The 72,089-nt window shown below is 33.9% G+C and overlaps 3 protein-coding genes across 3 annotated transcripts; all 3 read right to left on the reverse strand.

Moving 5' to 3' along the window:
- Nucleotides 1-22,064: 22,064 nt before the first annotated feature.
- On the reverse strand, nucleotides 22,065-24,287 carry LOC139889969 (signal peptide peptidase-like). Its single transcript, XM_071872878.1, has 10 exons — nucleotides 24,248-24,287; nucleotides 24,048-24,167; nucleotides 23,799-23,949; nucleotides 23,630-23,715; nucleotides 23,388-23,515; nucleotides 23,242-23,292; nucleotides 22,901-22,987; nucleotides 22,608-22,814; nucleotides 22,453-22,521; nucleotides 22,065-22,142 (listed from the first exon to the last, which is right to left on the reverse strand). The coding sequence occupies exons 1-10, from the start codon at nucleotides 24,285-24,287 to the stop codon at nucleotides 22,065-22,067; spliced, it is 1,017 nt and encodes a 338-aa protein (XP_071728979.1).
- A 1,371-nt stretch (nucleotides 24,288-25,658) lies between these two features.
- Nucleotides 25,659-27,695, reverse strand: LOC139893433 (large ribosomal subunit protein eL15-like). Its single transcript, XM_071876601.1, has 4 exons — nucleotides 27,620-27,695; nucleotides 27,366-27,532; nucleotides 26,668-26,865; nucleotides 25,659-25,904 (listed from the first exon to the last, which is right to left on the reverse strand). The coding sequence occupies exons 1-4, from the start codon at nucleotides 27,621-27,623 to the stop codon at nucleotides 25,659-25,661; spliced, it is 615 nt and encodes a 204-aa protein (XP_071732702.1). The 5' UTR covers nucleotides 27,624-27,695.
- Nucleotides 27,696-33,793: 6,098 nt separating this feature from the next.
- On the reverse strand, nucleotides 33,794-44,157 carry LOC139889970 (beta-glucosidase 44-like). Its single transcript, XM_071872879.1, has 11 exons — nucleotides 43,956-44,157; nucleotides 41,720-41,778; nucleotides 41,226-41,301; nucleotides 41,076-41,147; nucleotides 40,742-40,829; nucleotides 40,080-40,332; nucleotides 39,876-39,991; nucleotides 39,581-39,798; nucleotides 39,465-39,496; nucleotides 34,161-34,263; nucleotides 33,794-34,086 (listed from the first exon to the last, which is right to left on the reverse strand). Exons 1-11 carry the CDS (start codon nucleotides 44,155-44,157, stop codon nucleotides 33,794-33,796), a joined length of 1,512 nt encoding a protein of 503 aa, XP_071728980.1.
- Between the last annotated feature and the right edge of the window lie 27,932 nt (nucleotides 44,158-72,089).

Consider the following 72,089-nt stretch of genomic DNA (forward strand, 5'->3'; position numbering starts at 1 on the left):
CTATTGGCCTACAATTTACAAAGACGCACACCTTCTTTGCAAATCCTGTGATGCATGTCAAAGGGCCAGAAAAATAAGTCAACGTGATGAAATGCCACAAAATGTCATTCAAGTATGTGAAGTATTTGACATTTGGGGTATTGACTTTATGGGTCCATTTCCAAAATCTCATAATAATCTCTACATTCTCGTAGCCATTGATTATGTATCAAAATGGGCGGAAGCACAAGCTCTCCCAACTAACGATGCACGAGTTGTAGTCAACTTTTTAAAACGTCTTTTTGCAAGGTTTGGAACACCGAAAGCTTTAATAAGTGATCGGGGTACTCATTTCTGTAATAATTAACTTGAGAAAGTTCTTAAAAGATATGGAGTAACTCATAAAATCTCCACTGCTTATCATCCACAAACAAATGGACAAGTTGAAAATACCAACCGAGCTTTAAAACGTATTCTAGAGAAAACCGTAGGATCAAATCCGAAGGAATGGTCCATTAAATTGGAGGATGCACTCTGGGCTTTTAGAACAGCCTACAAAACTCCAATTGGAACCACACATTTCAAACTCGTTTACGGAAAAGCATGTCATCTTCCAGTAGAAATTGAACACAAAGCATTTTGGGCTTTGAAGACATGTAATCTTGATTTACATGAAGCTGGACGTCTACGGTTAAATCAACTAAACGAATTAGAAGAATTAAGACATGAAGCATATGAAAATTCGTTAATCTATAAAGAAAGAACAAAGAAATGACATGATAAAAGAATCAGAAGTTCAAAAGAATTTAAAGAAGGAGACAGAGTTCTTCTTTTCAAATCACGATTCAAGCTATTTCCTGGAAAATTGAAATCAAGATGGTCTGGACCATTCATAGTCAAAAGAGTTTTCCCATACGGAACAGTAGAGTTAATAAATTCAAATGGGATTGAATTTAAGGTTAATGGTCACAGAGTTAAACATTACATAGATAGTCCGATGGAAGTTGACAACGAAGTTAATCACAATTTCAACACCACAGCTAACTAAGTGTGGGGAGAATCAAGTCTTTTAAAGGATAATATGTATTTCTGTTAGAGTTAGATTTTCTGTTTTCGTGTAGTTCTCGAAAATGAAACTCGAATGGTCTTTCCCTAGCAGACCCTAAAGAACTAGTGTTCTCCCCCCATTCTGAATTTTTATTTTTTTTTAGGTTTTACGAAATGAAGACTTCTTGTGAACTAAACCATGGTCTAATGCTACACGCTTTGATCACTAAACGTAATAATGACACACTTCTGAGTGAACTGGTATCAGTAATCAGAGAAAAATTGGACGGAGTAAGAAAAGAATCCAGATGCGAAGATAATAAGTTACAATTTGGTAAAGGAAAATCAAAATCCGCAGCGAAAAGAAGAGCACGACACCTTGAAAGATGTCACAAATGCGGAAAATGGTCACACGAAGGTAAATGTTCAAATAATCAAACCTATTCAAACACCGAATTTGTTACTTTATGCAGAGATGGACCGTTCATATGTTTAGAAGAAAAAACACTGAATGCTCGAGGTTACGCCTATGTAGCCATGGAAAATTAATTAGTCCGACTATCTTATGAGTGGGCTAGAGCATATCACTAAGAATACTATTTCACATGTAAGTCTGTACATTTTTTTTTTATTTTTATTTTTAACCTTTTGATAATAAACGCTAATTTGTTCGCTATAAGGTATTAAATTGGTATTCGATGAAATTAGGTCTTGCGACCGAAATTATTGATATCATACAAAAATTTATTACATCACTGCGAAATTTAACGTTTATTCTTAAGGTATAAATATCTTTAATCAATCAACCCAAAATATTTCAAAAATTCGTCATGAGTTAAATTAGGTCATGGAACCGAAATTACTTTACCGAAAAGAGGGGCGTATATTTTTGATAATATTTGATTGATTAAAGTGGGATAAAAGCCAAAAAGATTTTTAATTTTATTTTTACCATGTTTTTAAAATTAATATATAAATATTAAATTAATATTGTGAACTTTTTAAAATCAATATATTTAAGTTTGTAAATATTTGAAAATTTTAATATTTTTAATATAAGTTTGTATAAAAACAAAAATATAATATAAGTTTGGTGTGAATTTTTAATTTTATTTATATGAATTTTTAATTTTATGCATTTTAAATTTAAGTTTGGTGTGAATTTTTTAATATGAATTTTGAATTTTATGCATTTTAAATTTAAGTTTGATGTGAATTTAAAAACAAAAATTTACTTTATTTTGCTAAGTTAAAAATATGATTTTTAAAAATTCGTCGTAAGTTGAAGACTAGGTCGTTGAACCGAAATTGCTTTACCCAAGGGAGGGACGAGAACTTTTATTATCATTATTTTTAATCTTATTGAATTAAAGTATGCCAAAAACATTAAAAAAACCCAAAAATCTTTACTTTTAAAATCTCGCTTTGAATTGACAAATTTTAAAATTTTGTCGAGGGACAGACTAGGACATTGTTCCGAAACACCCTCATCCTAAAAAGAAACAAAATTTTAAATTTAATTAATTATATGTTCTAAAAGTGTAAGGTTTTATAAATAAAAAAAAATGAAAAATATATGTGAAATAACAACAAGACGGAATGAACAAATGATGTGCACCATTTATCATTCAACAAACAAACGCCAATATGTTTGGAAATTTTGGTAAAATTTAATCATTTTTTTACGCTAAACACCCTCAATAATTTAAATTGTTACTGATTTCTTGCAAATGAGGGCATTGCAAGATCTTAAGTGTGGGAAGGGGTTAAATTCTTTCGGATATTTAAAATTTTTTAACTTAAACACTTGGTTACCATTAAAAATACTAGTAACACAGTAGTTGTATTAGAATCTAGTGCTCTCTGATAACAAAGAACAGCCCTAGTCTTATATACTGACTACCCACTTCTAGTAAATTTTTTTAAAATTTTCAATTAAATGAACTCAAAATCATGTTTATACATATTTATGAACGATAAAACTAGGTGTTAACACTGAAATTATTGTTACCTTGGAAAGGACATAAATTGAGAAACAAACCAAAATGTTAGAATTCATTTAAAATGGAATAGAGGAGAACAAAAAGGAAAAATAAAAGCCAAGTGTGGGAAAATTCACCAAGTTATCTTAAACATATGTCACATATTTCTGTAACAAATAATTGAAGATACTTTTGTTTTGGACTAATCTAATCAATTTTACCCGGTTTACTGTAATATATTTGAAAGAAAGATGGATCTACACGATGAATCAATTCCATCATTAAAAGAAAGTAAAGTCTTCCGAAAAAGAAACGCGCTTCTTGATTTAGGTCATGAAGTTGTCGTCCAGATCAGCTGTAGGTTGACGAAAAATCTAGAAAAGTCATCACTAAAATCAGCAGGAAATCCACGGACCTCAGCATCAAACAGGGTCGCCAAGTGGCCAGATTTATCCTAACCATGAGAAGGATTTATCTCGTACAATGGGGGGCACCGTGCAAATTAGCTTGATAAGACTAATGAATCAGATCTCCAGAAAGGATAATCTCCTTAAAAGATCAAAAATTAGCTTTTAAGACTGATATTACTCAATCCTTGAGATTGACCTTAAAGATTGAGAATTCAAACACATGGAATTCAATGATATCTAAACTCGAGCTTGAACGAGATAATATTTTGATCAAAAATTAAAACCGATTTGTTTTCTGAAAACCCATTTTCAATGCGTTCATTACCATTGAACGTAAAATCCTAGGAATTCAACTGGAATTCATTAGGTCACCTGAACAAAATCGGGTGTCAACCGTAAGAACGGTGGTTGCATAGCATGGTCGGAGACAGGACCTTGTGCCAGACCGAAAAATCATAGGATGATCTTTACTATTGCTCCTACCAAGAATAGTACTAGCATCCGACACATTATAGACCATAATCATCTGCATGTCACGGGACATTGCATTAACAGTTTCTTGTTCATCGCTTTCCTTTACAACCGGACGGTAGTTTACCGAAAGGTAATATACGGAACAAGTAAACTGGATGTGTGCTTTTCGATACAGGGATAGCAGTGGATTACATGAGCCTAAAAGTTTTAGCCAAAATATTGATCCACAAATATATTTTACAACACCGATGGTGGATCAAATCAGAAAACTTGTCTAGGGTAAAATCTAGCATGAATTTTCAAAAGATCAAATGTTTTCATAAAGATTCAATTTCCTAAAGGATCTAAATTTTTATAGTCATGTGAGACTGTAAACCACATCATTACTATCATTGTTCATACCGCCGTATTGAAATCACTGATGTACAAAGTGTGAAGAATAAAGAAGTGATTCAAGTATTTTTATTTCAAGACTATATTGCTTGAGGACAAGCAACGCTTAAGTGTGGGAATATTGATAATGCTAAAAATGAACACATATTTCATAGCATTATTCCTCAAGAAAGACAAGATTTTAGTTGCAATTGTTCTATTTACAAGTGATATTCGTTTAAATATTAAAAGGTGAAGACAAAAGGCAGATTCGACGAATTGAAGACGCAAAGGTCCAAAAAGCTAAAAAGTACAAGATACAATCAAAAAGGTTCAAATTATTGATGAGAAACGTCTAAAAATGACAAGAGTACAAGACGCAAAACGCAAAGTACACGATATAAAATAGTACGAAAGGACGTTCGAAAATCCGGAACAGGGACATGAGTCAACTCTCAACGCACGACGCAACGGAGCGAAAGTTACAAATTAATTATGTATATAAATATAATATAATATATAATTTATTATATAAATTATATATATATATTATATTTATATAATAAAATGTCGGCAAAGAAGATCCAAAAAGGGATGAGCTGTAAAAGCAAACTCCGCGACTTGCGGAGTTTGAAGGGTTAGAGTACCGTGACTCGCGGAGAAACCAGGTCCCAGAATGTCTATAAAAGGCAGAGAATTCGACGAGTTTTATATATCCTAATTCTATCTATCTTTCAAAAACTTGTATATATATATATATATATATATATATATATATATATATATATATATATAATTTTAATTTTAATTTTAATTCTAATAATAAGGGTATGTTAGCGAATGTTGTAAGGGTGTAAGTCGAAATTCTGTCCGTGTAACGCTACGCTATTTTTAATCATTGTAAGTTATGTTCAACCTTTTTAATTTAATGTCTCGTAGCGAAGTTATTATTATGCTTATTTAATACCGAAGTAATCATGATGTTGGGCTAAAAATATTTAAATTTGGGTAATTGGGCTTTGTACCATAATTGAGGTTTGGACAAAAGAACGACACTTGTGGAATTAGACTATGGGCTATTAATGGGCTTTATATTTGTTTAACTAAATGATAGTTTGTTAATTTTAATATAAAGATTTACAATTGGACGTCCCTATAAATAACCATATATACTCGATCGGACACGATGGGCGGGGTATTTATATGTACGAATAATCGTTCATTTAACTGGACAAGGGAATGGATTAATAGTCACTAGAATTATTAAAACAGGGGTGAAATTATGTACAAGGACACTTGGCATAATTGATAACAAAGTATTAAAACCTTGGGTTACACGCAGTCGATAACCTGGTGTAATTATTAAACAAAGTATTAAAACCTTGTTACAGTTTAAGTCTCCAATTAGTTGGAATATTTAACTTCGGGTATAAGGATAATTTGACAAGGATACTCGCACTTTATATTTATGACTGATGGACTGTTATGGACAAAAACCAGACGGACATATTGAATAATCCAGGACAAAGGTAAATTAACCCATGGGCATAAAACTAAAATCAACACGTCAAACATCATGATTACGGAAGTTTAAATAAGCATAATTATTTTATTTCATATTTAATTTCTTTTATTTTATATTTAGTTGCACTTCTAATTATCGCACTTTTATTTATTGTTATTGTATTTAATTGCACTTTTAATTATCGTACTTTTTAATTATCGCAATTTTATTTATTGCAATTTCATTATCGTTATTTACTTTACGCTTTAAATTAAGTTATATTTATTTTTAATATTTTACATTAGGTTTTAACTGCGACTAAGTTTTAAAATCGACAAACCGGTCATTAAACGGTAAAAATCCCCCTTTATAATAATAATATTACTTATATATTTTTGTATTTTTATAAATTAAAACTAATATAGCGTTAAGCTTTGTTTAAAAGATTCCATGTGGAACGAACCGGACTTACTAAAAACTACACTACTGTACGATTAGGTACACTGCCTATAAGTGTTGTAGCAAGGTTTATGTATATCCATTCTATAAATAAATAAATATCTTGTGTAAAATTGTATCGGATTTAATAGTATTTAGTTGTAAAAATAAAGCTATTTTATATACACCTCGCATAACAATCAAATACATCATTCATTGATTTCATAGTGAGGTTTTGAGCTCTATATGATGCGTTTTGTAAACATTGCATTCTTTTGAAAAGGCACACCATAAATGAATATATAAATCCAAGGTTTTCGACGTCTGATGATTTCTACGTATAGACAATCACCGTATATAATAGTTTACCATAATACATTCGTTGACAATGCAGTCAAAATAAGATACATGGTGATGATTTTGTGAATGCAAAGTTTTCTTAAATAAAGCATGCATGACTCCATGCACATATCTTGTATAACATATAAGCAAATAGCGGAAGACTTCTAGGAACCTGAGAATAAACATGCTTAAAAGTGTCAACACAAAGGTTGGTGAGTTCATAGTTTTAATGTTGCGCATAATCTGTATATAAAGGTAGATCACAAGTTTTCAGTTGTTTTATCCAGAAACGTTTATCAAAATATTCTACGAAATTGAGCACCCTGGTAACTAAACTTAACGTATATATAATTTATACCCTTTGTATAATCATCTTAATAATACACGCAAACCAACGTGTACGCTTCTCAAATAGCATACGTCCGTTAAAAGGCTAGTGCTCTAGCTCGGACGGGGATATCAAGCCCTATGGATCCATATACTACTACTCGCGCCCACCAGTTCTTATAACCGGCAGTTACTGGTTACCAAAGCTAAGGGATTTTCTGTTCAAACTCAGTATAGAATTTAGTATGTACTTGTGTCCATTGTTTAAAATAAAGTGCATGTATTCTCAGCCCAAAAATATATATTGCAAAAACATTTAAAAAGGGAGCAAATGAAACTCACCTTAGCAACACATAAGGTCATTCACCGAAATGTGACCGAAACTCGGAATGCAAAGTAATCGTAGATCTCAACCTAGAGAACATATGTTGGTCAATAAATGTTTAACAAGCTAGGTCGGGTCATAGTGTATCACAATCCTAATGCTCGAGACCGACATGCAAAAGTTAATAAAAGTCATCTCAAAAGTCAACCTGATCCAATATGATCTTTAAATCTATACATGTTCATTAACATAGTATTAGTCTTGATAATTGAACGAATTTATAGTTTATCAACTCAAAATATTATTTATTTCAGGAGCTATATTATATTTGAATTATCATGGCAATTAAAAATATTTTATTATTTCACATAGCTTTCCAATACTTGTAAAATCAGATTATAGTGTTTATAAAGCTTTAAAACATGATAAGACATTCAACTTTGACAATTGTTCAACAAAGCGAGACGTGCTTTATATAGAAATTCATTTACTCGATTAGTAATATTTGAAAATCCAATTTATCAATCTCATAGACAAGTTGTTTAAATATTAATTTACAGTTTCAAACACAATTTCAATTAACATCAAACATAATTCAGTTGACCATATTTTTTAATCCGTTCATCGAAATCACACGATTTCTAAATGAAAAGTTTATAATTTTTCGCCAGCTTTCCGAAAACATGCATATCATATACTTTATATCAGTAGCATATGTATCAAATTCGTGATTCATCATAAACTATCTAACGACAAAATTAAAGCATACAAGCATGCATAAACATATATACTCGAGCACTAGTCAGGGATGCACTATCAGTATATAAAAGTTGAGATATGAATGCTCACTTATCAATATTGAGATTCAATATTGCAGGAAAGTACGTAGACGCAACGGAGATGATAAACACTAGGTTGACCTCATGAACAATACCCATGAACCATACCCATAACCTCCATAGCTATAACCCATAATTTCTTTAGCTCTATCCCTCTTAAAAACCAGTTTTGAAAATAAGTCGATCATGACCTCGTCGTAGTATTTTAGGTATAATAATAATAATAATAATAATAATAATAATAATAATATAAATATATATATAGAATATAGATATAGATACGTGAGAAAGATAGATGGATTGATCAGAGAACCAGAAATGAGTGCCTTTTATAGACTTTTCTCACCAACTATGATCATGCGAACGCATGATACTAGTATTTTTGGAACATAGTTTAGTTTTCCATCGTCGACATATTTATTAGTTATTATTATATATAAATTAATATTTAATCTATATAATTAATTATATATTATATTATATTTACGTGCATAGTTAAATTGTAATTTTTGTTCCGATGACTCGTACGTTGTCACTCGACTTATGTCCTGGTTCCAGTTTTTCGAACGCTATCTCGTACGCTTAGAAAACTTGTACTTTACGTTTCGTGACTCGTACCTTTGTCAAAATGTAGTCTTAAATTATCAATAAACTATATTACTCAAAGTGTATCTTGAACTTTCGAGTGTTTTGGTCATTTGCTTCTATAAATCAATGTCTCGTTGTTTACTAAAATATATTATTTTAAATCAAATGTTTTATGACTAAGTTAATATTATATTTTATCACTTTGTAAAATATAAATATATTTTCATTAAGTAATAAATTTGTACATATGATTGAAATATTTATTTGAGTTAATTACACTGATGGTCCCTGTGGTCTTAGTTAAATTACGTCGCTAGTCCCTAACTCTTAAAAATTATATGTTTCGTCCTTGTGATTTTAAGTCCAAACGGCTGTGGTCGCTGTGGTCTTGGTTAAATTACGTCGCTAGTCCCTAACTCTTGAAAATTATATGCTTCGTCCATGTGGTTTTAAGTCAAAATGGCAGTGGTCTCTGTGGTCTTGGTTAAATTACGTCGTTAGTCCATAACTCTTAAAAATAATGAGGTGTTAAGTTATAAATTCTCGAAACATAAGACAAAGTTAACTAATTACCTCCTTTGTCTTCAATCCATCATACTTGATCTGCAAAACATTCAAATATTTAAACCTAACACGGAACGAATGGGAACTAAATAGCCTCTAGTCTCATAAATTTCAATAATGACATGAAATTTCTAATCAAAAAATTGATTTTTTTTATAGATAAGGTATATCAACATATGTTGTCTTTTGCAGAAACTAATCTTCGTCTTTTTAAAACAGCTAAATTATCAGAAATTAGTCTAATTTCCCAGGTTTTCTGGCTTAATTTGAATCTGAGAAACTTCCAGGTACCATATTGTTGCTATAATAAAAACATGAAACTGAGGATTGCATCTTTCACATATATCAACCAGATAATCAACTGACTAAAACATTTAATATCATATATTATTATCAATTATTAATAATCAATATATATATAAAGTAATACCTGCACACCATACATGCATTATCCATTATTCCAACATTTTTGGGTAATTCACCTTGAACAAAAGATGATCAATGTTAAGCTGTATATCCTTAAAAGCCTCACGTGCACTACGCCTTTCTTGCACGTTATCCATGTTGACATTAATAATTTCCCGTAATTCTGGGCTTAATTTATCCATCTTCAACATATTAACCACCTGCAACAAATTAAATATTCTTCTTTTTTTTTGTTAACCCTGAAATCTCAAGTAATACGAAATTTTGTAAATGAGATTTTAAGTTATGGACTAGCGACGTAATTTAGCCAAGATCACAGGGACCACCGCCGTTTGGACTTAAAACCACAGGGACGAAGCATATAATTTTCAAGAGTTATGGACTAGCGACGTAATTTAACCAAGACCACAGGGACCACCGCCGTTTGGACATAAAACCACAAGGACGAAGCATATAATTTTTAAGAGTTAGGGACTAGCGACGTAATTTAATCAAGACCACAGGGACCATCAGTGTAATTAACTCTATTTATTTAATAATATTTAGTTTTTCAAAATCAGTTATATTTCAAAGTTTATTTCAAAATCGTTTAAATAATAGAAATTATTATAACACGTCACGTTTACACTTTAAAGCTTAAATTGATAAAATTCCTTTATGCGTCAATGTTTATTTTAATTTTTCAAACGTTCTAATTAATATATTTAATTATCAGTCGAATTAATAAACAAGTGTTACTATCGTTCACTTAACTAATTCGAAATCATATATATATATATATATATATATATATATATATATATATATATACATACATATCTATTTACACATTATTGTTCGTGAATCGTCGAGAACATTCGAAGGGTAAATGAATACATGAACACAGTTCAAAGTTTTTGAGATTTCAACATTACAGACTTTGCTTATCGTGTTGGAAAAATTAAATCATTTAAAGATAAAGTTTAAATTTGGTCAGAAATTTCCGGGTCGTCACAGTACCTACCCGTTAAATAAATTTCGTCCCGAAATTTGAGTGAGGTTGTCATGGCTAACAATAAAAACGTTTTTATGACGAATATGAGTGGATAAATAGAGTTTTGTCATTGTTGACTAATATAGATAAAACGATTCGATTATGTGAAGAGTACGAGTGAAGCTGTCACAAAAGGTTGAGATAAAGATTTAACTTTGGACGTAGTCACGGAGGATTTCCGGATTTCAAAGGATTTAGAGGAAAATCTTCGTAATAAGATTTGATTTTTCGGTAGTTAAGGAAATTAGGATCTTCTTTGGTTAAATGCAATAATCTGTTTTGATTGCTCTGTCGGATATTTTACTATAAATCTACTCCCTTCGTTTCCTTATTTACACAGCTCACGCTTTCTATTCTTTCTCCCTCAATTCATACTTTAAAGTATTCGTTAATATGCTCCATCCAGTTCTGGTTCTTGATATACTCCTAACTTTCATATCTATCATTCTTCTTTTTCATCTGCCGCCGAAAGAATCTATTCACTTCTACTATACTCTTGGTTTTATAGTGTTTTTAGTTCTCCCGTTTCTTTATATTGCTATACACATCGATATACACGGTTTGTAATTTCCGGGTTGTTGTTGGTTTCTATATATCCCCTTATATTTCGATGTCCTGCTTCTGTCTTTCTATAATCATTGACATCCACAGTTAATGTTCTCTCTTATTTACTGCGATTTATACTCCTATTTATATTTCGGAACTTCACGCTTTTGTTTTCTTCTTCCCGACTTTAAATCAAGCGAATAATGGTCCAAAATTCGTAGGTATGGAGTTTCGAATGAACATAACTAATGTTCTAAGAGAGAGATTGTAATAGTACGATCTTGATTGGTTAAATTACCAGAATTCAAAAGAAAAGATAGGACTATCAAGAAATTATGTTCTTGATATGTTTATATACTAGATAGAGTGTATGAGTCATGTAACATGGCACATGATGACGTTATGATCTGTGAATCATCACGTTCCATTAGAAACTCAGCATGACTTACTGTAATATAATCACATTGATCAAGTGTCATTATATTATACTAACTCATGCTTCAGTTCCCAACACTACTTTAAAACATTCATATTTTAAATTCAAATTTTTCAGAAATTAGAAACTAAAATAGTTTCCTTTATGATGTAACGCAGATATCGCGAAGAGATAAATGATTTCATATAAGAATAGTTATGAAAATATCTTCAGAAATATCGAGGATATTTATAATGAAAGATACGATGATATCTTAGAATTTCTAATATCGATGGATGATGAAGAAGATTTGTACGTAAAGGTTTAGAGTCAGGAACAAGGTATTCGCTAAAGGCTTCAGCAGACACTGAATTATTTGGATTCTTTGAAGGCAGATTTAGTCTTTGTGATTTGTCAACAGTCTCCTTCATAGTTTGCTCAATCCGTTTTTCAGTTCCAAATCTGAGCTTCTTTTTTTTTCAACACACCACTCTTTATTATCAAACTTTTGGCCATTAAGACCATTTACAGTTTTGCTGCTTCATCAGCATTCAAAGTTATCAACCGAATCGTTGGTTATCAATCCGAGGTGTTTTCAAGAGTTCGAAGAGTTTGAATGAAGATTGTAATTGTCAAGATACATAAGATGTTCTAGAATTTTGAATGATACAAATATTTTTCTGAGTTTTAGAAGTGATGTTCTAGTACAGTTTTGAAGCCAAAGTATAACTTTGAAAGATATAGGGATCTAAGAGTGATATCTTCTGTTAAATCTTAACTTGGATTCGGATTTGTCAAAATCAGAATATGTAATCAAATTTGGGTGAGAATGGTTGTTTTGATTTCTATGAAAGAATGTATATCGTTGTGAAAGTAGTGAGTATAGTTTATGATTTGTTGAATTAGAATCGAAGAATGTAACATATTAATTGTGAATTTATATATCTTTCGGGTATTACATACCCGTTAAAAGTTTCACAAGTAACATTTTGTACCGGAGAATTTTATTATAGTTTTTATGAAAATATATGTATGTATATTTTCTTCAGATGTAATACAGATTTAATGAGTTAATATCATATTAAGCTCATTTGATTTTCGACTGGATTAGAAATGAATAATCTCTAAAACATTAAAGATTTCATAATCTCCGCGGAGTATTTCATTAATGTAATCAATACTTCTTTATTCAGTTTATTGATATTTCCTCGGTGAATCATGTTGGTGCTTATGGAACTCTTGCTAACTTCGCAAGGTACGAATGATGTTTTCTTGAAAGTTTCAAGTACATCGAAAATGAAAGTGTAAAATTAAACATGTATTTGAATAATACACTTGATTTATTATGAAATGGAATCTATTAAGTCGAAGCAGAGATTACAGTTAACAATTGTTAAGACATTAACGAAGGATGTACATCATAGCATATTAATAACATGAACTAACCGAGTAGTTAAGATTCACACGTAATAGCTTAGTACGAAAAGATTTATTTTGATCTCAAAATTCATATATATATATAAAATATACATATAATTTCTTCAGAGGAAATGAGTTAATACTTCATAACTCGTTGATACAATATACGTGTTGTTGATTAGTGATGATGTTTGCGGTGATTATGGATCTGGCAGAGCTTGTGATGTTGTAGATGCTGCTGATGCTGACGATGCTGATGGTACTGACGGTGCTGGTGATGCTGGCGGTACTGTTGATGCTGCTGGTAAAACAGATCTAGCTTGTAAATCGTGCATCATTCCGATCAGGGTTTTATTTCATCATTTCTATTCGCTCACTCATCTAGTTTACTATTAGAACTAGAATAAGTAATCTCTAAAACTTTTAGAAACTACATATTCTCTGTATAATATTTCTTCGATGAAGTTATGAATCAATACTTCATCGTTTGTTGTTGTTGGTATTCCTTGGTATCTATGGTGCGTATGACGTTGATGCTCGTGGAACATCTTGTGATGTTGAATCATGGGATGTGGATGTTGTTGATGGTGGTAATGGTACTATTGGTGTTGATGATGGTGGTACTGTTGATGCCGGTGATGCTGCTGGTACTTGTAACCTTTGCACCATATTCTCCAAAGCCACTACTCGAGCGCGAAGCTCGATGACTTCTTCTATTACACCGAGATGATTGGCGGTTCGGACGAGCGGATGAATAAGATCCAGAATTTGAGATAGTATATAATCATGACGAGATACTCTAGAAATGAGAGAGAAAATGGTATTATGAATAGGTTCGCCGGTAAGTGCTTCAGGTTCTTCGCCAAGAGGTGAATGTGGTGGATGGAAGGGATCACCTTCTTCTTGTCTCCAATGACTAAGTAGGCTACAAACCCATCCCCAATTCATCCAGAATAGGTGATGGCAGATTGGTTGATCCATTCCGGTTACACTGTCTTCGGAGTTCATGTGAATATCCATATTGGAATAGCTGTCGGAGTTTAAGGAATTTGAACTAGATACGGGATCCATCTTGTATAATTAGGGAGATGATTTTTGATATGAAATAGATTATAGAATTTAGATTGGTACTCTTCAATACATAATTTACATATGTATATATAATACCAAAATTCCATAAATCACGGAGGAATTTTCGGAAGATATCAAGCAAAGTTTACAGTAATAGATACGCTAAGATACGAATTCATCTGTACACTATGTATGCAATAAATGCTGGAAACGTGTCTAGGCTTAAGAATGATAAGCATGTTATTTTTGACAAGAAATAATAAGTAAAACTCGGTAAAAACAGATACGGTCATAGTCCAGAGTCACTAATGCATCCTAACAATTACCAGTTAAACACACTAATGCAAATTCTGGTTCCCTATGACCTCAAGCTCTGATGCCAACTGTGGTGACCCGTCCAAATCCACTTGGACGAATACATCATTCATTGATTTCATAGTGAGGTTTTGACCTCTATATGATACGTTTTGTAAACATTGCATTCTTTTGAAAAGGCACACCATAAATGAATATATAAATCCAAGGTTTTCGACGTCTGATGATTTCTACGTATAGACAATCACCGTATATAATAGTTTACCATAATACATTCGTTGACAATGCAGTCAAAATAAGATACATGGTGATGATTTTGTGAATGCAAAGTTTTCTTAAATAAAGCATGTATGACTCCATGCACATATCTTGTATAACGTATAAGCAAACAGCGGAAGACTTCTAGGAACCTGAGAATAAACATGCTTAAAAGTGTCAACACAAAGGTTGGTGAGTTCATAGTTTTAATGTTGCGCATAATCTGTATATAAAGGTGGATCACAAGTTTTCAGTTGTTTCATCCAGAAACGTTTATCAAAATATTCTACAAAATTGAGCACCCTGGTAACTAAACTTAACGTATATATAATTTATACCCTTTGTATAATCATCTTAATAATACATGCAAACCAACGTGTACGCTTCTCAAATAGCATAAGTCCGTTAAAAGGCTAGTGCTCTAGCTCGGACGGGGATATCAAGCCCTATGGATCCATATACTACTACTCGCGCCCACCAGTTCTTATAACCGGCAGTTACTGGTTACCAAAGCTAAGGAATTTTCGGTTCAAACTCAGTATAGAATTTAGTATGTACTTGTGTCCATTGTTTAAAATAAAGTGCATGTATTCTCAGCCCAAAAATATATATTACAAAAGCATTTAAAAAGGGAGCAAATGAAACTCACCTTAGCAACACATAAGGTCATTCACCGAAATGTGACCGAAACTCGAAATGCAAAGTAATCGTAGATCTCAACCTAGAGAACATATGTTGGTCAATAAATGTTTAACAAGCTAGGTCGGGTCATAGTGTATCATAATCCTAATGCTCGAGATCGACATGTAAAAGTTAATAAAAGTCATCTCAAAAGTCAACCTGACCCAATATGATCTTTAAATCTATACATGTTCATTAACATAATATTAGTCTTGATAATTGAACGAATTTATAGTTTATCAACTCAAAATATTATTTATTTCAGGAGCTATATTATATTTGAATTATCATGGCAATCAAAAATATTTTATTATTTCACATAGCTTTCCAATACTTGTAAAATCAGATTATAGTGTTTATAAAGCTTTAAAACATGATAAGACAGTCAACTTTGACAATTGTTCAACAAAGCGAGACGTGCTTTATATAGAAATTCATTTACTCGATTAGTAATATTTGAAAATCTAATTTATCAATCTCATAGACAAGTTGTTTAAATATTAATTTACAGTTTCAAACACAATTTCAATTAACATCAAACATAATTCAGTTGACCATATTTTTTAATCCGTTCATCGAAATCACGCGATTTCTAAATGAAAAGTTAATAATTTTTCGCCAGCTTTCCAAAAACATGCATATCATATACTTTATATCAGTAGCATATGTATCAAATTCGTGATTCATCATAAACTATCTAACGACAAAATTAAAGCATACAAGCATGCATAAACATATATACTCGAGCACTAGTCAGGGATACACTATCAATATATAAAAGTTGAGATATGAATGCTCACTTATCAATATTGAGATTCAATATTGCAGGAAAGTACGTAGACGCAATGGAGATGATAAACACTAGGTTGACCTCATGAACAATACCCATGAACTATACCCATAACCTTCATAGCTATAACCCATAATTTCTTTAGCTCTATCCCTCTTAAAAACCAGTTTTGAAAATAAGTCGATCATGACCTCGTCGTAGTATTTTAGGTATAATATTACTAATAATACCTAATACTAATAATAATAATAATAATAATAATAATAATAATAATAATAATAATAATAATAATAATATAAATATATATATAGAATATAGATATAGATACGTGAGAAAGATAGATGGATTGATCAGAGAACCAGAAATGAGTGCCTTTTATAGACTTTTCTCACCAACTATGATCATGCGAACGCATGATACTAGAATAATTGGAACATAGTTTTGTTTTCCATCGTCGACATATTTATTAGTTATTATTATATATAAATTAATATTTAATCTATATAATTAATTATATATTATATTATATTTACGTGCATAGTTAAATTATAATTTTTGTTCCGATGACTCGTACGTTGTCACTCGACTTATGTCCTAGTTCCGATTTTTCGAACGCTATCTCGTACGCTTAGAAAACTTGTACTTTACGTTTCGTGACTCGTACCTTTGTCAAAATGCAGTCTTAAATTATCAATAAACTATATTACTCAAAGTGTATCTTAAACTTTCGAGTGTTTTGGTCATTTGCTTCTATAAATCAATGTCTCGTTGTTTACAAAAATATATTATTTTAAATCAAACGTTTTATGACTAAGTTAATATTATATTTTATCACTTTGTAAAATATAAATATATTTTCATTTAGTAATAAATTTGTACATATGATTGAAATATTTATTTAATAATATTTAGTTTTTCAAAATCAGTTATATTTCAAAGTTTATATCAAAATCGTTTAAATAATAGAAATTATTATAACACGTCACGTTTACACTTTAAAGCTTAAATTGATAAAATTCCTTTATGTGTCAATGTTTATTTTAATTTCTCAAACGTTCTAATTAATATATTTAATTATCAATCGAATCAATAAACAAGTGTTACTATCGTTCACTTAACTAATTCGAAATCATATATATATATATATATATATATATATATATATATATATATATATATATATATATATACACACACACACACACACACATACATATCTATTTACACATTATTGTTCGTGAATCGTCGAGAACATTCGAAGGGTAAATGAATACATGAACACAGTTCAAAGTTTTGGAGATTTCAACATTTCAGACTTTGCTTATCGTGTTGGAAACATTAAATCATTTTAAAGATAAAGTTTAAATTTGGTCAGAAATTTCCGGGTCATCACATTTATGGTTTAGGGTTTAGGGGTTTAAGGTTTAAGGGTTATGGTTTAGGAGTTATGGGTTAGGGTTTAGAGTTTATGTTAAGGGGTTAGGGTTGATGTTTAAGGTTTAAGGTTTGTGGTCCGAGAGTTTAGGGTTAGGGTGGCGGTGGTGGTGGATGAAGATGGGTGGTTGTGGTTGTGGTGGTGGTAGTGGGTGTGAAGTGATAAGTTTATAAAAAATCGATCGAAGGTTGAGATTGAAATAAACAAATCTATGATTGTTTTGAGGAAAGAGACAATTATGACATTATCATCAAATTAATAGCTGAGATTTGTAGTTGAGAGGTATTTAAATGGTCAAGATTCAATCTTATTATCAAACATTATGACATAATTATCACTTTCTTATAATATATAAAAAAGAGAAAAGAGAGAAAAGATTCTATATATCTATATTTAGTTAACTAAAGGTAAAGCACTAAAACTTTTATGCCAATATTTAAAACTAGCCGTTCTCAAAATAATTTGAAAAGGGTGAAAGTGAGAACGTAAAGTGAGGGCGAAATTGAGAACGTAAAGTGAGTACATTTTGAAGAAGTGGTCCGCGATATTGACATTCTCGAAAGAAAGTGTGAAGGTGGAGGTGAGAATAGCACCGATATCACAGTTCGAAATATTTCGATTATGACCGCAAAAGGTCATGGAAATTCCACCTCTTTCGCTTGGCTTATTAAGCTTATGGTATTGTACACCATAATGTTTTAAAACGTATTGTACAATGGTCTAAAACAAGTTTGATAGTATATACTGTATATAGTAAAAGAATAGTGGTATACAAATCAGATCCCAAAGTAAATGGCTTCCACTTAAAAAAAAAAAAAAAAAAAAAAAACTTTTACTTTCTCATTTAGATAGATAGATAGATAGATAGATAGATAGATAGATAGTGTAACGACCCGACTTTTTCGACTTATATTTTTGTGCTTATTACTTTCACGAAACTGCGTATTTGTGCGTACTGAGCTATATTATATTCTGGGATCATTATTCATGTTGATTACTTTCACAAAACCCTACTCTAGCTAATGGATTCTTAAATTAGCCCAACTTTAATAAGTTTATGACCCATTAAAATGTAAGACAAAAACTCATTAATATGAGCCAACATACTAGCATTTTTGTTAACCATACCACACATGTTGCATGGGATCCCAACAACAAGCACCACCTTTAGACCACCACCATGCAAAAAGCAAAAGGTGTCCCCCTTGTCCCCCCAAAACCCACGGCCAACCCACCCCATCACCACTATAAATATCAAGCTTATTTCTCCCATTTCACACTTGATCTCATTCTCATTTTACACACACTTGCTCTCTAATATTCTCTCTAGTTTTTCTCACACTTAAAACTTGTAAGTTTCTTGATTTTCTTCTTCTTTTTCCTTCTTTATTTTCGACATCATCATTAAAGGATCAAGCTTTTTAGCTTTTTGATCTTGTTATATCTTGTAGATTCAAACTTTGATTTGAATCCTTCAAGAACATGAAAGACTCAAGCTTTCTAGCTTTGGATCTTCATTACTTTGATGGATCTAAGCTTTATAGCTTAAGATCACTTTGTTTTTGTTAAAAGATCAAAACTTGTGTTTATGATCTTTATGTAACTTGTAGATCTAGCTTTTTGCTTTAAGGATCTTCAAGAACATTAAAGATCCAAGCTTTCTAGCTTAGGGTTTCATTATTTTGTTTAGATCTTAGCTTTTTAGCTTATGGTCTCATTACTTTTACTAGATCTTAGCTTTCTAGCTTATGGTCTCATTAATCTTGTAAAAATCCAAGCTTTCTAGCTTAGGGTTTCTTAATACTTGAGATCTAAGTTATTATTGTAGATCTCACTTACTTGGAACCTTTTATGATTTTTATGGTGATAAAAATCAAGTCTTCATCATCTCATGATGAAGATGCATAAACTTGTGTCAAAAGGACAAAGGTTGAAGCTTTATTGTGTTTATGCAATAAAGAGACAACCTTGATGTTCAAAACTTGTAGAATGTTAGCTTTTACTCTTAGTTGTGTGTTGATGGTTGAAACTTGGTCAAAGTGATGCTAAAACATCAAAGAGTTGTACACTTGAAGCTTACACGCATCAAGGATGAGAACCGTGATGAGCATCAAGCACCAAGAAACCCACCGGAGCACTTGTTTACTATTTTTCGGGGTCTGATCAGACACCTGGGACTTCTGGAAAGTTGTTTTTCAGATAGTTAGTTTCGAGTAGATGACTTTTCGTTCAAGACTCGCCTAAATTAGATATACGGTTTAGGATTTATAGCCTTCCGAAAATCACTACGCCTTTGTAACGACGTGCTATAAATTCTGACCTACTTGCGCTTGAACCATCGCCACGGTCAAACGACATCGAGTTAGGATCTGAAAATTGGACAGCGGTACAAGGACTCACATACGGAGCTTTGGCCACTGACCACGCATCTTTTCGGTTTGTATATAGGTCGTAGCAGCTGTCCGAAGTCAGCCTTTTTTTCAATCTCTATTCTTGTTGAAAACTTACTTTATCTTTTACGAATGATGATGATGATGATGATACTTAAGGCTTAACTTATTCACTTTTAAACTTTTGGGGACAATATACTGACTTAGTAACCTTTGACTTAGGTTGAGGACCTTTCGGACCGACTTACTACTTGCATACTTTTCATATCGACTTTTACCGCACATTCACTGTGAGTTATAGCTCCCTTTTACTTTAACTATTTTTGGGACTGAGAATACATGCGCTTTTTATGTTTTACATACTAGACACGAGTACTTAAACTTTATTTATGTGTGGGTGACATAGCGGCACAAAGATTCCCCTTAGCTCAGTAACGCTTAGTCATTGGTTTATGAACCGGTTAACGCGAATCTTAGATATGGATCCATAGGGTTTGACATCCCCACTCAGGCTAGTCGCGCTAGCATTCAACGGGTGTTTAATACTTCGTAAACTTACGCACTTGCCAGGTGTACTTTTAGGGGGTGATATTACTTGTTAAGTTAGTTACCGGGTGCCCACGGATAAGCATATACTTTTCATACTGTTTTGAATACGAAATCTCGTGGTCTACATTTCATTACTGATTACAAACAAACTATAGATCACCAACATTCGTGTTGACTTTTTGAGCATGTATTTCTCAGGTGCTTAGACATTGTTTCTTCCGCTGTTATACTTGCTGTTATAGTGTTGGTGTTATAGACTTGCTGTTACAGACTCGCTGTGTTAGACTTCCGCTGCATTACTTAGAGATGTCTCAATCATGGAACTTTTACTTTGCATTCACAACTTATGTTACATTTGAACAATGGCTTTGTAATGACCTTTGTGTCACGTACTTATGTTAATGCTTTCTATTCGTAGAAGCACGTTATCTTTGTAAAACATTTGACGTTGGTAAAGACGTCACCTTTTCATGAATACAAAACTTGTTTTAAAACAGCATGTAGTATTGTACCGTGTAATGGACCTGTTGTTGATGATCCGTACACGTTGATTTTGTACGGGGCGTCACAGTATGCTAGGCTAGCTTTTTTAATTAAGTTTTTAAGGTGTCAACTGTCAAAGTTTCAACAATAATTTCCACATCTTGAGCCTTGACAAGCCTAAAATTCTGGATTTAGGTGTTACTTTGTCAATAGTTATTATTAAACTCTAAGATATGTACTTTAGCAATGTTGACGTTTAGTAATTATTTTGTTGTAAACATTCATAATGTTCCTTCTTAGGTCTCTTCCACTTTTTGTTCAAGAAAATATTTCTGTATATTATATTCATGGAAACAAAGTAGATTCTTGATAATTATGCCTAATGATACAGTTTGTAAGGTGTTCATTTAGGATATTAACCACTTCATAGGAGTAATGAACTGATTTAAAGAATATGATACATGCATAGGCGGATCCAATATGTTAGGAGGGGGGCGCCCGCCCCCGGTGGATTTGAAATTTTTAGTGTAAAATTTTTGGATATTTCGACTTTGCCCCCGGTGGAATTTTTTTTTTGCCCCAAAACCTTCAAATTTTGTCCAATATTCTTCAAATTTTGCCCACAAACCTTCAAATTTTGCCCAAAAATCTTCATATTTTGCCTAAAAAAATTGCTACGGTTTTAAATTTTTTTTTGCCCCCGGTGAAATAAAATTCTGGATCCGCCACTGGATACATGCTATAAAGAATATTTTTCTTTTTTTGGACATCAGTTAGTTTGGGATCATCCAAGGGTAACTTAACCACCCACGCGATAATCAGTTGCTATACCCGCCCCTCAACTGCGTGCCCAGGAGACCTGCACCAATTCCATATGGGGCATGGATAAATATTTAAAGAATAGAAATTCAGTTTAATATTGTTACTGTACTAATTAGATTAGATACTAAACCATGAATAATTATTATTATTAGAGTATACTAACGTTCAAAATGATAATTGCAGAATCTAGTAAATGTCTACGCAATAGCTAATGTACACAAACTACATCCTTTCAGACTCTCAATCAAATTTCTTGCTGCTTGATACATATGTTGATTCAGCTGTTTTTGACCCATCAAACTCCAATAACTGCAAAACCTGCATATACATAGTTGTCAGAAATACAATATTATCGGCAGTTCGAACCAATTTACTACAACAATTTCGGTCTCTCACGGATCATATATAAATATTACAGTAACATTTAACATATATCAGATATATAAAAAAGACAAAACAATGTTTGCACCTCAAACCGGCTTAAAAAAGAAAAAAAAATAAAACCCTATTTTGACCCATCATTCAACCCATATTACCTCCTCTCCGGTGCTTAAGAACACACACACATAATATAGGAAATGTAAAATGATTAAAACGTATCGAAGTGATAACGTACCTCCGATTTGACATCTCCGTTCCATAGGCAATGAGCAGCCAAGAAACCAATAACCCCGGGTGCAATGTATAACAGAGCCGGCTGAATACAATCAAACAAACCAACATCAGCTACCTTTCATTTTTTTTTTTTTTTGTGTGTGTTTAATTTTGGTATAAAATAACAACCTGTGCAGCTTGAAACTGGTTCATGACAATAATTGTAATTACCAATCCGACTATATATCCCAAAAAAGCACTTTTAAAGTAGTGGCTATTCTTCCCTTTAGACGCATCATAATGTAGTACGAAAGCTAAAAAAATTCCCGGAAGTACAATGTCTCCTAGACCGAGCATGGAAAAGGCGCTAGTGCCAACACTTGACGGAAATAGTAGCTGGAGAAACCGTCATATACGTTAGATTATGATGAATCCCAAAAACAAATGTGAAAATTGTTACTACTTTTGGAATACTACTTTACCTTGATAGGTGCATCAAGTGATTTCGCAACATCTACCATCACAGGTGTCAAAAACACCCAGAATATATCATATACAAACAGTCTAGCCTGCAATTTTAACAATGACAAAAAGATATATAAACGGTGAAGTTTTTCCCTTTTAGGCTACCCAGAAAGGGTGAGTACTTTATTCTGATATAAGCGGCCTAACCGAGGTATCCCGTAACCGTTTTTGACCTTTTTATAAAAGTGAGGTTTGAATATGAGACCTCTTATCACGATTGTAACTACTAGGAAAAAAGATATGTCACTTGTAAACCAACCCCATCATTTAAAATTAAAAAATAAAAAAATTTCCTTACCAACATATTGGCACCGGTTTTGAAGGATCCAACAGAGACCATTTCGATTCCCTGAAGAGGGTAAAAATAAAAATCAACCAACATATGTTTAACGATTTATTTTTTTGATTATAAACAGAATTGAAGGACCCTAGAGAAAAAGTTACATGAATGCAGAATGCAAGACCCAATATGTTATTGGCCAGCCAATGCTTCTGTACAGCATACCATGCACAAAAAAAGGTAGCAGGAACAGCTGCAACAACTTGAGATCTTCTAAACTTAATTTCCATGGCTGTTTAATAAAATTTTAAACAAACACATTAACAATCTGCAAATCACAGAATCCGCATAATTTTCAAGCTAGGAAGTAAATGTATAATTGTCTAAATATATGTATAGTGCATACACAGAGAGAATGGAAATCGCCATATTACAACTTCATCATTGAACTTGTTCGGTAGAAACCGTGCAATTGCAGGTACGAGTATATCCCTGGATTTAATCAGGAGATCAATATTCAATACATACATAATGATTGACAAAAGATTCATATAATATATACAAAAGGAACATACGAAAGAGCGATGATCGCAGGTATAAACAAGCAGCCAGTCACAACTGTATTAACCAAGTCTTTCGATAGGAACTTAAAGAGCAGGAACAATGACAATAACATTGCACTGGCAACTAAGGGAAAACGTGTTGTATTTTCATTAGATATCTTCTCTTGATTGATAAAAAAAATTATACGATTCAGATTAATAAAGTATGTCCAAGAAGGTTAATTTGTATTTTGTATCATATGTGGCAGATGGTATATGTACTTACAGATGGAAGTGTGTTGTTGAGAGAGCGATAACAACCCACAAAAACTGTGAGGCAACCCGTTAAAATGACATTTATTTTTGAATTAACATTAACAACTAATGGGGCCACTGTTACACCTGCAACGACATCCATAATGAGTACGACTAAAATATATGTTAAAATTTTAAGTTATATAAATATATTTATATTTATATACCTGCTAGTGCAATGTTTGCTGCAAGCTCAAAATTCTTCATTGGCACAGGTAAAAATAAGTAAATGTTCACTTGCTAGTTGAAAGCAGCCTACAGTTAACACATATACAGTATATAAGAAATAACTTCATAAAACCAATCTATATAGCTTCTTCCTCGAGTCGTCCCGAGTTCATCATTAAACTAATAATTAAACATGTTGATCATAAATGAAAAAAATCAACCAATCAGTAAATACAAGTATAAGAAGTTTGCTACCATATTGTTTGATTAACAACTCGAATTCGTGATCAAAGAATGGTACGGACTCCTCCAAACTCGATCCGCCTCTTAATATGGTGCAAACTCCTAAGTAAGCAGTATGATGCATGGACGATATATGTGTTTATATACTTCAAAAGTTTGTAATAACTGTGACAAGTATAAAAGAAATAAAACGTAACATACCCAATAAAAATATGCCATGTGTATCTTCATTGTCACGGTGTATAAATTGTACTTTTCGTTTCATTTTCTAAATAGTTGGATCATTGCTTTTTGTTTGACTTTGACATATTTGACTATTTTCTAGTCTTGAGGATGGGCCATGATCATTTCAAATTCAAGGAATGTAACATAACTTACCCAATAACAATATGCCATGTGTATCTTCATTCTAACAGGGTTAAAACAGTAATCTTTATTGTTTTTCTCTTTTGTTTGAATAATGCTTTCTAGAATTTCAAAGATAACAATTAAATTTGAACAAAATAAAGAGCATTTATAATATTTCTATTTCTATAACTGTTTTAAATGAATTGCCAAATTTGTTACTCATTATAACATAATACATGTGATCAACAAATATTTGAATTTAACCAAGACGGGGCATGGGTTGCAAATATTATACTCGTATTATTCAAAACACAGTTTATGAATCTGTTAGGGTCAACAAAGAAGCTTAACAAGCATAACAAGAATCATTAAGCTATAAGTTGAAAGCTTATCCAGAAGAAAAGTTAGAATTTAAAAATGATACTCCTTTGTTTTGGATAATATAGATTTAGCATATGTTGATTTGAAAGAAACTTTTACCTAATCAAGCTAGCTTAATGAAAATTAAAGTGCCTACATTAAGAATGATGCTAGATACTTATTTCATATGCCTACAAATAACCAATCTAGCATTTCAATTAATACCTTAAAACATAAAATACAAATAGAACCAGCACTTGAACATTGTAATGTATCAAAACAGTAAGATATTGCTGCAACAGCATACATCTCAAACAACAAAACCATGTCATGTTTAATAAGATCGAAACTGATAAGAAAACATTCTTGGTCTCAATTCTTAAAGACAAATTTAGTATCACAAACAACAAAACCATGTCATGTTTAATAAGATCGAAACTGATAAGAAAACATTCTTGGTCAACGGTAACGGCGAAGGAACAATGTATTGTTCCTCTTCCAAGTAGCCCTTCTTGATGGACGTTGTTTGTGGTTCAAGTGTCCCTTTCCACGGAGTCCTCTGTATTTCTTACCGGCAGATGTAAGTCCTCTAAGCTCTCTGTGTTTGTGCACAGGGTTGCATATCCAGTTGATCCTTGGATCGTTACGAATAGCAGTATGTGCGGGATCCACCAAGATCACCTCAAAGTACTTGTAAGTTGAATCCTGCATTCAATAATAGTACTCAGTGGCCAAAACTTGGTTCAAAACAATTACAGTAATATCAAGTGTAGGTCTAAACAGGGTATTTGGATTGGGCCACTACCAAAGATTTTTTGTTAATTTTAAGGATATTGTAAATGACTAACGGGCCAGATATGATAATAATAGGAACTTATTAAAAGGTGATTTATTTATTATTGAAAAAGTAAACATAAACATAAGACTTAATACACATTTGTACACATTACATAGCACGTCAATGGATGGAGTCGAGATGAGCCAAACGCACAACAATTATTTGTCCATTTTTTGGTATTTCATGAACAAGTCATGAATATAATATGATTAAAAAGCTATGAAACTACAATAATAAGATACTTCTGGACTCAAGCTAAATAATACAGAGTATAACAAAGCCCAAATAAAGCATCATCTTACAAAGCAGAAAACTTTTCACCTGGTTAACACGTCTCATGTTTATCTAATTGCCAACATTTGATCAATTATCACTTTATTAGTAATATGCAACTGAAATTTATCTGTTCAAATACAAATCGACAAGATCTTAACCTTTAAACTACACCAATCATGTCTTTTCCTAAAAACCCAACTACCCTGCCTATTTGCGCATCATCTTTATCAACTAATGTGGCAACATATTAATTTGGTGAAACCACATAAACAATGAATTTTTCTATAATAAAAGAAGCATATGGTAGGTAACATATTACACAACTTCTCTATGAACAAACACATAGATGCATACCTCATTGAGCCAATAAGAGTTGAGAACCTTAAGCCCACCCAATTTTCTCCCGGCTCGTTCCTCAGCAACGGACCTCTTGCTTCGTTGGAACTTAAGTTGGGTGACACCCTGGTTTGTAGGCTTTCCATACACAATACCTTTGGGAACCGGCCTCTTCCTTCCACCACGCCTCACACGAACTCGGTAGATCACATACCCCTACAATTATTATATTACTATCGGTTTAACAAGAAAACATGTGACATCAAATGGTATCATATCAAATCAACCATAATGGAAAAGCTCAAATTCCGTAGACCTATGTAACTTGTAACGTGTAACTCAGGACTCAATACTTTTAAACATTACACATTTGATCTTATTCATGTCAAAATCACATGTTATTAAACTTTACACAAATAAACATTAATCATTACACATATAATTGAATGAGTTATTGCAAGATAACAACTGATTAACACTAATCAATCCTACACTTAGTTACATGTGAGTTATTATGTATTGTACAGTCTTCAAAATATGAATAGCATAATAACTTTCAAAAAAATGGAGTATACATAATGCACTTTTTCAAAATAAGTAATGTCCATAGACGCTACCACAAAATGCATCACATTTTTTTTTATAAAAGCTTGCAACTAACAATCATTAAAACCATCATCATCAATATGTAAAATGGATAGGTTAAAAAGAGTGACCTGTTTGGCTTTATAGCCCATGCGACGAGCCTTATCGGGTCGGGTCGGGTGAGTAACCCGAACAATTGAAGGAAGCTGACGGTACTCCCAACACCTGACTCTCTGCATGAATCTCATAACATCTGATTGTTTCTTCCTCCATAACTCCGATACATAGGTATATGCACCTGTTTTCGATTATAATAATTAACGAATCAATTTCATTAAAAAAACATATGATAATACTAATTTAGCTGAGAGGTGTTTGTGATTACCCATTGTTGCAATCTGATCCGGCTACGATCTACCAGCAAAACGAATTATGACTGCTGATATTTCAGTCGGAAATATGAGTTGGAGGTTAGGGTTTTTTTAGTCAGCTAAAGTGATAAGGAGAATGTTGCCAGTCCAATAATTGCATATGGCCCATTATAGTTGGGCTTTAATTTGGCCCATTACAAAAAGAACGTATGAACTTTGGATTAACGACTAGTAGAGACTTTTGGGCCAATCACCAAAATACCAATTTTTTTGGCCTTTTCTGAGCTGGATCCCTTTTTTTTTTTTTTTTGAGAATTTGCCCGCGCAAGGCGCAAGGATGTTTATACCTTGCGACCTTGCGGCTTGCGCCTTTGCGTGTAAACGCAAGGCGCAAGGATAAGGACTTGCGTCCTTGCGTCCTTGCGCCTTGCGTCTTATCAGAATGAATTTTTCCTGATTTCTGGATAAGATTTTTTGGATTCTTTGTACCTTTACGGATAAGATTATGTACCTGTCTATTTAATGAGGCTAGAACTCCAGATTAATCATTTTATTTCACTTCAATTTCAAAAAGATCAAGTCATTAGAGCATCGTTAAGGTACCAACTTTTATCTATTTTTTCACTAATTTGTGTCTTAATGAGTTGTAGTAATGATGAAGCATTTGTTGTTCATATATGTTGTGGGGGTAATTTTGAATTTGTTAACAACATACCAATGTATCTGCCTCTTGACTGTTTTAGAACCAGATTAAAACTACCACTTGCTCCACAAAAACCAATAAATCGAAGAGTATTGTTAAGGAAAATTCTCAAAAAAATTGAATTGCCACCTAATGCACCTGTTTCGTTAAGATATATTGATAATAATCATATTTTTGATATTACTGATGATCATGAAGATTTTTTTGAGTTTTTAAAACACGCTGTCACATACGAGCCTATTGATATTTATGTTGTCGACAAAGTTAGAATGCTTCAACCCGGACAAAGTTCACAAACACACCAGCCCCAATAAAATCCACAAACACACCATCTCCAACAAAACCTCCGGATTCTCGAGTCTCAACCAAACAAACAAACTCACCATCTGCAAAAAGAACAGGATGAAATACACAATTCCGAACCAAACCTCGAAACACACTATTTGGAAGAAAAACAGGCTGAAATACCACCTCCAAACACAGAAGAATTTGACTTCTTCAACCATGGCGCCGAGAACGTGTGTAAAATTAAAAAAATAGAGAACCCGTTTATACCTGTTGTTGGGTCTAGTGAATCGGATGAAGCAAGTGAAGAGGAAGATGAAGATGAAGAAGATGAAGAAAAACAAGATGTATTCTGGAATATGCCAACTCTACACAGTCAGCAAGATGAAGAAAACCCAGAATTTACGACCCCAATTCAAACCACGTATCAGGTATCTGATTTGGTCAAAGTTCGTCAAACGTTTTCGAACAAGGAAGAATTCGTAAACCAGCTATTTACAAAATGCCTTGAAGAAAACTTTCAAATAAAGCCTGTAAAGTCAGACAAATCTCGGTACACCGCTAAATGTGTGTTGCCAAATTGTGAGTGGAAATGTAGTGCATACAAAATAAGACACACTGAAAACTTTATGGTTAAAAAGTTGCATGACGTACACACTTGCTCACGCACACAAATTATGGGAAACAATAAACATGCTACTAAAAAGGTGTTGGGTAGTATTCTTATGGATTCGTTCAAGGCTGCTAATCGAGAGTATAAACCAAAAGATATACGTGATGATGTAGCCAATCGGTTTAGAGTGAGCATATCATATAATCAAGCATGGAGGGCCAAGTGTCAAGCAATAGAGATGTTACGTGGCAGTAGTGATGACTCCTTTAGAATGCTTCCCATTTACCTTCATAACCTTAAGATCCACAACCCGGGGACCATCACCAATTTGGTTACCGATAAAGAAAATAAATTTGTGATGTGCTACATGTCCATTGGAGTAGTTGTAAGTAAATATATATTAGCAAAAACCACCTTTTAAAATGTACACCATACGCAAGGCGCAAGTGTCACCTTGCGCCAACGAATACGCAAGGACGCAAGTACAACCTTGCGACTGGCATTAAAGACGCAAGGTCGCAAGGCTTTACTTGCGCTTCGTTGTCGCAAGACATAAGAGTATTCCTTGCGCCTTGCGTATGGTGTATGAGGTCTTATTAATAATATTTGATTTTACTGTTAAAATTTCATGCAGATTCGATCATTTGTGCAACATGTCCTCCCGATAATCATCGTCGATGCTGCACATTTAAAGGGTGGGTACCTGGGTACTAATTTAGTTGCTGTTGCGATGGATGGCAACAATGGAATTTTGCCATTGGCTTATGGAATTGGTGAAGACGAGACAAACAGTGTTTGGTCATGGTTTTTTGGTAACCTAAGGGATCATTTAATGAGTTGTGGTATGGTTGATCGTATGTCAGAGATTACTTTTATTTCTGATCGTGCTCCTGCAATAGCACACGGCATTGCAAACGTGTTTCCGGAAGCGTTTCACGCTCATTGTGCACGTCATTTATTCATGAACATCAAAACTAAATCCAACAAGATGAAATTCTTCGAATGGCACTTTTGGAAAATGGTTAAGGCGTACCGTGCGTCGGATTTTCATGATCATCTAGATGTATTTCGAAGGAGATTGAAAGCGTCTTATAAAGTTCTATGTGAGGATGGTATCAATAGATGGTCCAGAAGTCAATCTACTCATATTAGGTATTCATACCTTACAAGCAACAGTGTAGAGTCTATAAACTCTCTATCAAGACATGCTCGTAAACTACCCGTTTGCATGTTGTTCGAATTTTTTCGTTGTTCAATACAGGATTGGTATTTCAAACATCGCAACAAATCAGTTAGTCTTACTTCACCGGTTACTCCATATGTTGAACGTAAGCTAGCTAAGAGGACGGACAAATCAAGAAGATGGCGAGCATTTCCATCGACAAATGATCTAATAGAGGTACATGATGGACGAAAAAATGGGTTGGTTAATCTACAAGATAGAACTTGTTCATGTGGTCAATGGCAATTATCAGGCATACCCTGCGGTCATGTGATTGCATCAGCACGACACTTCGGAGTGGAGGATATTAGTTGTTATGTATCGCATTGGTTCAGCACTCAAACATACATAAATACGTATTCCGAACACATTCTTCCTCTCCCCCATCGGTCTGAATGGTCGGATCCGGGTCCCGGGATTTTGCAACTTGTACACCCCCCAGTTCTAAAGAAAAGACAACCCGGACGTCCTAAAGGTAAAAAACGCATTCCTTCAAAAGGTGAAGAAACTTCAAAAAAAGTAAGAACTTGTAGTCGTTGCAAAGAACCAGGTCATTCTCGATCAACATGCCCAGCTGCTTATGACCGAACAGGTGAATCAACTTCTCAACGGGCAAGAAAGACAACCTCAAAGGCGAAAGAGACAGTCGAACCATCTCAAGCTTATCAATCTCAGTTTTATCCAACGTACAATTTAGGTAGTAATTAGTTCCTATAAGTCGTTTATTTTCAGGAACAAATTAAGGTGTGATGAATTCCGTTGTTGTAATATTTTTTAATTAGTATTTTATGATGTGGTTTCGTGTGTTACTTCACATGTTATAATATTGAATGCACAAGCTAGTGGTACAAGAATAATCAAAATGTTGTGGCGCAAGGTCGCAAGATGAACCTTGCGTATGTTTCAAAAAATGGGCGCAAGGACGCAAGAAGTACCTTGCGCCTGCTTCATCAAAAGGCGCATAGACGCAAGACGTACCTTGCGCCTGCTGCTAATTACGAGGCGCAAGGGCGCAAGAAGTACCTTGCGCCTAAGGCTATCACGGGACGCAAGGTCGCAAGGTCTGATTACACACCTTTGCGCCTTCAAAAATACAGTTAGGGACCTGTTCACAGTTTACAACATTTACAGTTTATACACAAATTACATAACTAACTACAGTTTTCAGAATAAAACCTCAGTTACCAACTTTTGCTTTCTCTTTTGGTGGGGGTTCCTGGGTATCAAAGCGTGCACGAAAGAAGGTCTTGGCCATTCTCACTCTGTAGTCTTCTGCGGCCTTTTTAGCATCTCCAATGTTTGGGATTTCATCCCACCCAAAGATCACCCTCTCCATATGGATGCAGACCCAAACACCACAGTCCCCATTACTTCCACTTTGCACCGGCACGACTGGTAACGGTGGGGAAAATGTACTGATGGCGGTGGTGCTGGCGATGGTGGTGGTGATGTGGTGAGTCTCAGAAGAAAGGTCGCAAGGGTAGACGGGTCGCAAGGGGGACGCAAGTGCAAGGTACTTAGTAATCGCCGTCGGTCGCAAAGTGGTCGCAAGAGATGAGTGTCGGGGTGTGTGTGTGTGTATGTGGTGTGTGATATCTATATTTGACCTAAATTTTTAACACATGGACGCAAGGACGCAAGTCGCAAGGACGCAAGTCGCAAGGTCGCAAGGTCTCTTGCGCCTTGCGCGGGCATTTTGTCAAGTTTTTTTTTTTTTGGGTTCCAGCTCAGAAAAGTCCAAAAAAATGGGTATTTTGGTGATTGGCCCGAGACTTTTTTCCCTTTTGCATTTATATTTGTACTACTAGATCATTTTATCTTATACGTACACAGTGTAATTTATGCAATAAATGGAATAAGATGGTTGTTAAACAATAGTTATAACGACATGAAGAAAAATGTTGCATTTTTGGGGATTATATTGCAGGGGACTTGTTATGAGGTGAGACCATTTTCAACAAGAATCAATTGGGTTTCCATAAGGTTCTTTTATATACATAATCGCATCGTGTAGACCCCAGTGTACGTTATAGATCCAGTACGAATACCGGAATACGCCTGCATGAAACTAATATCAACTATTTGACACGGTGTGGCATAAGTAAATATATATATATAACTCATAAAAATGTGGGCTAATCCAACCAATCTTGCTTGCACATGGAAAGTGCCCCCAGTTTACCTCTCCAACGAATCAATTTGACCAAAGGTATGAGTTCGTTAGCCCATGCTCAAGTTTAGTCTCCTTAAAAGATTACAAAATGACCATTTTAATTTAGAAGAATATGTTATTTGAGAGCTTTATGTTTAGTCTCTATCTATAGTTGATATAACTATGAATAGAATATAATTTATAGAATTAAGTATTGATAAAGTGAATAAAAGATGACTTAAATATAGAATAACATATCTTGCATAACAAGTTAACACGTTAAATAGTAAACTAGATAATTGCCAAATATAGTTAATTTGTAACACTTACTCTAAGATAGTATAATCTCTAGAATAATTTATCTCCTCGGTTTGAATGGAAAAAGAACGAGCGGTCAAATGGATGAGAAAGTTTGGGTGGGTCAACAAGAATGTAAGACAAAATTTCATGATAAGATTATGATAAATCTAATAGCCTTGGGAACTAAGAATATGACAGCTGCTGTGTTTAGGTCATAAGTGCAATGGTACATTAAAGTGTAGCAAGTGTTGAAGAAAGGGCAAGTTTTAATAAGTCTTTTATGACGTTAAAGTTGGCATTGCAAAATTCCGTAGGCTAAGAGGGTATGGCTGGAGATTTATCGTTGAGTTTGGAAAACTGGCTGTTATGTCTTGCACCAGTTACTGACATATAAAACTGTTGTTGTTCACCTCTGTATATCCGGTTTGATGGGTCATTTAGATAAACAAAATGGGTCTTGAGAAGTTTAAGTGTCTTACAAAGTATCTTTGTGATTTGCAGCCTTTATGTTGGATTTCAGAGTCCTTGCATGCTTATTATTGGATAAGAAAATGTGTGATGCTGATTTGCAGATGGACTCTAATCATATACTAACTTACGAGGTAATCAACTCACATGAAATGTTAATTACGTCTTTAGCTAAATGCGAGCAGTAAGTTAATCTACACCATCTAATTTTTTATACAACAATTGTTTGTCCATTTTGACACTTTCCAAGTCTATATAGTATTAGTATGGCATAACAATTAACAATGAATGGTAATCTTTGAACATTGTCATGTAATATAGTAACTTGTAGAAAGAAATTATTTTAATGTTGAAACTATGGCATTTGAAGCCATTTGATACAACTCGTCGATACTAACTTATTGCATACTTGTCACGAGCTAAGTGTATTAGACTACAATGCAACTTATATATTAAGCTCGTATTGCTTATTTTTGCGCAGTATTTTTTGGAACCAATAAGCAGACTTTTTCGGGTATCTCTTGAGGGTTTCAAAATCCACATAAACGATGCCAAACCTTGAAGTATAGCCTAATCTCCATTCGAAGTTGTCAAGCAATGACCAAGCAAAGTAACCTGTCATATTTGCTCCGTCATCTATTGTTTGTGCAAGTGCAGTCAAATAACCTTTGTAGTAACTTATCCTTCTTGTATCATGTAAAGCATCCGCAACAGTTATATTACCCGGATCATCCATGCCTATAAATTATACATAAGAAATAAAATTATATTGTTGTTTGTTAAATAATGTAATTTGTAATGTAGATACATACCATTTTCTGACAGAATCATGATTGGGTTTTCATAACGTTCTTTTATGTACATAATGGCTTTGTATAGACCCCAAGGAACGTTATAAAGCCAGGACGAATACTCCTGCATACAATCGACATTTGAAAATTCAAGACATTATACATATATAAAAAAAGATAAAAGTGACCATTTTGTTGAAATAATAATAAAATTGGTTGTTGGTGGATGTTGTTGGTGAAATAAGTGGATGGTTGTTGGTGAGTTGTAGGTAAGACTTTTCATTACCTAACTTGCCTAACTCTCACTAAATCCTAATTCTTACTACTATAAATAGAGCCATAAGCAAGCATTCAAATCATCCCAAAAGACATTCTTCTTCTTATATTCTAAGAGTGTAATAGAGAGTTTGAGTTTAGTCTCCTAATTGCAAGAGATATAAGCATTAGTAATTATCCTTGTAATTAGAGAGAAGTTGTAATTCCTATTAGTCTTATTAGTGAAACGTTTCTTTCTTTGCCCGTGGTTTTTACCCTATTGGGATTTTCCACGTTAAATCTCGGTGTTCCTTTATTATCGTTTTCATATTATTACTAGTGGTTTGCTATAATTCGGTGTCACTTTTCTCAACAAGTGGTATCGGAGCCAGGTTTAATATCTAGTGTGTATTAATCTACTTATCGTATGCTCTGTGGTTGCCACGAGAGTGGATCGTCCACATCAGAAAATAAGTAAGATTATTTTTACTCGGTAAAAGTCCTTGGGTGTTATTTCAAGAAAAATAGTATTGTCGAAAAGAAGATTGTAATTATAGCAATGTCTACGAAATTTGAAATTGAAAAGTTCAACGGGAGTAACTTCTCGTTATGGAAACTAAAGATGAAAGCTATCCTGAGAAAGGATAAGTGTTTGGCGGCCATCAGTGGACGTTCCGCCGAAGTCACTGATGAAAAATGGGAAGAGATGGACGGCCAGGCTATCGCAAATCTTCATCTGGCACTAGCAGATGGTGTTTTGTCTAGCATTGAAGAAAAGAAGACGGCGAAAGAGATTTGGGATCACCTCGTAAAATTGTACGAGACCAAATCACTCCACAACAAGATATTCCTTAAGAGGAAACTTTATGCGCTACGCATGAATGAATCTACTTCAGTTAATGAGCACATTAATTCTTTGAATACTCTATTTTCTCAACTCGCTTCGTTAAGTTGCAATATAGAGCCAAAAGAACGTGCTGAACTTTTACTTCAGAGTCTACCTGACTCGTATGATCAACTCATTATTAACTTAACCAATAATGTTCTCTCGGAGTATCTAGTCTATGATGAAGTTGCGGCTGCTATTCTAGAAGAAGAAAATCGGCGCAATAACAAGGAGGACAAACAGGCCGGTTCACGACAAGTGGAGGCCTTGGTGATGTCAGGAGGGAGATCAACGGAACGTGGCCCAAGTGGGAGTCACAATCATGGTAAACCGAAGTCTAAAAAGAAGAAGACCTATACATGCTACAATTGTGGCAAGAAAGGTCACCTGAAGAAGGATTGCCGGAGTTTAAATAACTCAAATCCTCAAGGAAATATTGTAAGCACTTCAGATGATGGGACTGCTTTGGTTAGTGAAGCAGTGGTAGCAAATGAAGGCAGAAAGACATTTGTTGATGTCTGGTTATTTGACTCGGGAGCTACTTTTCACATGACCCCTAGAAGAGAATGGTTCAAACAATATGAACGTATCTCAGGAGGATCTGTATACAGTTGCAATGATCATGAACTAAAGATCATTGGAATTGGAGATATCATTCTGAAGATGCACGATGGTACAGTTCGTACTATTCAAGGTGTACGACACGTGGAGGGTTTGAAGAAGAACTTATTGTCTTTAGGACAATTGGATGATCTTGGTTGTAAAATGGTGATACATGAGAAGATCATGATAATCAAGAAAGGCGCGGTTGTACTTATGAAAGGAGAAAAGGTGGGTGCTAATTTATACATTCTGAAAGGCGAGACGGTACAGGAATCGGAAGCATCTGTTGCTTCGAATAGTTCAAGTGATAAAGTTGCTATGACAAGGTATCAAAAGCTTGGACACATGTCTGAGCAAGGTATGAAGATTCTTGTTGAAAGAAATCTTATTCCTGGTCTTACAAAGGTATCGCTACCTTTCTGTGAGCATTGTGTAATCAGCAAGCAACATCACCTGAAGTTTAACACATCAAATTCTAGAAGTAAATTGGTTCTAGAATTGGTTCACTCTGATGTGTGGCAAGCACCAGTTCAATCCCTAGGAGAAGCAAAGTATTTTGTATCATTTATTGATGATTACACTAGGAGATGTTGGGTGTACCCAATCAAGAGGAATGCGGATGTGTTTGAAGTTTTCAAAGTTTACAAAGCGCGGGTTGAACTTGAATCTGGTAAAAAGATCAAGTGTTTGAGGACAGATAATGGAGGAGAATACACTGGTGATGAATTTGATAAGTTTTGCAAACAAGAAGGTATCAAAAGGCAGTTCACAACAACATACACTCCTCAACAAAACGGAGTGGCAGAGCGGATGAACAGAACCTTGTTAGATAGAACAAGGGCGATGTTGGCAACTGCAAGCTTGGAAAAATCATTCTGGGCAGAAGCAGTAAGTACTGCCTGTTACGTGATAAATCGGTCACCATCAACTGCAATTGAGTTGAAATCGCCGATGGAAATGTGGACTGGAAAACCAGTTAATTATTCTGACCTTCATGTATTTGGAAGTCCTGTGTACGCAATGTACAATTCTCAAGAAACGACAAAGTTGGATCCGAAGTCCAGAAAGTGTTTGTTCTTGGGGTATGCTGATGGAGTTAAGGGGTATCGCTTGTGGGACCCCACTGCCCACAAAGTAGTCATCAGCAGAGATGTTGTCTTTACAGAAGACAAAGATCTTGAAGATGTTAGCACTTCAAATGAAACTATACCGATACAGGTGGGTAATGAATTTCATAAAGATTCTTCTGAAGCAGTACCAGAGCACGATGAAAATCAAGTAGTCGTTGATGAAGCTCCAGTGACTCGTATTTCTAATCGGGAAAGGAAACGTTCAGGGTGGCACTCAGATTATATTATGGAAAGCAATGTTGCATATTGTCTTCTAACAGAGGAAGGAAAGCCAACAACTCTTCGCGAGGCACTAAATCATTCAGATGCATCTCAGTGGATGACGGCTATGCAGGAAGAAATTGAAGCTCTTCATAAAAATAAAACATGGGAACTTGTGCCATTGCCGAAAGGTAGAAAACCTATTGGAAATAAATGGGTGTATAAGATCAAGCGAAATGGCGATGATCAAGTGGAGCGGTATCGTGCAAGACTAGTGGTTAAAGGATATGCTCAGAAAGAAGGTACAGGCTTTAATGAAATATTTTCTCCTGTGGTTCGACTTACAACAATTCGAGTAGTTCTAGCGATGTGTGCTACATTTGATTTGCATCTAGAGCAGCTAGATGTGAAAACTGCATTTCTTCATGGAAATCTTGAAGAAGAAATTTATATGCTTCAACCAGAAGGTTTTGAACTACAAGGAAAAAAGAACTTGGTTTGCAGGTTAAAGAAATCTCTGTATGGTCTCAAACAGGCGCCGAGATGTTGGTACAAGAGATTTGATTCTTTCATAATGAGCCTTGAATATAACAGACTTTATGCAGACCCTTGTGCATATTTCAAGAGGTTTGGGGACAATGATTTTGTCATTTTGCTGTTATATGTTGACGACATGTTGGTTGCAGGCCCCAACAAAGATCGTATTAATAAGCTGAAGGCTCAATTGGCTAGGGAGTTTGAAATGAAAGACTTGGGTGCCACAAACAAGATTCTAGGGATGCAAATTCACCGAGACAGAGATAATAGGAAGATTTGGCTTTCTCAAAAGAATTATTTGAGGAAAATCTTAGAGCGTTTCAATATGCAAGATAGTAAGCCAATCTCAACCCCACTTCCTACTAATCTCAAGTTATCCTCCGTTATGTGTCCTAGCAGTGAAGACGAGAGGAAGGAGATGTCTCGAGTACCGTATGCATCAGCAGTGGGAAGTTTAATGTTCGCAATGATATGTACAAGACCAGACATTGCACATGCAGTGGGAGTAGTTAGTCGGTACATGGTGAATCCTGGTAAAGAGCATTGGAATGCGGTAAAGAGGATCCTTAAATACATCAAGGGAACCTTAGATGTTGCATTATGTTATGGGGAACCGAAATTTATTGTCAAAGGGTATGTTGATTCAGATTATGCAGGTGATATCGATAAAAGTAAATCTACCACTGCATATGTTTTCACACTTTGTGGTGGAATAGTAAGCTGGGTTTCAAAACTGCAGTCAGTTGTGGCGACGTTAACAACAGAGGCAGAATATGTAGCAGCTACTCAAGCTACTAAAGAGGCAGTATGGTTGAAAATGTTGTTGGAGGAACTCGGGCACAAACAAGAGAATATCACTCTATTCTGTGACAACCAGAGTGCCTTGCATCTTGCAAGGAATCCGGCATTTCATTCAAAGACAAAGCATATACGAGTTCAGTATCACTTCGTTCGTGAGAAAGTGGAAGAAGGAACCGTGGATATGCAGAAAATTCATACTGACGACAATGTGGCCGATTTTCTAACAAAGTCAATCAATCGTGACAAGTTTATTTGGTGCCGTTCCTCATGAGGCCTAGCGGAAACGTAAACAACATCATTGGCAAGGAAGGATTATCGTGTGAAGATTGATTGAGTCTTAAATCAAATCTTCAAGTGGGAGATTGTTGAAATAATAATAAAATTGGTTGTTGGTGGATGTAGTTGGTGAAATAAGTGGATGGTTGTTGGTGAGTTGTAGGTAAGACTTTTCATTACCTAACTTGCCTAACTCTCACTAAATCCTAATTCTTACTACTATAAATAGAGCCATAAGCAAGCATTCAAATCATCCCAAAACACATTCTTCTTCTTATATTCTAAGAGTGTAATAGAGAGTTTGAGTTTAGTCTCCTAATTGCAAGAGATATAAGCATTAGTAATTATCCTTGTAATTAGAGAGAAGTTGTAATTCCTATTATTCTTATTAGTGAAACGTTTCTTTCCTTGCCCGTGGTTTTTACCCTATTGGGGTTTTCCACGTTAAATCTCGGTGTTCCTTTATTATCGTTTTCATATTATTACTAGTGGTTTGCTATAATTCGGTGTCACTTTTCTCAACACATTTGACAGCCCCAATTAAGGGATTATGTAAAAAAGGTCAAATTGATCATCTTACAGCCTCAATTAAGGTATTATATAGAGATGAAGAGATTGTTAGTTAAAAGGAAATACCCTTGGACCGATTGGTACACCATTTAGCTCATCTGCAACAAAGATAGAGAAACTATAAGTTTTTGCGCGTTTCTGTGTACTTATTTAAGAAGAAAAATATAGAATGTAGTTCTTACAAGCAAATTCAACATTCCAATCCATTTGGTAACCGAGGTCTTTAGGTGGACTACGATGTGGATCATAAACGTAATAAGTAGTATATTGGTTTATCCCAATTAGGTCGAAAGATCCTTTCACCATTTTTACCTCTTCTTCTGTAAATTCGGGAAGACGGTCCTTAACAATGTTTTGCATTGTTTTTGGGTACTCACCATACACAATTGGATGCAAAAACCTGCATAAAACATCAGAAACTTTAATTCGTCTAAAAAGATGATTCACAATTTAGAAGTTAATTTTTGATCATCTTACCATCCAACATGAAAGTCTCGCGCTCTTTGCGCAGCCAAGTTGTCAGCCTTTGATCTACTAAGTGGTTCGTACCATACAAAGTCCAACAAAATCCCGATTCGACCCTGTTGTTCTTCCTATATGATCATAACATGAGATAATTCTATCTTGTACAAATTTATATGTTTTAGAGATGTCAAAACAATGATAATTGTTACATCTTACTTGATACTTTTGGCGGTATCTTTGAACTGCAGCTGCATGACTTAAGATCAAATTGTGGGCTACAATGTAAGGTTCAGTTCCTGAATTCCCATCAGTGCAATTCCCATATGCTTTAGAACACCTTCCCGGAGCGAAAAAACCATCGTCGTAGCCAAGAGCAGCCACAACTCTAGGCTCGTTAAACGTAAACCAATTTTTCACTCTATCTCCAAATGTCTTGAAACAGAAGTCCGCGTAATTAGCATAATCTTCCCTGATTTGATTTAGAGAAATAAAAAACAACGTCATTCCTACGTATATGAAATATGAAATCAGAATGATTCAAAGGTTCTAAATGATTCTGAATTACAATAAATACTCTGCTGAATGATGAAATATCATACTAACCCTTTACACAACTAAATAAAATAATGTAGTTGTTTGATAAATAATTTAGATATAATTTAAGAAGAATATAAAAAATAATGGAGTTGCTAAATGGTTAAGAAAATAGTTCAGCTTTAAGTGGTTCAAGTATCGTACATATTCTTCTCATTCAACATCATTTTTAATTCAGGCGTTACAAACAAACGCGTTCAATACTTAGTGATTCAACATCTAATGTTCCTCAATTAAGAAGCAAATTGCGATAAAGATTGCATAGAAATTTAAAAGGCACATACACAACTTTATGGCTTAACCATCCAAGATACTTCTCTTCAAGGGCTAACGGAAGATCGTAATGATTGAGATTGGCGTAAGGCGTGATGCCTGCAACAACAATATATCATCTCATTACCATTTGATTATATGTTTTTAAACTGTTGTTTTTCTTATCGATATTGAATTGATGGTTTTAATTTTATCCAAAAAGGTACATGTTCTACACTTTTTTTTTGGCGAAAAAAGTTGATTGCATTGAAAGTAGATAGAACCTTCATTAAAACAATGATCTTGTACTGTGATTATGTATAGTATTTATTTAGTTATTGCTATGCATAAGGAATTAAACATTACCTCTCATGATCATATAGTTGATTAAGCGGTTATAATAAGCAACTCCTTTTCTGTTTACTTTCCCGGTCCCATCTATACGTTGCAAATTAAACATGTATTGATCAATACGAGGTATGTAGTTGAAAATATCAAGTTTTAGATGATACTTACTTGGGAATATTCGAGTCCATGAGATGGAAAATCGATATGCATCAAAGTTGAGGTCAGCCATCAAATCGATATCTTCCTATGACAATCATAACGTGCACTAAGCATACAACAACAACTTCAACAACAATAACCAATACCACATATTCAAAATACGAGAGTTTAAAATGTAAACAGTTATCTATCTACTATAGAGTAAAGATCGAGAGTTATTTATTTACAAGAGTAAGGAGACTACTTATGAAATAATCTGGGTAAACTGTGTTCTTGTATATGACTCTGAAATACCAACAATATCATAATAATAACAAATTGTACTAAAATTTTAAAATAACAAGAGTTAATAAGGACTTCCAAAAATTGAAGCAATGAGATTTTAAGATTTCAGTTTATACTAAAGAGTATCGTCTGAGGTAGAGAGTAACAACTGTATCATATTGTTTGAGACAAGGAAATTGTACTAGTCTTTTCGAACCATATAACAAATAGAAAGTAACCTTGTATCGATGATATTGATCCACTGTAACTTCTCCTGTTGCATTGTTTGGCTCCAATCCTATATAAATCATATTAAAGAATTACAATTAATTTAGACTTATAACTTATAACTAGTGAAATGATCCGTGGAACCACCAGTTTGTTTAAACGAAACAGTTTAATGATATGTTTTAGTTATTAATTGAACGTAAATGCTAAAGTCAGTTAGTTTAATGCCTCGTTCCGACTAAGAAACTTGTCGTTGTTTTTACAAACATATTGATATACTAAACTTGGTCAGAATAAATGAACTACATTTATTCTCTCACCACCTAATTCCAAGTTTCATCACAATTGTTATTTTTCTTGTCATAAAAGCTACATTACAACATTTTATTGTGGCATGTATTTCGCATACATATGTACCGTAATTAATCCCGTAAGATAACCCATATTTGAATAATTAATATAATAATAATAAAATTTGCTCGAAAATTGAGTATTTATATTTTTAATAATAACTATTATTTAATAACAAATGCCTCTTTAATATTTTTTTAAAATTAAAATACAATTATTATATAAAAGTTGTACAATATGTTTCAAAGTTTGTACATGTACTCATGAGGTGTTTTGTAAAAGATTGTACAATTTATTTTAAAGTTTGTACATATGTTCATGGAGGTGTTTTATCATAAGGCTGTACATAATGTTTCAAATATTGTACATATGGTAATGGAGTGTTTTACCATGAGGTTGTACATAATGATTCAAATATTGTACATTTGATTATGAGAGTATTTTATCATAAAGTTGTAAATAATGCTTTATATATTATACAATTAATAATGGGGCTTAGAAATTCTTTCTTTATTTTTGAAAATTTTTTAAGCTTGAATAATCATTATTTATGAAATCATTATTTTAGAGATTTATATAATAATATAGATATTTGGTATATAATATTTCTTAAATTAACCTACAATGATTGTTCATTAGTTTTATCCTTTTTTAGTTTGGGTAAAAAGTTCATTTTTGCCAACAAAAACAAAGTTCATTTTTGGTACTAACGGATATTACTTTTAAAAATGGCATATGACACTTCACTTAGAGAATACATATATAAAGTCAGTGGCATGAGTGGCTCCATAATCCTCAATCTTTCGTTATGTAATTATGTAATTGTATGTAGGGGCTAAATTTTAGTTCCTATGTGTGTTGATGTGTACATAATCGGTGTGTATTTTTGGGGTTTCGAATTGTGGGTCCTCAATCTCCTTGTTTCTGTTTCTTGATTGTTGGTTAATATATTTGATGCTTTTCCAAAAAAATAATAATAAAAAATAAATAAATAAATATGCGGAGTAGAAGTCATATTTATATCATTTTTTTTTATTAAAAGATTGAATATTAACCTTTAAATAAGTTAATAACTATGACTTTCAATTGTTGATTTGAACCATAATGTTATAATTGTTTCTTATTTCAAATAGTTGACATATTTTTAGAACGATAACTCACACAACCAATATTTATTTATTCACTAATGTATCCATGATGTAGCTTGAACCTTTAACATATTTAGTTGAAAAGCTCATCGAATACGCTAGAATATAAGTTCTTTGGTAAATCAACCATTGACTTTGACATTGATTGAAATTTCAACAAAATATTTGAATCTCAACAATAAATTTATATTAACAAACTCAATTGCTATATTTCTATTACGGAGTATATCTAATAACAAAACAAAATCAATTATTTTTATTCACTTTCATGTATAAAAGATAAACGTATTTTAATTATTAATTATAGTTCTTAGTTATTAAATATTAATTATGTAAACTCACGAGTATACGCTTGTAAAAACTAACCATAAAATAATAGTTATACTATATATATATATATATATATATATATATATATATATATATATATATATATATATATATATATATATATATATATATATATATATATATATATATATATATATATAATTGTTTATATGTTTTGTTTGGAACGGGTAAAGTACAAAAAGTTGCTACCGTATGTTAAAACAAGATGTCAACTAGTTGCACCCTTGAGTGTGATTGCTTTTTAAATGAATGGTTTAATGTTAAATCATTCAGAATTTAATGCGTTTGTTTGTAAAATTTGAATTCTAAATGATAGACGGTATTGAATCATTCAGCAACATGTGTCGAACCATTCAACAACCTGTGTTAAACCATTGCAAATACAAAATTAGTGTACCAGGAGTTTTGATGAATTCGTCCCAAATGCTCGGTCCTCGTCCCCCCTTAGACGCCATACCTTCTACTTGGTAAGCCGACGTTGCGGTTCCAAACAAAAACCCTTCTTGAAACCTATTCCGGCTCAACTTATCGGTCGCACTGACAACCGCAATCAAAACCACCAACGACACTAGTGCTACTATGGATTTTGGATTTATCATGTTTTCGTATCTCATTACTAAATGTAGTACAGACCCGTTCTATATATAGTTGTAAACACGTACAACACGTCCCTATTGTTAGGATAAAAGTTTTCTTTTCCCAATTTATCTATATTTTTAATCAATACATTTTAAATAATAATCTCAATCAATATTCAATATATAAAATTAAATATAACATACTCTAATGACTTTTTCATGCTCACTAACTCTTGAAATAAAAAGGTGATTATATTAAAAGAGATTTTATAACGAGTGCTCTAAAATACGTGATAAAAAACAATTAAATAACCAAAATCATTAATAAATAACACTATCCGTAATTAATATGAATACACATATGGAAATATAAGGAGTTTATTAAATGATTAATAAGTTATAATTGGAAAGTCTAAGTGAATTGAATGTTTCTCGTGGTATGCCTTAAATAAACACGTTAGCAATTCCCATATTAAAATCGACAATTGATTTTGTGGAAAAATAAAAATCGATTAGTCGATGTATGTACTTAATCATCAGAAAGATATATATACATGTACCTAATGAATAAATATGTTCCTAAAAATATAATTACTCGGTGTCTTGAAAATAAATGTTCATTTTAAAAACTAGACAATTAATAATTAGTTTTAATGTAATGGCTATCTTCCAGTCTTAAGTGTTTCCTTTCATTTTATTTGCCATTATCACAAGAAGAGATATCCACTTTTAAAAAAGACCACGGATCAAAAACGTCCGTTTTACAAACGAACTATAACAATTCGCTTTTAAAACAAGAAAATTGTCAAAATTTCCTCGCAAGTCGCAAGCTGTCTTGCGAGCATTGCGAGTTGCGACTGGAAGACAATGCGAAGATCACCTTGCGACTTGGAGCGGTCGGGCACGAACAAAAATTTTCAGATCATTATAACTTTTGATCCGTAGCTGTATTTAGACACCATTTTTTTTAAATGTGTATTTTTTAGAGATCTAGCTGTTTTCATTAAAACCAACTTCCCAATTTTTATTCAAAAAGGGACCCATATTGCGGGTTGTAATTTTGTGTATAAATGTGTGATTTTTGAGTTGTTTAATATAGTTCAAATTGATTGAGTGGATTCATTTAGTTTTCGTCAATAATGGTTTAGAATTAAACGAATCACATTTAAGAAGGTTCTATAGCAACTTATGAGCGGTCAAAATGTGTTTAAAAGTCAAAATCAACGAAAATTGAAAAATTGAAGGTCTTCAAATTGATTGATGAGATTCATTAAGAACCTTACCCCATTTCGCAATGTAAAGGGTGGATTTGAGGGCATGCAGCACATGCGCTTGCACAGGGTCCATAATCAAAAGAGGTATATAATCCAACAATATGTAGTACTTATGAAAAACATTGTTATGACTGATAATGACACTTGACCTAATTTTTTAGTATTTGCTGAACTTAGTCTTACACATATTTAAAAATTTGTATATAAAAAAGCCTATTTTCTATTAATTGAACAAGGTCCATATAAAAATTGAAATCGTCGGATGCCTCTACGCAATGTCACCTTGCGACCTTGCGAATGCGTGATTTAGGCCCAACTCGTAACATCGCAAGCCAAAAAACACAAGTATCACATAGTCGCAAGGCTCGTAAGTACCTTGAGACTTGACCGCAATCCTTTACAACCTAGATTTTCTCGATGATGACCAGGCATTGCCCAAGTCGCAAGGCTCACAAGGCACCTTGCGACTTGCAATGACATTTTGACAATTTTTTTTATTTTGAGGGTGAATTGTTATAGTTCGTTAAAAAAAATTTAGGTGTTTTGGTCAATAGCCTTTTTTTTAAAAAGACACAATCATTTTTTCTCCTTCATTACATTTATCTCCTTCATTACATTTCCCCTCTTTTGAAACCTTACGAAATAAATTTGTCCTTAAAAAAGTAGAAACCTTTGTTTGGCGTTCGATTCAGAAGCGTCTACCTACAAAGATTGAACTTGATAAGAGGGGTATAGATTTACATAGTGTTAGATGTCCGAATTGCGATGATGATGTAGAATCCGTAGAACATTCGCTCATTTTTTGCAAGAACGTTTTGGACCTTTGGAATCGGGTATTTTGTTAGTATCACACCCCCAATTAGGGCCTGGGTGAATGTGACATTAATATCAAATAAACCAACATATTATAATATACGAGAACAATACTAAATGATAAGAATAAACTTTATTGAGTACGCAGCGGAAAATGAATGTCGTTACAATAATGAAAATTACAATAAAGTAATTGTTTCAAATGCAAGAATAATAAATGCGATATCTCTTGATCCTAAGTCCAAGTTGAAATGTCCCGTTCTTATTGATTAAAAACGTTCCATATTAATTGATTTCGTTGCGAGGTTTTGACCTCTATATGAGACGTTTTTCAAAGACTGCATTCATTTTTAAAACAGACCATAACCTTTATTTCATAAATAAAGGTTTAAAAAGCTTTACGTAGATTATCAAATAATGATAATCTAAAATATCCTGTTTACACACGACCATTACATAATGGTTTACAATACAAATATGTTACATCGAAATCAGTTTCTTGAATGCAGTTTTTACACAATATCATACAAACATGGACTCCAAATCTTGTCCTTATTTTAGTATGCAACAGCGGAAGCTCTTAGTATTCACCTGAGAATAAACATGCTTTAAACGTCAACAAAAATGTTGGTGAGTTATAGGTTTAACCTATATATATCAAATCGTAACAATAGACCACAAGATTTCATATTTCAATACACATCCCATACATAAAGATAAAAATCATTCATATGGTGAACACCTGGTAACCGACATTAACAAGATGCATATATAAGAATATCCCCATCATTCCGGGACACCCTTCGGATATGATATAAATTTCGAAGTACTAAAGCATCCGGTACTTTGGATGGGGTTTGTTAGGCCCAATAGATCTATCTTTAGGATTCGCGTCAATTAGGGTGTCTGTTCCCTAATTCTTAGATTACCAGACTTAATAAAAAGGGGCATATTCGATTTCGATAATTCAACCATAGAATGTAGTTTCACGTACTTGTGTCTATTTTGTAAATCATTTATAAAACCTGCATGTATTCTCATCCCAAAAATATTAGATTTTAAAAGTGGGACTATAACTCACTTTCACAGATTTTTACTTCGTCGGGAAGTAAGACTTAGCCACTGGTTGATTCACGAACCTATAACAATATATACATATATATATCAAAGTATGTTCAAAATATATTTACAACACTTTTAATATATTTTGATGTTTTAAGTTTATTAAGTCAGCTGTCCTCGTTAGTAACCTACAACTAGTTGTCCACAGTTAGATGTACAGAAATAAATCGATAAATATTATCTTGAATCAATCCACGACCCAGTGTATACGTATCTCAGTATTGATCACAACTCAAACTATATATATTTTGGAATCAACCTCAACCCTGTATAGCTAACTCCAACATTCACATATAGAGTGTCTATGGTTGTTCCAAAATATATATAGATGTGTCGACATGATAGGTCGAAACATTGTATACGTGTCTATGGTATCTCAAGATTAAATAATATACAATACAAGTTGATTAAGTTATGGTTGGAATAGATTTGTTACCAATTTTCACGTAGCTAAAATGAGAAAAATTATCCAATCTTGTTTTACCCATAACTTCTTCATTTTAAATCCATTTTGAGTGAATCAAATTGCTATGGTTTCATATTGAACTCTATTTTATGAATCTAAATAGAAAAAGTATAGGTTTATAGTCGGAAAAATAAGTTACAAGTCGTTTTTGTAAAGGTAGTCATTTCAGTATGAAGAACGACGTCTAGATGACCATTTTAGAAAACATACTTCCACTTTGAGTTTAGCCATAATTTTTGGATATAGTTTCATGTTCATAATAAAAATCATTTTCTCAGAATAACAACTTTTAAATCAAAGTTTATCATAGTTTTTAATTAACTAACCCAAAACAGCCCGCGGTGTTACTACGATGGCGTAAATCCGGTTTTACGGTGTTTTTCGTGTTTCCAAGTTTTAAATCATTAAGTTAGCATATAATATAGATATAGAACATGTGTTTAGTTGATTTTAAAAGTCAAGTTAGAAGGATTAACTTTTATTTGCGAACAAGTTTAGAATTAACTAAACTATGTTCTAGTGATTACAAGTTTAAACCTTCGAATAAGATAGCTTTATATGTATGAATAGAATGATGTTATGAACATCATTACTACCTAGAGTTCCTTGGATAAACCTACTGGAAATGAAAAAAATAGATCTAGCTTCAAAGGATCCTTGGATGGCTTGAAAGTTCTTGAAGCAGAATCATGACACGAAAATAATTTCAAGTAAGATTTCCACTCGAAATAAGATTGTTATAGTTATAGAAATTGAATTAAAGTTTGAATATGATTATTACCTTGTATTAGAAAGATAACCTACTGTAAGTAACAAAGGTTTCTTGATCTTGGATGATTACTTGGAATGGATTTAGAAAACTTGGAAGTAAACTTGCAATCTTGGAAGTATTCTTGATTTTATGAAACTAGAACTTTTGAAATTTATGAAGAACACTTAGAACTTGAAGATAGAACTTGAGAGAGATCAATTAGATGAAGAAAATTGAAGAATGAAAGTGTTTGCAGGTGTTTTTGGTCGTTGATGTATGGATTAGATATAAAGGATATGTAATTTTGTTTTTATGTAAATAAGTCATGAATGATTACTCATATTTTTGTAATTTTATGAGATATTTCATGCTAGTTGCCAAATGATGGTTCCCACATGTGTTAGGTGACTCACATGGGCTGCTAAGAGCTGATCATTGGAGTGTATATACCAATGGTACATACATCTAAAAGCTGTGTATTGTACGAGTACGAATACGGGTGCATACGAGTAGAATTGTTGATGAAACTGAACGAGGATGTAATTGTAAGCATTTTTGTTAAGTAGAAGTATTTTGATAAGTGTCTTGAAGTCTTTAAAAATTGTATGAATACATATTAAAACACTACATGTATATACATTTTAACTGAGTCGTTAAGTCATCGTTAGTCGTTACATGTAAGCGTTGTTTTGAAACCTTTAGGTTAACGATCTTGTTAAATGTTGTTAACCCAATGTTTATAATATCAAAAGAGATTTTAAATTATTATGTTATCATGATATTATGATATACGAATATCTCTTAACATGATATATATACATTAAATGTCGTTACAACGATAATCGTTACATATATGTCTCGTTTCAAAATCATTAAGTTAGTAGTCTTGTTTTTACATATGTAGTTCATTGTTAATATACTTAATGATATGTTTACTTATCATAATATCATGTTAACTATATATATAACCATATATATGTCATCATATAGTTTTTACAAGTTTTAACGTTCGTGAATCACCGGTCAACTTGGGTGGTCAATTGTCTATATGAAACCTATTTCAATTAATCAAGTCTTAACAAGTTTGATTGCTTAACATGTTGGAAACACTTAATCATGTAAATAAAAATTTCATTTAATATATATATAAACATGGAAAAGTTCGGGTCACTACAGTACCTACCCGTTAAATAAATTTCGTCCCGAAATTTTAAGCAGTTGGAGGTGTTGACGTATCTTCTGGAAATAAATGCGGGTATTTCTTCTTCATCTGATCTTCACGCTCCTAGGTGAACTCGGGTCCTCTACAAGCATTCCATCGAACCTTAACAATCGGTATTTTGTTTTGTTTAAGTCTTTTAACCTCACGATCCATTATTTCGACAGGTTCTTCAATGAATTGAAGTTTTTCATTGATTTGGATTTCGTCCAACGGAATAGTGAGATCTTCTTTAGCAAAACATTTCTTCAAATTTGAGACGTGGAAAGTGTTATGTACAGCCGCGAGTTGTTGAGGTAGCTCCAGTTGGTAAGCTACTGGTCCGACACGATCTATAATCTTGAATGGTCCAATGTACCTTGGATTTAGTTCCCCCGTTTACCAAATCGAACAACACCTTTCCAAGGTGAAACCTTAAGCATGACCATTTCTCCAATTTCAAACTCTATATCTTTTCTTTTACTGTCCGCGTAGCTCTTTTGTCGACTCTGGGCGGTTTTCAATCTTTGTTGAATTTGGATGATTTTCTCGGTAGTTTCTTGTATTATCTCCGGACCCGTAATCTGTCTATCCCCCACTTCACTCCAACAAATCGGAGACCTGCACTTTCTACCATAAAGTGCTTCAAATGGTGCCATCTCAATGCTTGAATGGTAGCTGTTGTTGTAGGAAAATTCTACTAATGGTAGATGTCGATCCCAACTGTTTCCGAAATCAATAACACATGCTCGTAGCATGTCTTCAAGCGTTTGTATCATCCTTTCGCTCTGTCCATCAGTTTGTGGATGATAGGTAGTACTCATGTCTAGACGAGTTCCTAATGCTTGCTGTAATGTCTGCCAGAATCTTGAAATAAATCTGCCATCCCTATCAGAGATAATAGAGATTGGTATTCCATGTCTGGAGACGACTTCCTTCAAATACAGTCGTGCTAACTTCTCCATCTTGTCATCTTCTCTTATTGGCAGGAAGTGTGCTTATTTGGTGAGACGATCAACTATTACCCAAATAGTATCAAAACCACTTGCAGTCCTTGGCAATTTAGTGATGAAATCCATGGTAATGTTTTCCCATTTCCATTCCAGGATTTCGGGTTGTTGAAGTAGACTTGATGGTTTCTGATGCTCAGCTTTGACCTTAGAACACGTCAAACATTCTCCTACGTATTTAGCAACATCGACTTTCATACCCGACCACCAAAAATGTTTCTTGAGATCCTTATACATCTTCCCCGTTCCAGGATGTATTGAGTATCTGGTTTTATGAGCTTCTCTAAGTACCATTTCTCTCATATCTCCAAATTTTGGTACCCAAATCCTTTCAGCCCTATACCGGTTTCCGTCTTCCCAAATATTAAGATGCTTCTCCGATCCTTTGGGTATTTCATCCTTTAAATTTCCCTCTTTTAAAACTCCTTATTGCGCCTCCTTTATTTGAGTAGTAAGGTTATTGTGAATCATTATATTCATAGATTTTACTCGAATGGGTTCTTTGTCCTTCCTGCTCAAGGCGTCGGCTACCACATTTGCCTTCCCAGGGTGGTAACGAATCTCAAAGTCGTAATCATTCAACAATTCAATCCACCTACGCTGCCTCATATTCAGTTGTTTCTGATTAAATATGTGTTGAAGACTTTTGTGGTCGGTATATATAATACTTTTGACCCCATATAAGTAGTGCCTCCAAGTCTTTAATGCAAAAACAACCGCACCCAATTCCAAATCATGCGTCGTATAATTTTGTTCGTGAATCTTCAATTGTCTAGACGCATAAGCAATCACCTTTGTTCGTTGCATTAATACACAACCGAGACCTTGTTTTGATGCGTCACAATAAATCACAAAATCATCATTCCCTTCAGGCAATGACAATATAGGTGCCGTAGTTAGCTTTTTCTTCAATAACTAGAACGCTTTCTCTTGTTCATCCTTCCATTCAAATTTCTTCCCTTTATGCGTTAATGCAGTCAAGGGTTTTGCTATTCTGGAAAAGTCTTGGATGAACCTTCTGTAGTAACCAGCTAGTCCTAAAAATTGACGTATATGCTTCGGAGTTTTTGGGGTTTCCCACTTTTCAACGGTTTCGATCTTTGTCGGGTCCACCTGGATACCTTCTTTGTTCACTATGTGTGAAATGTCCCGTTCTTATTGATTAAAAACGTTCCATATTAATTGATTTCGTTGCGAGGTTTTGACCTCTATATGGGACGTTTTTCAAAGACTGCATTCATTTTAAAACAAACCATAACCTTTATTTCATCAATAAAGGTTTAAAAAGCTTTACGTAGATTATCAAATAATGATAATCTAAAATATCATGTTTACACACGACCATTACATAATGGTTTACAATACAAATATGTTACAACAAAATAAGTTTCTTGAATGCAGTTTTTACACAATATCATACAAGCATGGACTCCAAATCTCGTCCTTATTTAAGTATGCGACAGCGGAAGCTCTTAATAATCACCTGAGAATAAACATGCTTAAAACGTCAACAAAAATGTTGGTGAGTTATAGGTTTAACCTATATATATCAAATCATAATAATAGACCACAAGATTTCATATTTCAATACACATCCCATACATAGAGATAAAAATCATTCATATGGTGAACACCTGGTAACCGACATTAACAAGATGCATATATAAGAATATCCCCATCATTCCGGGACACCCTTCAGATATGATATAAATTTCGAAGTACTAAAGCATCCGGTACTTTGGATGGGGTTTGTTAAGCCCAATGGATCTATCTTTAGGATTCGCGTCAATTAGGGTGTCTGTTCCCTAATTCTTAGATTACCAGACTTAATAAAAAGGGGCATATTCGATTTCGATAATTCAACCATAGAATGTAGTTTCACGTACTTGTGTCTATTTTGTAAATCATTTATAAAACCTGCATGTATTCTCATCCCAAAAAATATTAGATTTTAAAAGTGGGACTATAACTCACTTTCACAGATTTTTACTTCGTCGGGAAGTAAAACTTGGCCACTGGTTGATTCACGAACCTATAACAATATATACATATATATCAAAGTATGTTCAAAATATATTTACAACACTTTTAATATATTTTGATGTTTTAAGTTTATTAAGTCAGCTGTCCTCGTTAGTAACCTACAACTAGTTGTCCACAGTTAGATGTACAGAAATAAATCGATAAATATTATCTTGAATCAATCCACGATCCAGTGTATACGTATCTCAGTATTGATCACAACTCAAACTATATATATTTTGGAATCAACCTCAACCCTGTATAGCTAACTCCAACATTCACATATAGAGTGTCTATGGTTGTTCCGAAATATATATAGATGTGTCGACATGATAGGTCGAAACATTGTATACGTGTCTATGGTATCTCAAGATTACATAATATATAATACAAGTTGATTAAGTTATGGTTGGAATAGATTTGTTACCAATTTTCACGTAGCTAAAATGAGAAAAATTATCCAATCTTGTTTTACCCATAACTTCTTCATTTTAAATCCGTTTTGAGTTAATAAAATTGCTATGGTTTCATATTGAACTCTATTTTATGAATCTAAACAAAAAAAGTTTAGGTTTCTAGTCGGAAAAATAAGTTACAAGTCGTTTTTGTAAAGGTAGTCATTTCAGTCGAAAGAACGACGTCTAGATGACCATTTTAGAAAACATACTTCCACTTTGAGTTTAACCATAATTTTTGGATATAGTTTCATGTTCATAATAAAAATCATTTTCTCAGAATAACAACTTTTAAATCAAAGTTTATCATAGTTTTTAATTAACTAACCCAAAACAGCCCGCGGTGTTACTACGACGGCGTAAATCCGATTTTACGGTGTTTTTCGTGTTTCCAGGTTTTAAATCATTAAGTTAGCATATCATATAGATATAGAACATGTGTTTAGTTGATTTTAAAAGTCAAGTTAGAAGGATTAACTTTTGTTTGCGAACAAGTTTAGAATTAACTAAACTATGTTCTAGTGATTACAAGTTTAAACCTTCGAATAAGATAGCTTTATATGTATGAATCGAATGATGTTATGAACATCATTACTACCTTAAGTTCCTTGGATAAACCTACTGGAAAAGAAAAAAATGGATCTAGCTTCAATGGATCCTTGGATGGCTCGAAGTTCTTGAAGCAGAATCATGACACGAAAACAAGTTCAAGTAAGATCATCACTTGAAATAAGATTGTTATAGTTATAGAAATTGAACCAAAGTTTGAATATGATTATTACCTTGTATTAGAATGATAACCTACTGTAAGAAACAAAGATTTCTTGAGGTTGGATGATCACCTTACAAGATTGGAAGTGAGCTAGCAAACTTGAAAGTATTCTTGATTTTATGAAACTAGAACTTTTGGAATTTATGAAGAACACTTAGAACTTGAAGATAGAACTTGAGAGAGATCAATTAGATGAATAAAATTGAAGAATGAAAGTATTTGTAGGTGTTTTTGGTCGTTGGTGTATGGATTAGATATAAAGGATATGTTATTTTGTTTTCATGTAAATAAGTCATGAATGATTACTCATATTTTTGTAATTTTATGAGATATTTCATGCTAGTTGCCAAATGATGGTTCCCACATGTGTTAGGTGACTCACATGGGCTGCTAAGAGCTGATCATTGGAGTGTATATACCAATAGTGAAATGTCCCGTTCTTATTGATTAAAAACGTTCCATATTAATTGATTTCGTTGCGAGGTTTTGACCTCTATATGAGACGTTTTTCAAAGACTGCATTCGTTTTTAAAACAAACCATAACCTTTATTTCATAAATAAAGGTTTAAAAAGCTTTACGTAGATTATCAAATAATGATAATCTAAAATATCCTGTTTACACACGACCATTACATAATGGTTTACAATACAAATATGTTACATCGAAATCAGTTTCTTGAATGCAGTTTTTACACAATATCATACAAACATGGACTCCAAATCTTGTCCTTATTTTAGTATGCAACAGCGGAAGCTCTTAATATTCACCTGAGAATAAACATGCTTTAAACGTCAACAAAAATGTTGGTGAGTTATAGGTTTAACCTATATATATCAAATCGTAACAATAGACCACAAGATTTCATATTTCAATACACATCCCATACATAGAGATAAAAATCATTCATATGGTGAACACCTGGTAACCGACATTAACAAGATGCATATATAAGAATATCCCCATCATTCCGGGACACCCTTCGGATATGATATAAATTTCGAAGTACTAAAGCATCCGGTACTTTGGATGGGGTTTGTTAGGCCCAATAGATCTATCTTTAGGATTCGCGTCAATTAGGGTGTCTGTTCCCTAATTCTTAGATTACCAGACTTAATAAAAAGGGGCATATTCGATTTCGATAATTCAACCATAGAATGTAGTTTCACGTACTTGTGTCTATTTTGTAAATCATTTATAAAACCTGCATGTATTCTCATCCCAAAAATATTAGATTTTAAAAGTGGGACTATAACTCACTTTCACAGATTTTTACTTCGTCGGGAAGTAAGACTTGGCCACTGGTTGATTCACGAACCTATAACAATATATACATATATATCAAAGTATGTTCAAAATATATTTACAACACTTTTAATATATTTTGATGTTTTAAGTTTATTAAGTCAGCTGTCCTCGTTAGTAACCTACAACTAGTTGTCCACAGTTAGATGTACAGAAATAAATCGATAAATATTATCTTGAATCAATCCACGACCCAGTGTATACGTATCTCAGTATTGATCACAACTCAAACTATATATATTTTGGAATCAACCTCAACCCTGTATAGCTAACTCCAACATTCACATATAGAGTGTCTATGGTTGTTCCGAAATATATATAGATGTGTCGACATGATAGGTCGAAACATTGTATACGTGTCTATGGTATCTCAAGATTACATAATATACAATACAAGTTGATTAAGTTATGGTTGGAATAGATTTGTTACCAATTTTCACGTAGCTAAAATGAGAAAAATTATCCAATCTTGTTTTACCCATAACTTCTTCATTTTAAATCCGTTTTGAGTGAATCAAATTGCTATGGTTTCATATTGAACTATATTTTATGAATCTAAACAGAAAAAGTATAGGTTTATAGTCGGAAAAATAAGTTACAAGTCGTTTTTGTAAAGGTAGTCATTTCAGTCGAAAGAACGACGTCTGGATGACCATTTTAGAAAACATACTTCCACTTTGAGTTTAACCATAATTTTTGGATATAGTTTCATGTTCATAATAAAAATCATTTTCTCAGAATAACAACTTTTAAATCAAAGTTTATCATAGTTTTTAATTAACTAACCCAAAACAGCCAGCGGTGTTACTACGACGGCGTAAATCCGGTTTTACGGTGTTTTTCGTGTTTCCAGGTTTTAAATCATTAAGTTAGCATATCATATAGATATAGAACATGTGTTTAGTTGATTTTAAAAGTCAAGTTAGAAGGATTAACTTTTGTTTGCGAACAAGTTTAGAATTAACTAAACTATGTTCTAGTGATTACAAGTTTAAACCTTCGAATAAGATAGCTTTATATGTATGAATCGAATGATGTTATGAACATCATTACTACCTTAATTTCCTTGGATAAACCTACTGGAAAAGAGAAAAATGGATCTAGCTTCAATGGATCCTTGGATGGCTCGAAGTTCTTGAAGCAGAATCATGACACGAAAACAAGTTCAAGTAAGATCATCACTTGAAATAAGATTGTTATAGTTATAGAAATTGAACTAAAGTTTGAATATGATTATTACCTTGTATTAGAATGATAACCTACTGTAAGAAACAAAGATTTCTTGATGTTGGATGATCACCTTACAAGATTGGAAGTGAGCTAGCAAACTTGAAAGTATTCTTGATTTTATGTAACTAGAACTTGTAAAATATATGAAGAACACTTAGAACTTGAAGATAGAACTTGAGAGAGATCAATTAGATGAAGAAAATTGAAGAATAAAAGTGTTTGTAGGTGTTTTTGGTCGTTGGTGTATGGATTAGATGTAAAGGATATGTAATTTTGTTTTCATGTAAATAAGTCATGAATGATTACTCATATTTTTGTAATTTTATGAGATATTTTATGCTAGTTGCCAAATGATGGTTCCCACATGTGTTAGGTGACTCACATGGGCTGCTAAGAGCTGATCATTGGAGTGTATATACCAATAGTACATACATCTAAAAGCTGTGTATTGTACGAGTACGAATACGGGTGCATACGAGTAGAATTGTTGATGAAACTGAACGAGGATGTAATTGTAAGCATTTTTGTTAAGTAGAAGTATTTTGATAAGTGTATTGAAGTCTTTCAAAAGTGTATAAATACATATTAAAACACTACATGTATATACATTTTAACTGAGTCGTTAAGTCATCGTTAGTCGTTACATGTAAATGTTGTTTTGAAACTTTTAGGTTAACGATCTTGTTAAATGTTGTTAACCCAATGTTTATAATATCAAAAGAGATTTTAAATTATTATATTATCATGATATTATGATGTACGAATATCTCTTAATATGATATATATACATTAAATGTCGTTACAACGATAATCGTTACATATATGTCTCGCTTCAAAATCATTAAGTTAGTAGTCTTGTTTTTACATATGTAGTTCATTGTTAATATATTTAATGATATGTTTACTTATCATAATATAATGTTAACTATATATATAACCATATATATGTCATCATATAGTTTTACAAGTTTTAACGTTCGTGAATCACCGGTCAACTTGGGTGGTCAATTGTCTATATGAAACATATTTCAATTAATTAAGTCTTAACAAGTTTGATTGCTTAACATGTTGGAAACATTTAATCATGTAAATATCAATCTCAATTAATATATATAAACATGGAAAAGTTCGGGTCACTACAGTACCTACCCGTTAAATAAATTTCGTCCCGAAATTTTAAGCTGTTGAAGGTGTTGACGAATCTTCTGGAAATAGATGTGGGTATTTCTTCTTCATCTGATCTTCACGCTCCCAGGTGAACTCGGGTCCTCTACGAGCATTCCATCGAACCTTAACAATTGGTATCTTGTTTTGCTTAAGTCTTTTAACCTCACGATCCATTATTTCGACGGGTTCTTCGATGAATTGAAGTTTTTCGTTGATTTGGATTTCATCTAACGGAATAGTGAGATCTTCTTTAGCAAAACATTTCTTTAAATTCGAGACGTGGAAAGTGTTATGTACAGCCGCGAGTTGTTGAGGTAACTCTAGTCGGTAAGCTACTGGTCCGACACGATCAATAATCTTGAATGGTCCAATAAACCTTGGATTTAATTTCCCTCGTTTACCAAATCGAACAACGCCTTTCCAAGGTGCAACTTTAAGCATGACCATCTCTCCAATTTCAAATTCTATATCTTTTCTTTTAATGTCAGCGTAGCTCTTTTGTTGACTTTGGGCGGTTTTCAACCGTTGTTGAATTTGGATGATCTTCTCGGTAGTTTCTTGTATAATCTCCGGACCCGTAATCTGTCTATCCCCCACTTCACTCCAACAAATCGGAGACCTGCACTTTCTACCATAAAGTGCTTCAAACGGCGCCATCTCAATGCTTGAATGGTAGCTGTTGTTGTAGGAAAATTCTGCTAACGGTAGATGTCGATCCCAACTGTTTCCAAAATCAATAACACATGCTCGTAGCATGTCTTCAAGCGTTTGTATCGTCCTTTCGCTCTGCCCATCAGTTTGTGGATGATAGGCAGTACTCATGTCTAGACGAGTTCCTAATGCTTGCTGTAATGTCTGCCAGAATCTTGAAATAAATCTACCATCCCTATCAGAGATAATAGAGATTGGTATTCCATGTCTGGAGACGACTTCCTTCAAATACAGTCGTGCTAACTTCTCCATCTTGTCATCTTCTCTTATTAGCAGGAAGTGTGCTGATTTGGTGAGACGATCAACTATTACCCAAATAGTATCAAAACCACTTGCAGTCCTTGGCAATTTAGTGATGAAATCCATGGTAATGTTTTCCCATTTCCATTCTGGGATTTCGGGTTGTTGAAGTAGACCTGATGGTTTCTGATGCTCAGCTTTGACCTTAGAACACGTCAAACATTCTCCTACGTATTTAGCAACATCGGCTTTCATACCCGGCCACGAAAAATGTTTCTTGAGATCCTTGTACATCTTCCCCGTTCCAGGATGTATTGAGTATCTGGTTTTATGAGCTTCTCTAAGTACCATTTCTCTCATATCTCCAAATTTTGGTACCCAAATCCTTTCAGCCCTATACCGGGTTCCGTCTTCCCGAATATTAAGATGCTTCTCCGATCCTTTGGGTATTTCATCCTTTAAATTTCCCTCTTTTAAAACTCCTTGTTGCGCCTCCTTTATTTGAGTAGTAAGGTTATTATGAATCATTATATTCATAGATTTTACTCGAATGGGTTCTCTGTCCTTCCTGCTCAAGGCATCGGCTACCACATTTGCCTTCCCCGGGTGGTAACGAATCTCAAAGTCGTAATCATTCAATAATTCAATCCACCTACGCTGCCTCATATTCAGTTGTTTCTGATTAAATATGTGTTGAAGACTTTTGTGGTCGGTATATATAATACTTTTGACCCCATATAAGTAGTGCCTCCAAGTCTTTAATGCAAAAACAACCGCGCCTAATTCCAAATCATGCGTCGTATAATTTTGTTCGTGAATCTTTAATTGTCTAGACGCATAAGCAATCACCTTCGTTCGTTGCATTAATACACAACCGAGACCTTGCTTTGATGCATCACAATAAATCACAAAATCATCATTCCCTTCAGGCAATGACAATATAGGTGCCGTAGTTAGCTTTTTCTTCAATAACTGAAACGCTTTCTCTTGTTCATCATTCCATTCAAATTTCTTCCCTTTATGCGTTAATGCAGTCAAGGGTTTTGCTATTCTGGAAAAGTCTTGGATGAACCTTCTGTAATAACCAGCTAGTCCTAAAAACTGGCGTATGTGTTTCGGAGTTTTCGGGGTTTCCCACTTTTCAACAGTTTCTATCTTTGCCGGATCCACCTTAATACCTTCTTTGTTCACTATGTGACCGAGGAATTGAACTTCTTCCAACCAAAATGCACACTTTGAAAACTTAGCGTACAATTCTTCTTTCCTCAATACTTCTAACACCTTTCTCAAATGTTCACCGTGTTCTTGGTCATTCTTTGAGTAAATAAGTATGTCATCAATGAAAACAATGACAAACTTGTCAAGGTATGGTCCACACACTCGGTTCATAAGGTCCATGAACACAGCTGGTGCATTAGTTAAACCAAACGGCATGACCATAAACTCGTAATGACCGTAACGTGTTCTGAAAGCAGTCTTTGGAATATCATCTTCTTTCACCCGCATTTGATGATACCCGGAACGTAAGTCAATCTTTGAATAAATAGACGAGCCTTGTAGTTGATCAAATAAGTCGTCGATTCTCGGTAGTGGGTAGCGGTTCTTGATGGTAAGTTTGTTCAACTCTCGGTAGTCGATACACAACCTGAATGTACCATCTTTCTTCTTGACAAACAAAACAGGAGCTCCCCACGGTGATGTGCTTGGTCGAATGAAACCATGCTCTAAAAGTTCTTGTAATTGGCTTTGCAGTTCTTTCATCTCGCTGGGTGCGAGTCTGTATGGAGCACGAGTTATTGGTGCAGCTCCTGGTACAAGATCTATTTGAAATTCAACGGATCGATGTGGGGGTAATCCCGGTAATTCTTTCGGAAATACATCGGGAAATTCTTTTGCAATGGGAACATCATTGATGCTCTTTTCTTCAGTTTGTACTTTCTCGACGTGTGCTAGAACAGCATAGCAACCTTTTCTTATTAGTTTTTGTGCCTTCAAATTACTAATAAGATGTAGCTTCGTGTTGCCCTTTTCTCCGTACACCATTAAGGGTTTTCCTTTTTCTCGTATAATGCGAATTGCATTTTTGTAACAAACGATCTCTGCTTTCACTTCTTTCAACCAGTCCATACCGATTATCACATCAAAACTCCCTAACTCTACTGGTATCAAATCAATCTTAAATGTTTCGCTAACCAGTTTAATTTCTCGATTCCGACATATATTATCTGCTGAAATTAATTTACCATTTTCTAATTCGAGTAAAAATTTACTATCCAAAGGCGTCAATGGACAACTTAATTTAGCACAAAAATCTCTACTCATATAGCTTCTATCCGCACCCGAATCAAATAAAACGTAAGCAGATTTATTGTCAATAAGAAACGTACCCGTAACAAGCTCCGGGTCTTCTTGTGCCTCTGCCGCATTAATATTGAAAACTCTTCCGCGGCCTTGTCCATTCGTGTTCTCCTGGTTCGGGCAATTTCTAATAATGTGGCCCGGTTTTCCACATTTATAACAAACTACATTGGCATAACTTGCTCCGACACTACTTGCTCCGCCATTACTCGTTCTGACACCATTTGTTCCTTTCGTTCTATTAACCCCTGGTCCGTAGACCTCACACTTCGCCGCGCTATGACCATTTCTTTTACACTTGTTGCAAAATTTGGTGCAGAACCCCGAGTGATTCTTTTCACACCTTTGGCATAGCTGCTTCTGATTGTTGTAGTTGCGGTTATTATTGTTGTTGGGATGATTGTTGTAGTTGCTGCTGTTGTTGTTGTTGTTGTTGTTGTTGTTGGGCCGTTTGTTGTAGTTGCGATTGATGTTGCGATTGTTGGGATAATTGTTGCGATTATTGTTGTAATTGCTGTTGTTGTTGTATTGGTGATTCTTATCACCGTTTTCCTCCCACTTTCTTTTGACTTGCTTCATATTGGCCTCTTCAGCAGTCTGTTCTTTAATTCTTTCTTCAATTTGGTTCACTAGTTTGTGAGCCATTCTACATGCCTGTTGTATGGAGGTGGGCTCGTGTGAACTTATATCTTCTTGGATTCTTTCCGGTAATCCTTTCACAAACGCGTCGATCTTCTCTTCCTCATCTTCGAATGCTCCCGGACACAATAGGCACAATTCTGTGAATCGTCTTTCGTACGTGGTAATATCAAATCCTTGGGTTCGTAACCCTCTAAGTTCTGTCTTGAGCTTATTGACCTCGGTTCTGGGACGGTACTTCTCGTTCATCAAGTGCTTGAATGCTGACCACGGTAGTGCGTACGCATCATCTTGTCCCACTTGCTCTAGATAGGTATTCCACCATGTTAACGCAGAACCTGTGAAGGTATGCGTAGCGTACTTCACTTTGTCCTCTTCAGTACACTTACTTATGGCAAACACCGATTCAACCTTCTCGGTCCACCGTTTCAATCCGATCGGTCCTTCGGTTCCATCAAATTCCAAAGGTTTGCAGGCAGTGAATTCTTTGTAGGTGCATCCTACACGATTTCCTGTACTGCTAGATCCAAGGTTATTGTTGGTATGTAGCGCAGCCTGTACTGCGGCTATGTTTGAAGATAGAAAAGTACGGAATTCCTCTTCATTCATATTCACGGTGTGTCGAGTAGTCGGTGCCATTTCCTTCAAAATAGTTAAATGGAACAAGTTAATCATACAGAATATTAAGAGTAGTTAATAGTATTTCGTAGCATAATATGAACTCATTTATAAAAGCTTTTTCTTCATATTAGCGTTTTATAAGTTTAAATTCGGGTAGTACCTACCCGTTAAGTTCATACTTAGTAGCTAATATACAATTCAACTACTACAATTCTATATGAAAAACTGATTATAATAATATTTCGCGTTCAAACTTTTATACAATATTTTACAAACTTACAATACCGCTTATTTTACATAAAGCATGAAATATAGCACACAATAACTTTGATACAAGATAGTTGTGAAGACAATTCTAGCTAGTACACAAGTCGTTCGGCAAAGGCAATAAAGACACTTAATTCATACGTCCAGAAACAAGTCATGCATTCTGGTTTTACTAGGACTACTTCCCATCCTTGGTCTTGTGCAACATAACCATTATGGCCGTTGATAAGACAGCGTGTTGTAACGTCGTCAAAGGGACGAGGGTTACGTAATGTCCAACAGTCCCGTAATAATCTAAAAACCTCATTTCTTACCCCAATTACCGACTCCGTCACTTGTGGAAACGTTTTGTTTAATAGTTGTAGCCCGATGTTCTTGTTCTCACTTTGGTGAGAAGCGAACATTACTAATCCGTAAGCATAACATGCTTCTTTATGTTGCATGTTAGCCGCTTTTTCTAAATCACGAAGTCCAATATTCGGATATATTGAGTCAAAATAATTTCTTAACCCGTTGCGTAAAATAGCATTTGGGTTCCCCGCAATATATGCGTCAAAGTAAACACATCGTAACTTATGGGTTTCCCAATATGATATCCCCCATCTTTCAAACGAAAGTCTCTTATAAACCAAGACATTCTTGGAACGTTCTTCGAATGTCTTACAAACTGATCTCGCCTTAAATAGTTGTGCCGAGGAATTCTGGCCGACTCTAGACAAGATTTCATCAATCATGTCTCCGGGTAGGTCTCTTAAAATATTGGGTTGTCTATCCATTTTGTGTTTTTAAACTGTAAAATAGACAAGAGTTAGATTCATAAAAAAATACTTATTAATACAAGCAATTTTTACATATATCATAAAGCATAAGAACACTATATTACATATATTACACCACACGAATACAACTATCTTATTCCGACTCGCTCGTTTCTTCTTCTTCAGTTTTGGTTCGTTTTGCCAAGTTTCTAGGGATATATGATGTTCCCCTAATACGAGCCGTCGTTATCCACATTGGTTTAGAAAAACCTGGTGGTTTAGAGGTTCCCGGGTCATTGTTACAACTTAAGGACTTCGGGGGTTGACGATACATATAAAGTTCATCGGGGTTGGAATTAGATTTCTCTATTTTTATGCCCTTTCCCTTATTATTTTCTTTTGCCTTTTTAAATTCAGTTGGGGTAATTTCTATAACATCATCGGAATTCTCGTCGGAATCCGATTCATCGGAGAATTGGTAATCCTCCCAATATTTTGCTTCCTTGGCGGAAACACCATTGACCATAATTAACCTTGGTCGGTTGGTTGAGGATTTTCTTTTACTTAACCGTTTTATTATTTCCCCCACCGGTTCTATTTCTTCATCCGGTTCCGATTCTTCTTCCGGTTCCGATTCTTCTTCCGGTTCCGACTCTTCTGCCGGTTCCTCTTCGGGAACTTGTGAATCAGTCCACGAATCATTCTAATTTACATTTGACTCTTCATTATTATTAGGTGAGTCAATGGGACTTGTTCTAGAGGTAGACATCTATCACATAATATCAAACGCGTTAAGAGATTAATATATCACATAATATTCACATGTTAAAAATATATAGTTTCCAACAAAATTTGTTAAGCAATCATTTTTCAAGTAAACACGGTCGAAGTCCAGACTCACTAATGCATCCTAACAAAATCGATAAGACACACTAATGAAAAATTCTGGTTCTCTAAGACCAACGCTCGGATACCAACTGAAATGTCCCGTTCTTATTGATTAAAAACGTTCCATATTAATTGATTTCGTTGCGAGGTTTTGACCTCTATATGAGACGTTTTTCAAAGACTGCATTCGTTTTTAAAACAAACCATAACCTTTATTTCATAAATAAAGGTTTAAAAAGCTTTACGTAGATTATCAAATAATGATAATCTAAAATATCCTGTTTACACACGACCATTACATAATGGTTTACAATACAAATATGTTACATCGAAATCAGTTTCTTGAATGCAGTTTTTACACAATATCATACAAACATGGACTCCAAATCTTGTCCTTATTTTAGTATGCAACAGCGGAAGCTCTTAATATTCACCTGAGAATAAACATGCTTTAAACGTCAACAAAAATGTTGGTGAGTTATAGGTTTAACCTATATATATCAAATCGTAACAATAGACCACAAGATTTCATATTTCAATACACATCCCATACATAGAGATAAAAATCATTCATATGGTGAACACCTGGTAACCGACATTAACAAGATGCATATATAAGAATATCCCCATCATTCCGGGACACCCTTCGGATATGATATAAATTTCGAAGTACTAAAGCATCCGGTACTTTGGATGGGGTTTGTTAGGCCCAATAGATCTATCTTTAGGATTCGCGTCAATTAGGGTGTCTGTTCCCTAATTCTTAGATTACCAGACTTAATAAAAAGGGGCATATTCGATTTTGATAATTCAACCATAGAATGTAGTTTCACGTACTTGTGTCTATTTTGTAAATCATTTATAAAACCTGAATGTATTCTCATCCCAAAAATATTAGATTTTAAAAGTGGGACTATAACTCACTTTCACAGATTTTTACTTCGTCGGGAAGTAAGACTTGGCCACTGGTTGATTCACGAACCTATAACAATATATACATATATATCAAAGTATGTTCAAAATATATTTACAACACTTTTAATATATTTTGATGTTTTAAGTTTATTAAGTCAGCTGTCCTCGTTAGTAACCTACAACTAGTTGTCCACAGTTAGATGTACAGAAATAAATCGATAAATATTATCTTGAATCAATCCACGATCCAGTGTATACATATCTCAGTATTGATCACAACTCAAACTATATATATTTTGGAATCAACCTCAACCCTGTATAGCTAACTCCAACATTCACATATAGAGTGTCTATGGTTGTTCCGAAATATATATAGATGTGTCGACATGATAGGTCGAAATATTGTATACGTGTCTATGGTATCTCAAGATTACATAATATACAATACAAGTTGATTAAGTTATGGTTGGAATAGATTTGTTACCAATTTTCACGTAGCTAAAATGAGAAAAATTATCCAATCTTGTTTTACCCATAACTTCTTCATTTTAAATCCGTTTTGAGTGAATCAAATTGCAATGGTTTCATATTGAACTATATTTTATGAATCTAAACATAAAAAGTATAGGTTTATAGTCGGAAAAATAAGTTACAAGTCGTTTTTGTAAAGGTAGTCATTTCAGTCGAAAGAACGACGTCTAGATGACCATTTTAGAAAACATACTTCCACTTTGAGTTTAACCATAATTTTTGGATATAGTTTCATGTTCATAATAAAAATCATTTTCTCAGAATAACAACTTTTAAATCAAAGTTTATCATAGTTTTTAATTAACTAACCCAAAACAGCCCGCGGTGTTACTACGACGGCGTAAATCCGGTTTTACGGTGTTTTTCGTGTTTCCAGGTTTTAAATCATTAAGTTAGCATATCATATAGATATAGAACATGTGTTTAGTTGATTTTAAAAGTCAAGTTAGAAGGATTAACTTTTGTTTGCGAACAAGTTTAGAATTAACTAAACTATGTTCTAGTGATTACAAGTTTAAACCTTCGAATAAGATAGCTTTATATGTATGAATCGAATGATGTTATGAACATCATTACTACCTTAATTTCCTTGGATAAACCTACTGGAAAAGAGAAAAATGGATCTAGCTTCAATGGATCCTTGGATGGCTCGAAGTTCTTGAAGCAGAATCATGACACGAAAACAAGTTCAAGTAAGATCATCACTTGAAATAAGATTGTTATAGTTATAGAAATTGAACTAAAGTTTGAATATGATTATTACCTTGTATTAGAATGATAACCTTCTATAAGAAACAAAGATTTCTTGATGTTGGATGATCACCTTACAAGATTGGAAGTGAGCTAGCAAACTTGAAAGTATTCTTGATTTTATGTAACTAGAACTTGTAAAATATATGAAGAACACTTAGAACTTGAAGATAGAACTTGAGAGAGATCAATTAGATGAAGAAAATTGAAGAATTAAAGTGTTTGTAGGTGTTTTTGGTCGTTGGTGTATGGATTAGATATAAAGGATATGTAATTTTGTTTTCATGTAAATAAGTCATGAATGATTACTCATATTTTTGTAATTTTATGAGATATTTCATGCTAGTTGCCAAATGATGGTTCCCACATGTGTTAGGTGACTCACATGGGCTGCTAAGAGCTGATCATTGGAGTGTATATACCAATAGTACATACATCTAAAAGCTGTGTATTGTACGAGTACGAATACGGGTGCATACGAGTAGAATTGTTGATGAATAAGCATTTTTGTTAAGTAGAAGTATTTTGATAAGTGTATTGAAGTCTTTCAAAAGTGTATAAATACATATTAAAACACTACATGTATATACATTTTAACTGAGTCGTTAAGTCATCGTTAGTCGTTACATGTAAATGTTGTTTTGAAACCTTTAGGTTAACGATCTTGTTAAATGTTGTTAACCCAATGTTTATAATATCAAAAGAGATTTTAAATTATTATATTATCATGATATTATGATGTACGAATATCTCTTAATATGATATATATACATTAAATGTCGTTACAACGATAATCGTTACATATATGTCTCGCTTCAAAATCATTAAGTTAGTAGTCTTGTTTTTACATATGTAGTTCATTGTTAATATATTTAATGATATGTTTACTTATCATAATATAATGTTAACTATATATATAACCATATATATGTCATCATATAGTTTTTACAAGTTTTAACGTTCGTGAATCACCGGTCAACTTGGGTGGTCAATTGTCTATATGAAACATATTTCAATTAATTAAGTCTTAACAAGTTTGATTGCTTAACATGTTGGAAACATTTAATCATGTAAATATCAATCTCAATTAATATATATAAACATGGAAAAGTTCGGGTCACTACAAATAGTACATACATCTAAAAGCTGTGTATTGTACGAGTACAAATACGGGTGCATACGAGTAGAATTGTTGATGAAACTGAACGAGGATGTAATTGTAAGCATTTTTGTTAAGTAGAAGTATTTTGATAAGTGTCTTGAAGTCTTTCAAAAGTGTATGAATACATATTAAAACACTACATGTATATACATTTTAACTGAGTCGTTAAGTCATCGTTAGTCGTTACATGTAAATGTTGTTTTGAAACCTTTAGGTTAACGATCTTGTTAAATGTTGTTAACCCCATGTTTATAATATCAAATGAGATTTTAAATTATTATATTATCATGATATTATCATGTATGAATATCTCTTAATATGATATATATACATTAAATGTCTTTACAACGATAATCGTTACATATATGTCTCGTTTAAAAATCATTAAGTTAGTAGTCTTGTTTTTACATATGTAGTTCATTGTTAATATACTTAATGATATGTTTACTTATCATAGTATCATGTTAACTATATATATATATCCATATATATGTCATCATATAGTTTTTACAAGTTTTAACGTTCGTGAATCACCGGTCAACTTGGGTGGTCAATTGTCTATATGAAACATATTTTAATTAATCAAGTCTTAACAAGTTTGATTGCTTAACATGTTGGAAACATTTAATCATGTAAATATCAATCTCAATTAATATATATAAACATGGAAAAGTTCGGGTCACTACAGTACCTACCCGTTAAATAAATTTCGTCCCGAAATTTTAAGCTGTTGAAGGTGTTGACGAATCTTCTGGAAATAGATGCGGGTATTTCTTCTTCATCTGATCTTCACGCTCCCAGGTGAACTCGGGTCCTCTGCGAGCATTCCATCGAACCTTAACAATTGGTATCTTGTTTTGCTTAAGTCTTTTAACCTCACGATCCATTATTTCGACGGGTTCTTCGATGAATTGAAGTTTTTCGTTGATTTGGATTTCATCTAACGGAATAGTGAGATCTTCTTTAGCAAAACATTTCTTCAAATTCGAGACGTGGAAAGTGTTATGTACAGCCGCGAGTTGTTGAGGTAACTCAAGTCGGTAAGCTACTGGTCCGACACGATCAATAATCTTGAATGGTCCAATATACCTTGGATTTAATTTCCCTCGTTTACCAAATCGAACAACGCCTTTCCAAGGTGCAACTTTAAGCATGACCATCTCTCCAATTTCAAATTCTATATCTTTTCTTTTAATGTCAGCGTAGCTCTTTTGTCGACTTTGGGCGGTTTTCAACCGTTGTTGAATTTGGATGATCTTCTCGGTAGTTTCTTGTATAATCTCCGGACCCGTAATCTGTCTATCCCCCACTTCACTCAAACAAATCGGAGACCTGCACTTTCTACCATAAAGTGCTTCAAACGGCTCCATCTCAATGCTTGAATGGTAGCTGTTGTTGTAGGAAAATTCTGCTAACGGTAGATGTCGATCCCAACTGTTTCCGAAATCAATAACACATGCTCGTAGCATGTCTTCAAGCGTTTGTATCGTCCTTTCGCTCTGCCCATCAGTTTGTGGATGATAGGCAGTACTCATGTGTAGACGAGTTCCTAATGCTTGCTGTAATGTCTGCCAGAATCTTGAAATAAATCTGCCATCCCTATCAGAGATAATAGAGATTGGTATTCCATGTCTGGAGACGACTTCCTTCAAATACAGTCGTGCTAACTTCTCCATTTTGTCATCTTCTCTTATTGGCAGGAAGTGTGCTGACTTGGTGAGACGATCAACTATTACCCAAATAGTATTATAACCACTTGCAGTCCTTGGCAATTTAGTGATGAAATCCATGGTAATGTTTTCCCATTTCCATTCCGGGATTTTGGGTTGTTGAAGTAGACCTGATGGTTTCTGATGCTCAGCCTTGACCTTAGAACACGTCAAACATTCTCCTACGTATTTAGCAACATCGGCTTTCATACCCGGCCACCAAAAATGTTTCTTGAGATCCTTGTACATCTTCCCCGTTCCAGGATGTATTGAGTATCTGGTTTTATGAGCTTCTCTAAGTACCATTTCTCTCATATCTCCAAATTTTGGTACCCAAATCCTTTCAGCCCTATACCGGGTTCCGTCTTCCCGAATATTAAGATGCTTCTCCGATCCTTTGGGTATTTCATCCTTTAAATTTCCCTTTTTTAAAACTCCTTGTTGCGCCTCCTTTATTTGAGTAGTAGGGTTATTATGAATCATTATATTCATAGATTTTACTCGAATGGGTTCTCTATCCTTCCTGCTCAAGGCATCGGCTACCACATTTGCCTTCCCCGGGTGGTAACGAATCTCAAAGTCGTAATCATTCAATAATTCAATCCACCTACGCTACCTCATATTCAGTTGTTTCTGATTAAATATGTGTTGAAGACTTTTGTGGTCGGTATATATAATACTTTTAACCCCATATAAGTAGTGCCTCCAAGTCTTTAATGCAAAAACAACTGCGCCTAATTCCAAATCATGCGTCGTATAATTTTGTTCGTGAATCTTCAATTGTCTAGACGCATAAGCAATCACCTTCGTTCATTGCATTAATACACAACCGAGACCTTGCTTTGATGCGTCACAATAAATCACAAAATCATCATTCCCTTCAGGCAATGACAATATAGGTGCCGTAGTTAGCTTTTTCTTCAATAACCGAAACGCTTTCTCTTGTTCATCATTCCATTCAAATTTCTTCCCTTTATGCGTTAATGCAGTCAAGGGTTTTGCTATTCTGGAAAAGTCTTGGATGAACCTTCTGTAGTAACCAGCTAGTCCTAAAAACTGGCGTATGTGTTTCGGAGTTTTCGGGGTTTCCCACTTTTCAACAGTTTCTATCTTTGCTGGATCCACCTTAATACCTTCTTTGTTCACTATGTGACCGAGGAATTGAACTTCTTCCAACCAAAATGCACACTTTGAAAACTTAGCGTACAATTCTTCCTTCCTCAATACTTCTAACACCTTTCTCAAATGTTCACCGTGTTCTTGGTCATTCTTTGAGTAAATAAGTATGTCATCAATGAAAACAATGACAAACTTGTCAAGGTATGGTCCACACACTCGGTTCATAAGGTCCATGAACACAGCTGGTGCATTAGTTAAACCAAATGGCATGACCATAAACTCGTAATGACCGTAACGTGTTCTGAAAGCAGTCTTTGGAATATCATCTTCTTTCACCCGCATTTGATGATACCCGGAACGTAAGTCAATCTTTGAATAAACAGACGAGCCTTGTAGTTGATCAAATAAGTCGTCGATTCTCGGTAGTGGGTAGCGGTTCTTGATGGTAAGTTTGTTCAACTCTCGATAGTCGATACACAACCTGAATGTACCATCTTTCTTCTTGACAAACAAAACAGGAGCTCCCCACGGTGATGTGCTTGGTCGAATGAAACCACGCTCTAAAAGTTCTTGTAATTGGCTTTGCAGTTCTTTCATCTCGCTGGGTGCGAGTCTGTAAGGAGCACGAGCTATTGGTGCAGCTCCTGGTACAAGATCTATTTGAAATTCAACGGATCGATGTGGGGGTAATCCCGGTAATTCTTTCGGAAATACATCGGGAAATTCTTTTGCAATGGGAACATCATTGATGCTCTTTTCTTCAGTTTGTACTTTCTCGACGTGTGCTAGAACAGCATAGCAACCTTTTCTTATTAGTTTTTGTGCCTTCAAATTACTAATAAGATGTAGCTTCGTGTTGCCCTTTTCTCCGTACACCATTAAGGGTTTTCCTTTTTCTCGTATAATGCGAATTGCATTTTTGTATCTGCTTTCACTTCTTTCAACCAGTCCATACCGATTATCACATCAAAACTCCCTAACTCTACTGGTATCAAATCAATCTTAAATGTTTCGCTAACCAGTTTAATTTCTCGATTCCGACATATATTATCTGCTGAAATTAATTTACCATTTGCTAATTCGAGTAAAAATTTACTATCCAAAGGCGTCAATGGACAACTTAATTTAGCGCAAAAATCTCTACTCATATAGCTTCTATCCGCACCCGAATCAAATAAAACGTAAGCAGATTTATTGTCAATAAGAAACGTACCCGTAACAAGCTCCGGGTCTTCCTGTGCCTCTGCCGCATTAATATTGAAAACTCTTCCGCAGCCTTGTCCATTCGTGTTCTCCTGGTTCGGGCAATTTCTAATAATGTGGCCCGGTTTTCCACATTTATAACAAACTACATTGGCATAACTTGCTCCGACACTACTTGCTCCGCCATTACTCGTTCCGACACCATTTGTTCCTTTCGTTCTATTAACCCCTGGTCCGTAGACCTCACACTTCGCCGCGCTATGACCATTTCTTTTACACTTGTTGCAAAATTTGGTGCAGAACCCCGAGTGATACTTTTCACACCTTTGGCATAGCTGCTTCTGATTGTTGTTGTTATTGCGGTTATTATTGTTGTTGGGATGATTGTTGTAGTTGCTGTTGTTGTTGTTGTTGTTGTTGTTGGGCCGTTTGTTGTAGTTGCGATTGATGTTGCGATTGTTGGGATAATTATTGCGATTATTGTTGTAATTGCTGTTG

The sequence above is a fragment of the Rutidosis leptorrhynchoides genome, chromosome 2 (assembly GCF_046630445.1).
Source record: "Rutidosis leptorrhynchoides isolate AG116_Rl617_1_P2 chromosome 2, CSIRO_AGI_Rlap_v1, whole genome shotgun sequence".
Taxonomy (NCBI): domain Eukaryota; kingdom Viridiplantae; phylum Streptophyta; class Magnoliopsida; order Asterales; family Asteraceae; genus Rutidosis; species Rutidosis leptorrhynchoides.

Coding starts and splice junctions, on each gene's coding strand:
- LOC139889969 (XM_071872878.1), bottom strand. CDS start 24,287: ATGAAGAATTTTGAGCTTGCAGCAAACATTGCACTAGCAG. Junction 23,716..23,798: donor CCTGCGATCATCGCTCTTTC/GTATGTTCCTTT, acceptor GATTAAATCCAG/GGATATACTCGTACCTGCAA. Junction 22,522..22,607: donor ACCAGTTTCAAGCTGCACAG/GTTGTTATTTTA, acceptor GATTGTATTCAG/CCGGCTCTGTTATACATTGC.
- LOC139893433 (XM_071876601.1), bottom strand. Junction 26,866..27,365: donor TGGGCTATAAAGCCAAACAG/GTCACTCTTTTT, acceptor TAATAATTGTAG/GGGTATGTGATCTACCGAGT. Junction 25,905..26,667: donor ACTCTTATTGGCTCAATGAG/GTATGCATCTAT, acceptor TATTGAATGCAG/GATTCAACTTACAAGTACTT.
- LOC139889970 (XM_071872879.1), bottom strand. CDS start 44,157: ATGATAAATCCAAAATCCATAGTAGCACTAGTGTCGTTGGTGGTTTTG. Junction 41,779..43,955: donor CGAATTCATCAAAACTCCTG/GTACACTAATTT, acceptor TGATTTATATAG/GATTGGAGCCAAACAATGCA. Junction 39,497..39,580: donor TTGGAATGTTGAATTTGCTT/GTAAGAACTACA, acceptor TCTTTGTTGCAG/ATGAGCTAAATGGTGTACCA.